At 44.1% G+C, this 72,089-nt stretch overlaps 2 protein-coding genes across 2 annotated transcripts in view; both read right to left on the bottom strand.

Moving 5' to 3' along the window:
* LOC135885524 (toll-like receptor 7) overlaps window positions 1-2,681 on the bottom strand; it is an 8,409-nt gene extending 5,728 nt beyond the window's left edge. Inside the window, exon 1 of the mRNA XM_065413263.1 lies at window positions 2,661-2,681. Within this exon, the coding sequence (XP_065269335.1) occupies window positions 2,661-2,663 (3 nt within the window). The 5' untranslated portion in view covers window positions 2,664-2,681. The remainder of the gene's footprint in view (window positions 1-2,660) is intronic.
* A 15,970-nt stretch (window positions 2,682-18,651) lies between these two features.
* On the bottom strand, window positions 18,652-56,070 carry PRPS2 (phosphoribosyl pyrophosphate synthetase 2). Its single transcript, XM_065398828.1, has 7 exons — window positions 55,845-56,070; window positions 40,479-40,662; window positions 36,685-36,783; window positions 34,430-34,554; window positions 29,107-29,280; window positions 22,028-22,187; window positions 18,652-21,046 (listed from the first exon to the last, which is right to left on the bottom strand). The coding sequence occupies exons 1-7, from the start codon at window positions 55,964-55,966 to the stop codon at window positions 20,954-20,956; spliced, it is 957 nt and encodes a 318-aa protein (XP_065254900.1). The 5' UTR covers window positions 55,967-56,070; the 3' UTR covers window positions 18,652-20,953.
* Between the last annotated feature and the right edge of the window lie 16,019 nt (window positions 56,071-72,089).

Genomic DNA, 72,089 nt, shown 5'->3' on the forward strand with positions numbered 1-72,089 from the left:
CAATGGAGGTGGTGAAGGAGGAGGAAAAAAGGGAGATAAAGAGGGGAAATATTAAAAAAAAATTAACTGAAAACCAAATTAACTGGGGGAAAAAACCTGAAAAAATTAACTGAACTTTGAACAAGATGAAAAATTACCCACTGAAATCTTCATTTGGTTGGAAAAGGAATTATTTTTGTTAAAAAAGTTGCAAGAGAAAAATTTCAACAATATTATTCATCACTTCATTTTAAGGAGCACATTTAGTAAACTCAGTAACAGCACATACGCGATCGGTAACTTTTATAAGGGATAAGTAAATACATAAATGATTATTAGAATAATGAAAATTGCTACCAAAAGGGTGAGCTACAAACAGCTGCTCCTCTACCGACAGCAGGGTCTTCTCCAGAACCAGGAGCAGGATACTTGAGGCTATACACCAATCATGAGAGCTGGAAGAGATGTCCACAATCTCTAGCACAAGGTTGCTAAGGAAGCCTCAGGCTCCCTAGCTCCTCTCCAGAATTATGGGGTGTGTCTGCCACATAGGTCAGTGGGAGTTTCTCCACAAGTACTATTATAGGGAAAGACATGTCTAATAACAACCCATTGTGGGTAGCTCAAAGAGCCTGCTGGGAGTGGGAGCAGTGTGTTTCAAGGGGCTTACCTGGCAGAAGACCAGAGAGGCACCATCACGTGTCAGGAGGAAGAGAAGAACAGGACATAAGGATGCCTGTCCTTCTCCCATCCCCCAACAAAGACCAACGTATGTTTATTGAACTCGAACTTTCAAGTTCAGGTTTGTACAGGTCTTGCTGTAACAGAAATGCTGTTGGATTCTTCGCTATGATGGTTCCCTATGGACAATTTAGACATTTTGTTCAAACCTGTGCTTTGACACTTTTTAGATACATTCCTTAGAGGATGGTGCTGTGATTAAGGTATTGGACTGGTACTTGGGAAACATGGGCTCAATTCTTAGCTCTGGCACAGGCACTGACTTTTGGTTTTGCTGTGGGTGATTTTGAAGAGGGGTGTGTGTTGGGGAGGGGGGCGCTCTGCCAGCTTGGGGGGGGGGGGCTATTTTCAGCATATTTATACGCTTCTTTTATATTCTAGTTATTGAATATGTGTCTATCATTGGTATCTTAATAATTTAATGATTATTAAGGTAGTAATGAACTACATAATCATATTACGAATTACAGTATATTTAAATCATTGCACTCATCTACAAGCTGTCTTCATTAGTGACCCAGTCTAAAGACATTACATCTCACTGTGTAGCTTTCGGGATGAAACTATCGGCAACACTGTGGCTCGTGAGGGCAGCACTGGGTTTACAATGGCACCCAGACGCCGGGCCCACACGCAGGAGGGGCCCAGTTCCACCTGCATTCTGCCCTGAGGCCCCATCCCCACTCAGCCTCTTCCCCCTGAGGTCCCATCCACCGCTCGCTCCTCTCGACCCCCTCCCCCCTGTGTGAGCGGCGGCAGGAGCCTTGGGGACAAGAGGCCAAGTGGGGTCAGGTCCTCGGAGCAGAGTGTGAGCTGAGCACCCCCCCTATTTTTTTTCAGTGGGTGCTTGAAGCCTGGTGCACCCATGGAGTCAGCGCCTATGTCACAGGCTTCCTGTGTGATCCTGGGCAAGCTACTTAGGGCCAGATTTCTAAAGGTGTTTTAAGTGCTTAAAATGCAGCTCTGTACTTTTGAAAATCTCAGGCAGCTATCTCCTATTGATTTCTGCATCTTTAGGTGCCTAAATACCTTTAAAAATCTGGCCCTTAATGTGTCTGTGCTCAGTTTCCCATCCATGAAATGGGGGAAGCACCACTTCCGTTCTTTCCTCACCATTCATCTGTCTTATCTATTATGGTTGTAAGCGCTTTGGTTATGAAACTGTCTCTCGAATTATTTGTCCACACTACAGACTACTATAATACAAACAAGAATAGTGTCTTTCCAAGTTCTTTGTAGAAAGGAGATGGAATTAGCAATAATAATCTGTGTCAAAGTCTTTGGAGTAAAAGAAACTGAAGTTAAAACGAATAGCTGCAACCGTTGCAGTTGTTTTCTGCATAGCCAGTTTGTTGCTATTGTAGGAAGTGCAAAAAGGGACTCTTTCTGCCTGATTAACATTTGATCAAGTGATCTATCCTCTAGGCAAATGCCAGCATATCATTGTTTCATGTAAATCAACGTATTTTTATAATCTGACCGTGTACCATGACAATGTAAGGACCAATGACTTGTATAAACCCTATCGAATCCACATCTGACTTACAGTATTCATCAAATATTCAGAAACAATGCACTGAGAATATTTTCTAAATGGACTTTTATCATCCCTCTTTGTTTCATACAACTTTTAAAGGCAAAATATAATTGGAGCAGAGAGAGAAAATAGCATCCCAAGAGATATGAACATTCTGGAAGATATTATTGTTATTAACCTACTATAATACTAAACTTGCAATAAAATAGTAGGAGCAAATGTTATCTGTCCCCTGATCTGTGTTATTGTATAATGCCAACTATAATCATTATGACAAATTATGAAATTGGTGTTGGGAAGGAAAGGGAAGAGGATACAGTCTGAAAAATCCCTCTCTCACCCACGTTGCAGTTCCCATTCCACAGAGCTCTAAGAATATGCTTAAAGTGGAAGCTGAACCTACCATTTTCTGTGTTCTTCCAAGACTTAGAGATGACTTTTCCCAGGCAAAAACTGCAAATCAAAGGGAGACACAACAGCTTGAAAGGGGTGCTCACTGCTTCGGCTCAGGTACAGAAGAAAGCACAAAATGGCATAACTCGCTGAGACAACAGAATAATGTTAGGATACTATTGTTTCTTCAGTCAAGATGAAACTTGAGAAATCAATTACATGTTAAACAGCTGCTGCTACTCACTTCCTCAAAGCTATATATTTAAATTAAGCCTTTGGGACCTCATTTATTCCAGCCCACCCTCTACCCTGATAAGAACAGCTCAGGGTTTTACCTGTACTTATTTCCCCCTTTTCCCAGAGTCCACATTTGCTCATGAAGAAGAGGTGCACTGTCACAGATTCTATATAGCAATTCACTATCAAGTTTGCCATGTTTTTGTATAGCTTCCTTTTCAAATGGCCTGTTTTAGCCAAATACAATCTCTCTCTCTCTCTCTCTCTCATACCTTCAGCGGCCAGATTGGCTATGGTTACTCCTACTCCAAGAATCTCCTGAGAAGCCCAGCTGAGGCGACATGGGTGACCACAGTGGGTGCGCAATGCCAAAATACTTAAGGAGGAGAATTAAAAAAAAAAAAATGAACTGGGTAGGGGGAAGAGGGTTGCTAGAAAGGAATAACATCCACTCAGATGACCCAGATTTGCACAAGTTCAACTTCCTCTTTCTAAGATGGCAATGTTGTTAGAAGCAGTGTGAATAGAGAGAGGATCCTGACATTAAAATAGTTTAGAACTGGAAATTTAACTATGATTAGTTAGGGTTCAATCCCGCTCGTATCAAAATCAACGATCAGGTCTCTTTTTGAACATCACCAGTATACCTGAACTTGAATAATAAACAGACATGGTCCCTAGCCTAAGAAGCTTACAGTTTAAATAAAAAAGGTAACATGAATCAGATGCAAAATATACTAGTTCACAGCTATGGATTATTTTGGATATTTAATATCTTGCCCTGGTGGATTAACGGTGAAAGACTTTGTAGAAACAATGTCTTTTAAGGGTGGGGGCATTGAAGGAAGGTAACTAAGATGTGGGACACTGTAGTAGCTGATGTAGTTATACTGGTGCAAGCACCTAACATAGATCAATCTAGGGTACTAACATGGCTCCCATTACCATAGTATCTGAGTGCTTCACAGTTGTTTAATGCATTTAAACTCAGTTTTACAGATTGAGAACTGAGGTATAGAGAGAATAAGGCCAAGATCATCGAAGGGAGACATCAATAGGAGTTAGGAGCCCAAATACTTTGGAGGATCTGGGCCTAAGTGACTTGCCCATGGTCACACAGGAAGTCTGTGGCAGAGCAGGGAATTAAACCCTGGTCTGCCAAGTCCAAGGCTAGCCCCTAACTACTGGACCATCCTACCTCTGTTGTGCTTTTCCCCCACTCCCAAGACACAAAGAGGCATAATGGTATTTTGTTCTGAGCAGTAAGTGGCCACAATCAGGCCTATAGTTGCCTACATTCTGTACTTAATTCCTAAAGATATGTTATCAATACAATAGCTGATAGACCCAGGCAGCTAGACATTTCTTTTCATAGATGGTACATTTAGTCTTTCACTTTCAGGTATTATAAATAATGCATCTGCTTTGCTAAAACTCTGCTTAGTTCTGTGAGACCTGCAGACACATTTTTATAGAAGGAAAAATACTTAATAAGTGGTTCTACTTAATTTATGTAGGCAATCCAGTTAGAATACTTAACAGACCATCCGTCCTGAGAGCCTGCATATGTCTAATTCTTCTCTAAAGCTCATTGCATGCCTTTAGTGCAGGGGTTCTCAAACTGGGGGTCAGGACCCCTCAGGGGGTCATGAGGCTATTACATAGGGGGTCGCGAGCTATCAGCCGCCACCCCAAACCCCGCTTTGCGTCCAGCATTTATAATGGTGTTAAACGCATTTTTATATATTTTTAATTTATAAGGTGGGTCACACTCAGAGGCTTGCTATGTGAAAGGGGTCACCAGTGCAAAAGTTTGAGAACTACTGCTTTAGTGCTATGGAAATAATCTGTTTGATGCATTCAATATTACAAAATGGATGTTCATTAAGGGACTGGTCCAAAACCAACTGAAGTTTAATGGGAGACTGTCCATTAAACCTGCAAGGTGTGTGTCACGCTGTCTGGAGTGGCTCAACTGTGAGTGCCAACTTCAGGGCAGACTGCCAAGAAGCAGAGCAGAGACCCCCAAACTGGTTGTATGTTCTTGTGACAGAATGCACCTCATAGTCACACCCTACACATGATTGTAATAATCTTTGTACTAAGTAGGCCTTGTGAGGTATCATTTGAAAACTCATAACTTGCTGATCAGTCATATCATGGTAAAGTCCACGTAGCAACATTATGTATAAAATCAATGAACTTATGAACATTATGAACATAAACTGAAAGCATGACCGAACTGTTTCCCAAATAAGTCTGGAGAGTGGCTAAACCAATTTCTCAAAGATGAAGGGAAAGCTTATGCCCCAGCCAGGTGTCAACAAAATTGATGGGCCCTCATCTGTCAAGTGGCCATTCTGTGGCAAGAAAAGGGGGCATGGACAAAGACCTGCATTTTAGCAAAGAAACAGCAGGAAACAGTCTCCTTCCTCCACATTCTCAGCTGGAAGTGCTTTTCAAAGAGGGACTGAAACTACACAAAGGAGGGGCAAACACCCCAAGACACCCTTCTCTCTCTCCCTGGCCCATCTTATTCTCCACATTTGAGAAGACAAAGGAAACAGCCATTGGACTCTGGGGGAGAGGTCCTGACCTGAAGAGTTTGATCAGTAATGCTGTTGGAAGCATACAGTGAGAAACTTTACTTTAAATCAAATATACGTTGTTAAACTGGGCACTAAAAAACATTTTATCTTTATTTGGTAACCATTTCTTACTCTCATGCCTCATCTCACTTAAAATCTCTCTCTTTGTAGTTAATAAACTTGTTTAAATTCAAGTGTCTGAGTAACTCCTTTTAGGGTGGCAAGCTGTGTGTATATTATTCCCTTAAAGGAATAACAGACTTAATATATTTGGACTGTCCAAGAGAGGGCTGGGCAGTATAGGACATACATTTCTGGGGGGAAATCCAGAACAGGGGTTTGTTGGGTCACCCTGCAGTATAATCAAGGCTGGTGAGAGCCAGGGTGTGACTAGCAGGCTGCAGTTAAACACACACATCTGGTGTGTGTTTATGCCTCCAGCTTCCACCCCGGACACACCACACGATCCATCGTCTACAGCCAAGCGCTGAGGTACAACCGCATCTGCTCCAACCCCTCAGACAGAGACCAACACCTACAAGATCTTCACCAAGCATTCTCAAAACTACGATATCCACATAAGGAAATAAAGAAGCAAATCAACAGAGCCAGACATGTACCCAGAAGCCTCCTGCTACAAGACAGGCCCAAAAAAGAAACCAACAGAACTCCACTGGCCATCACCTACAGTCCTCAGCTTAAACCTCTCCAACGCATCATCAGTGATCTACAACCCATCCTGGACAATGATCCCTCACTTTCACAGACCTTGGGAGGCAGGCCAGTCCTCGCCCACAGACAACCCACCAACCTTAAGCATATTCTCACCAGCAACCACGCACCGCACCATAACAACTCTAACTCAGGAACCAACCCATGCAACAAACCTCGATGCCAAGTCTGCCCACATATCTACACCAGCAACACCATTACAGGACCTAACCAGATCAGCTACAATATCACCGGCTCATTCACCTGCACATCCACCAACGTTATATATGCCATCATGTGCCACCAATGCCCCTCTGCTATGTACATTGGCCAAACCGGACAGTCACTACGCAAGAGGATAAATGGACACAAGTCAGATATCAGGAATGGCAATATACAAAAACCTGTAGGAGAACACTTCAACCTCCCTTGCCACACAATAGCAGATGTCAAGGTAGCCATCTTACAGCAAAAAAAACTTCAGGACCAGACTCCAAAGAGAAACTGCTGAGCTCCAGTTCATTTGCAAATTTGACACCATCAGATCAGGATTAAACAAAAACTGTGAATGGCTATCCAACTACAGAAGCAGTTTCTCCTCCCTTGGTGTTCACACCTCAACTGCTAGCAGAGCACCTCACCCTCCCTGATTGAACTAACCTCGTTATCTCCATACTGATTTATACCTGCCTCTGGAAATTTCCATTACTTGCGTCTGATGAAGTGGGCATTCACCCACGAAAGCTTATGCTCCAATACTTCTGTTAGCTTAAAGGTGCCACAGGACCCTCTGTTGCTTTTTACACATCTGGTAGTGACCTGCATGCTGGTAAACTGTTTGTGAGTGGTGCAGGCTTGGAGCTACAACAGTAAGGTGGTGCAAGGCACCCCAAGTTGAGGGTCAAGGGTGACAGCCCCCCCACAGGTGTGGATTTCACAGTTCTATAATTAGATTTCACCAATCCAGTAATAAGTGTGAACTCCTAAAGCACTATAACAGCCTTAACATTGAGTCACTTGGGCATTCCACTCTGTCTTGCCACCCAGGCAAGCTGGACTTAGTGATAGATGGTCGCTATATGCCAAAGATCACAAAACATTCAGGTTACTCCCAGTCCCAAAGGACCAGTCATTTACCCTAGGTCAATTTGTACCTTATATCTCACACCAGAGAACACTTGTAGTCAATCCTATTGTAAACTATCTAAGGATTTATTAACTAAGGAAAGAAATGAGAGTTATTACAAGGCTAAATCAGGCAAGCCTATAGACACAAATGAGTTACAGTTTATGGTTTCAAAAGGTGACAGTTGTAGTAATCTGTCTGCTCTGAATATCTTTTAAGACTAACCCAGGTTGACCCTGGAGATCTCTGCTTCTGTTTTGTAGCTCTGGTCCTGTGAGAATCCAAACAGCAAAAGAAGTGAACATTTTTCACCAGCTATTTTTAGTTCCTTCTTCCAGAATTCAAGGGATGAGCCCTTTTGCCCATAGCCTCTTCATGGGTATAAGGGGGGCAATTAACAGTCTTTGTGTTGTGATGTCTCACAATGTCCCATTTAGTTTTGACAAGCCTTCTTGGTGGGCAGGAGATAATCCTCCGGACTGGGTTCACAGTTTCAGAGCAAACATTTTTAGTTACAAAATAAAAAAAAAAACCCTTAAATATTATCTTATAGCATGTGATAAAGATATAAGTGAGATTAATGCATGCAGCATCTTACAAGCATTTCATAAAGTCTAAACACATTATTATAAGTCCAATACCCATTTTAATCATATTATCACACAGGGGAACGAGACTAGTTTCCAGCAATGAATTTGTCAGTGCTCAGCTGAGTCCTAAAGCTTTGGCAACAGCTGGCATCTGGTCTGTCAGTGTCCCAGTGTTAACCACCTCTGAATTGTTACATGCTTGTTTAAAAAAAGCTTTGTGCCACCTATTGATTTAGGGGAGATTTTCAAAGGCATAAATGTTGGCTAAGCACCCAACGCTCAAAGACTTTCAAAGATGCGCCCTTTGAAAATATCCCCTTTAGTGCATAGCCACCAATGCACTAGTTTTAACTATTGTATAAACAAGTTTCCTTTTGGAAACCATAGTTATGCTGATTTTATTTCTCTAATTTTTTTTTCTAAATTGAATTTGGCAGTTACCCATCATGTAGCATTTAAGTTTCAATTCACTGTAAACTGAAACTGCCTGGTGACTGGAAAGGCACATTAGTGAAACAAAAAGTCCCACCACCCCGCCGGGTGAGAAATGTTTCAAACATCACAAAACATAGAGAATGATATTGCCCTTTAGAAAGAGAGAGAGCGCATACAAGATAGCTCAGTGGTCTGAAACTTCAGACCTATGGCATGCTTCTCAGAGGCACTGAATCATTATATTCAATGGGAATTGGGAATTCACAGAACCTCTGAAAATAAGGCTGCTAGCACTTCTAGGAATCACAGTTTCAATCACACAAGAGCAACACAACCTTTCAGCCATCTGAGGTAGACAAATTAAATTCCATGCAATGTGTCATGCGAAGAGAGGAGATAAACCCTAAGGCCCCGACTGCTCTGTGTTGACAAAGAATCCCTAGCACTAGTCATAAAAGTGACTAGTAAGCATTTGCTCCTATGTCTGGCCAGTTCTCTCTTCTCTATTGTGAAGGTGAAAGTTGCTCAGTAGAAAAGTACACCCACTGTACTGTGAGGATATCTTTTCCCTCCATGGAAGTGGCACAACCAAGAAAGAAGACACAGAAAACATATTTCCACACACACAAAACAACAAACGACTGCTGACCAATCCACAGGAGGCCTGAGACCTAAATGGTTTATGCAGCATTACTCTGTGACACGAGTCACAGAGTAGCTGATGAATACGAGCAACTGGCAGTTGTTTCAGGGGTGCCCATCTACAAAGCCACCTGCATCTGTTGGAGTGGAGACCAGGGGTTTGCCCTCCCCTGGATTTCTGATTTCACCATGCTATTACTTAGCCATTTACTGTAGTAATGTCACATTGGGTACAATCTTCAAGGTATGATACTTACCAGGTGATTTAACAGGTAGTCACCAAATGCTTAGAAAAAAATCTTATTCGTTTTTTGATGAATATACAGTACAATAAAGCTTTACACCAAAATAGACAGATGCACAATGTGAACCCCAAAGAGAAATGGATAGGAAAATGGAGAAAAAACAACAACAAATGGTCACAGCAGATAACTGTGAAACTGTAGGATCCTGACTGATAACAGTTACAGAAATTGTGGTGGTAAGAACTAAAAATACTCAAGACAACACACAAAAGAGGAAACATAGTAGGCCAGATCAGACTACGGAAGCCTCACCTCCAGCTGGGTAGAAACACAAACTGAGCTACATAATTAATTCAGTGCTTGCTTCTGCAAACCAGAATTAAATAATATTGCACTATAAATAAAAAGGATTGATGGTCCAAATTCAGCTGTTTGAGGCCCACGGCAATAAGAAATTAACCCACTTGGTTTTGTGTTGTACAATTGATACCTGTTTCCTAAAATATAAATTTGTCTAAGTACATGCCAAAAAAATCTGTTTGCACTGGAATATGACAATTAAAAAGTGACCTACCGAATCACTGTTCTACTGTCCCATTAAAATGCAGAGAGGCACTCTCACAATACAGATTTAGACAATGGCAGCTCTTTGTCTATTTACTAGAGCTGGATGATGTGGCTAACTGGTTTTCCTATTGTCTAGACTTGACTGGGGTTTGAATGAGGTCTACTTAAGTGCAACATGGGTAGGAGACAGGTATTACTGGTTGTCTGGAGGGGAAGGAAAGCTGAAGGAATAGCAAAGGAGCATTACTTCCTTGGCTGAAGAGGCATTCCCATCTGCTGTTACTGTAAGGTTATGGCTACACTACGAAATTAGGTCGAATTTATAGAAGTCGATTTTTTAGGAAGCCATTTTATACAGTCAATTGTGTGTGTCTTCACTAAGCGCATTAAGTCGGTGGAGTGCATCCACAGTACGGTGGCTAGTGTCGACTTCCGGAGTGTTGCACTGTGGGTAGCTATCCCATAGTTCCCGCAGTCTCCGCCGCCCATTGGAATTCTGGGTTGAGCTCCCAATGCCTGATGGGGCAAAAACATTGTCACAGGTGGTTTGGGGTACATGTCGTCAGTTGCCCCTCCCTCCGTGAAAGCAACGGCAGACAATCGTTTCACGCCTTTTTTCCGTGCGGACGCCATACTGCTTTCAGCAGACTGTGCAGTAGGACTGCTAACCGTCATCATCAAACAACCGCTTCCGCTGCCACTCTGCTCTCCTGGTGCCATGAATCCACCTCGCAGGTCCTCTCGTCATTCTGAATAAATACCTATTCTCGTGACATCCGCTGCAACTCTGCTCTCCTGCTCTTGTCTCGCCATACCCTGGCAAGCATGCAGCCCGCTCAACTCAGCTAAGGGACACCGCCGCTGTTGTGTCCTGGTGCTGCTGGCAGCAGACAGTGCAATAGGTTGGCAAACCTGGCCATGCAACCACCGCTTCTGCTGCAACTCTGCTCTCCTGCTCTTGTCTCGATAGATAGCGAATTTCTCTATGTTGGCTGTCATGGGCTCCCGCTTCCGCTGCAACTCAGCTTTCCTGCTCTCATGAATCCACCTCGCAGGTCCTGTCGTCGTTCTCTATAAATATCTATTCTCGTGGCATCTCTCTATAAATATCTATTCCGTCATCCACCGCTTCCGCTGCAACTCTACTCTCCTGCAGACGCCATACCACAGCAAGCATGGAGCCCGCTCAGATCACCGCGGCAGTTATGAGCATTGTAAACACCTCACGCGTTATCCTGCAGTATGTGCAGAACCTGCCAAAGCAGGCGAGGAGGCGACGGAAGCACGGTGACGAGAGTGATGAGGACATGGACACAGACTTCTCTCAAAGTACGGGCCCCGGCAATTTGGACATCCTGGTGGCAATGGGGCATGCTCATGCCATGGAACGTCGATTCTGGGCCCAGGAAACAAGCACAGACTGGTGGGACCGCATAGTGTTGCAGGTCTGGGATGATTCCCAGTGTCTGCGAAACTTTCGCATGCGTAAGGGCACTTTCATGGAACTTTGTGACTTGCTTTCCCCTGCCCTGAAGCGCAAGAATACCAACATGAGAGCAGCACTCACAGTTCACAAGCGAGTGGCGATAGCCCTCTGGAAGCTTGCAACACCAGACAGCTACCGGTCAGTCGGGAATCAATTTGGAGGGGGCAAATCTACTGTGGGGGCTGCTGTGCTCCAAGTAGCCAACACAATCACTGAGCTGCTGCTGTCAAGGGTAGTGACTCTGGGAAATGTGCAGGTTATAGTGGATGGCTTTGCTGCAATGGGATTCCCTAACTGGTGGTGCGATAGACGGAATGCATATCCCTATCTTGGGACCGGACCACCTTGGCAGCCAATACATAAACCGAAAGGGGTACTTTTCAATGGTGCTGCAAGCACTGGTGGATCACAAGGGACATTTCACCAACATCAGCGTGGGATGGCCGGGAAAGGTACATGACGCTCACATCTTCAGGAACTCTGGTCTGTCTGAACAGCTGCATCAAGGAACTTACTTTCCAGACCAGAAAATAACCGTTGGGGTTGTTGAAATGCCTATAGTTATCCTTGGGGACCAGCCTACCCCTTAATGCCATGGCTTATGAAGCCATACACAGGCACCCTGGACAGTAGTCAGGAGCTGTTCAACTATAGGCTAAGCAAGTGCAGAATGGTGGTAGAATGTGCATTTGGATGTTTAAAAGCACACTGGCGCAGTTTACTGACTCGCTTAGACCTCAGCAAAACCAATATTCCCATTGTTATTACTGCTTGCTGTGTGCTCCACAATATCTGTGAGAGTAAGAGGGAGACATTTATGGCGGGGTGGGAGGTTGAGGCAAACCGCCTGGCCGCTGATTATGTGCAGCCAGACACCAGGGCAGTTAGAAGAGCACAGCAGGGTACGCTGAGCATCAGAGAAGCTTTGAAAACCGGTTTCATGACTGGCCAGGCTATGGTGTGAAAGTTCTGTTTGTTTCTCCTTGATGAAAACCCTCCCCCTTGGTTCACTCTACTTCCCTGTAAGCCAACTGAGACATCCCCCCTTCGATCACCGCTTGCAAAGGCAATAAAGTCATTGTTGTTTCCAATTCATGCATTCTTTATTAATTCGTCACACAAATAGGGGAATAACTGCCAAGGTAGCCCGGGACAGGTGGGGGAGGAGGGAAACACCAGGTGGGGGTGGGGGAGGAGGGGAGGACAAGGCCATACTGCACTTCAAAACTTATTGAATGCCAGCCTTCTGTTGCTTGGGCAGTCCTCTGGGGTGGAGTGGTTGGATGCCTGGAGGCCCCCCCTCCTCCGTGTTCTTGGGCGTCTGGGTGAGGAGGATATGGAACTTGGGGAGGAGGGCGGTTGGTTACACAGGGGCTGCAGCGGCGGTCTGTGCTCCTGCTGCCTTTCCTGCAGCTCAACCATACGCCGGAGCATATCAGTTTGATCCTCCAGTAGCCTCAGCATTGCATCCTGCCTCCTCTCATCACGCTGCCGCCACCTATCATCTTGCTCCCGCCACCTCTCCTCGCGTTCATTTTGTGCTTTCCTGGACTCTGACATTGTCTGCCTTCACGCATTTTGCTGAGCTCTTTCAGTGTGGGAGGACTGCATGAGCTCAGACAACATTTCATCGTGAGTACGTTTTTTTCCACCTTCTTATCTGCGCTAGCCTCTGGGACGGAGATGATAGGGGGAGCCTGAAACATTTGCAGCTGTGGGAGGAAAAAAAAGGGAGAGTAGTATTTAAAAAGACATTTTTAGAGAACAATGGGTAGACTCTTTCCCGGGGAACCAAGCTGTTAACATTATATAGCACATGTGCTTTCGGTACAAGGTCGCATTTTGCCTCCAAATGTCCCCTTAATAAAAATCCCCTATTTCAACTAGGTGACCATGAATGATATCACTCTCCTGAGGATAACACAGAGAGATAAAGAACGGATGTTGCTTGAATGCATTCGAGTAGCTGTACTGGCTGCGAATGCATCCCAAGTCTTCAGGGCAAATTGATCATTAAATAGACTTGCTTTTAGACCAGGGGTCTCAAACTCAAATAACCACGAGGGCCACATGAGGGTTGGTTCATTGGCCCGAGGCCCGCATCACTGACACATACCCCTCGCTGCCCCCGGCCCTGCCCCCACTCCACCCCTTCCATGAGGCCCCGCCTCTTCCCACCCCTTCCCTGCCCCCATTCAAACCCCTTCCCTGAAGTCCCCACCCCAACTCCGCCCCCTGCCTGCCCCCAGAGGGTGCATAAGGGGTGTGGTGGGGGCTCAGGGCAGGGAGTTGAGGTGCAGGGAGGGGGCTCAGGGCACGGGGTTGGGGTGTGGGGTGCAGCTGGGGACTCAGGGCAGGGAGTTGGGGGGCAGAGTGCAGGAGGCCTTCAGGCTCCAGGGTGGCAACGGCACACACGGGGCCAGGGCAAGCTGCCGGCCCCGGCCCAGCTCCGCAAAGTAGCTGGAACCATGTCCCTGCGGCCCCTGGGGGAGGGGGATGCAGGGCTCCGCACGCTGCTTGCCACGCCTCCAGGTACCTTCCTCGAAGCTCCCATTGGCCGCGGTTCCCCATTCCTGGCCAATGGGAGCTGCAGGGGGGGCGGTGCCTGGAAGCCAGGGCAACACACAGACAGAGCCCTCTGCTTTTCTCCCTCCCCCCCTGCAGCCACAGGGACCTGATGCCAACCGCTTCAGGGAGCGGCGTGGAGCTCGAAGGGGGCAATCCTGCAGCTGTAGTTTGCCCACCCCTGGCCTGGAGGTAGGCCGGGGGTGGGGTGGGCGCGGGCCACAGGAAATTGCCCCGTGGACCGCTTGCGGCCCGCAGACCGTGTGTTTGAGACCCCTGTTTTAGACCATGTATTATATTTACAAAAAGGTACACTCACCAAATGTGCCTTCTCCGCCTACAAGGTCGGGGAGCCCTCCTTGGGAGGGTATTGTCTCCAGGGTGATAAACAGTTCCTGACTGTCGGGGAGAACGCTTTCTCCACTTGCCTGCTGTGCGCTACCCTCCTCCTCCTCGTCTTCCTCATCCCCAAAATCGTCACCCCGTTGCGTGAGACTCCCCCCTTGCAGGAGTCCACGAACAGGGGTGGGGTAGTGGTGGGGGCACCCCCTAGAATTGCATGAAGCTCATCATAGAAGCGGCATGTCTGGGAGTCTGATCCGGAGCGGCCATTTGCCTCTTTGGTAGGCTTGCCTGAGATCCTTAAGTTTCACGCGGCAGTGCTGGGGGGCCCTGTTATAGCCTCTGTCCTTCATGCCCTTGGAGATTTTTTCAAATATTTTGGCATTTCGTCTTTTGGAACGGAGTTCTGATAGCACGGATTTGTCTCCCCATTCAGCAATCAGATCTAGTACCTCCCATTCGGTCCATGCTGGAGCTCTTTTGCGATTTTGGGACTCCATGGTCACCTCTGCTGATGAGCTCTGCACAGTCACCTGTGCTGATCAGCTTGCCATGCTGGCCAAACAGGAAATGAAATTCAAAAGTTCGTGGGGCTTTTCCTGTCTACCTGGCCAGTGCATCTGAGTTGAGAGTGCTGTCCAGAGCGGTCACAATGGAGCACTCTGGGATAGCTCCCGGAGACCAATACCATCGAATTGCATCCACACTACCCCAAATTTGACCCAGCGATGTCGATTTCAGCACTAATCCCCTCATTGGGGAGGAGTACAGAAATCGATTTTAAGAGCCCTTTAAGTCAACAAAAATGGCTTCGGCATGTGGACGGGTGCAGAGTTAAATCGATCTAACGCTGCTAAATTTGACCTAAACTTGTAGCGTAGACAAGGGCTCAGTTGATATCTGGGGAGCCTAGGAGAAAAAATTCCCCTGCATCCTTGTTTCAGACGTGGATCTGACTACATTTTATTTATAGCATCTATCCCAGGTGCTAAGCATATTGCGCATATTTTATTGAGATTGTTTTTATATAAGGGTCCTCTATCAGCTCCATAAGTGAAATAGATGAATCAGAATTTCCTACATCTTTCCAAGGCTGTCTCAGTTATCCTTCTCAATCTCCTCAGTCAACCTACATCTCCGCTATAAGGAAAAGCCTGGGGAAATAGGTGGTCCTTGTAACAAGTCTAAAAAGGTCATCCCATTTGAGCTGTTGAGCCAAGAAAGAACATGAATTGCAGAGGCAAGTCCTTTTCCACCAGTCACCAAGAATGTTCCATCAGCCCCCTCTTATCCATGCCACTGCAAAAATCCAATCTGCAGGAGAGTTTGGCTGTACTTGACCAACACTTGAAGAGGACTCAAACATTAGTGAGTGCATGTTATTTATTTAGTACACCTTAAGATAACCATTTTATGTATGTTCTTCAACAATGGCACTGGGTTCTAGCCATAATTCAAAACCTGTTGGTTTTGCTCTATAAAGCCTTTTATTATATGAGTGCTGTTTTAAAGATTACTTGTGCATTGCCCAGACAGTTGGGGCACTCAAGCTGGCAGTCACTAGATTAGTCTGTTAGGGGGCAGGGCTTTTTCAGTAAAGGGCCCTTGGTTCTGGAATATGCTTCCGACTTGCTCCAACAGAGCTACAGTTTGTTCGTCTTCCCCACAGACTCTCCAAGGCTTGCTTGTTTACACAACCTTTTCCCCGCCCAAGAGATGAGTTGTACAATGTGGGGTGGTAAATCTACCACTGACCATTTTAAAATCAAGATCTGGTGTTTTTCTAAATGATATGCTCTGGAAATATTTTGGAGAAGTTCTGTGGTTTGTGTTATACAGAAGGTCAGATGAGATGATCACAATGGTCCCTTCTGGCTTTTGAATATATGAATATTATGTTGTTTGTGGTATTGGCTTACGTGATTGAATATGTACATGAATTTACAGTAAAAACAAAGTCTTTACCACAAAAATGCCGACATTTTTTTCACATCTGCAACCTAAGCACTGACAGGCAGGGGCCCTTAGGGGGGAAAAAAAAGTAGTACGTGATCATGTAATTGAAGACACTGGCATAAAGCACACACAAAACAACTTAACGTTCCACACAAATCTTAATTTTGGTGTTTTCAAACGTGCGTGCTTGTCTAATTTTTAATAAAATACTTTAAAACACAGGACGATTTTGTATAGTAGTTCCTACCAGAGGGTTGTTTGTTTTAAGAAATACAAGTTCTGTCATGTACAACTTTAACACTACACCACATAGGTAGGGTGACTAGACATCCTGTTTTTAATAGGACAGTCAACGTATTTAAGCCCTCTGCCAGGTGCCTGATTTTTTGCTAAATACAGGCAAATTGTCCCGTATTTTCTGCCTCCCCCTGATTTCAGTACCAACAGGTCCTGCTGCTGGCTGGATCCCTGCTTGCCAGCCACTCACCCACCAATGGAGAGGGATGGGGGTCGACGATGGGGATGAGTGCACAAGGCTGATGGCAGGAAGATGCAGCATGCGGTGCCAGGGGTCTCCTACTGCCGGTCTGTGAGCACAGCCCCTGCTGTGTGCCAGCTGTCGGCCAGCAGGGCCCCACTACCCATCCTGTTTCCTGGTGGCTGCACGATGCGGCAGCTGGTCAGTGGGAGCAGGCGGTGACCTCAGGTTGGGAAGATGCAACATGAGGTAGTGGATGCGGGCCTGTCCCAGGGACCCAGCAGGGCTAAGAGCGCCAGGCAGGGAGGGTTTGGTTGATCAGTCCCCATGTGAGAGAGAGGGGTAGGGGTGGGTGTAGGGTTGCCAGGTGTCCTTTTTGACCAAAATGTCCAGTCAGAAACGCTGTCCAGACACTCAAAGTCCAGTTGTCACCCATGCCGGAGTCTCCCTTGCCACCTCCTCCAACATCAGCAACATGGGCAGTGGCAACAGCCGCGTCAGGGATGGGCAGTGAGAGTACTTCCCCTCCCCCCCCCCGACTCCCGCTGCTGCTCCTGCCCTGCTGCACCCCACACTTCCAGCCAGTACCCCTACCTTGCACAGGTGAGTAGCTGGAGCACAGCACACTCCCCAGGCACCACACACCTGCTGTGGCCCCTGCCCAGCGCCTGGGGCAGCCCAGGGGGAAGGGGGTCCCCGCTCAGCCCCTGTGGGAGGATCTCTGTCATGCTGTTTGCCAAAAACCGTGAGAACAGCGGCCCGTAGTTGTATGCAGACCTCTTCAACCACTCAGCTGGCCTGTCTTCTAGACGCATTTTATGGTAATTTACACCACCACAGGACATGGACGGTGGAATCTGCTTGGTGCAACGAGTGGTCAGTAACGACCGTTCTTAATCACTCTCGTCATTGACCCAACCATCTGTCCACGGGGTTTTGATTTGCCAAGGCACCCGTGGTCATCTCTGAACCAGTTTCAAACAGGATCGGGCAACTGTGCTGCCAATCTCTTTAAATTTGATTTTTCAAATGACCTACAATGCAGTTGTGGTCAACTTCAGACTAATGCATATCCTTGAGGAGTGCCCACTGACTTATTTCGATGGTGGGCTACCGGCTATCCACCTGATGCCATCAAATGTCTGGGCATGTTGCACACACACTGATTTCATAGAGTTAGAATTGCTCAATAATAAAGTTGGTGCTATTCATTTCATGTATTTCAGTCAGAAGCAGCTAGAACTGAACTCTGGATTTACTAGCTTGCAACCCAGTTATTTCTTTCTTTAGGCCAAACAGTATTTTGATGGGAGGAAGGGTTCATTTGGTCTATATGGCTGCCTCAAAATGATAGGACTGTCTCTTGGGGTCAGGAAGAATGCACTATTCACATGAAATGATCAGAAAATTCAGGAGCAAGCTTATAACAAAATCTACTGAACACATAATAAAGACACTTCCTGTGGCTTATAACTTCAGCAAGACCAGCTGGATATTCACAGGGTCATCAAAAGGCACTTCACCTCCTCTGACCCTCATGATCATCCTCCTAAATTATTTCAAGTCATTGCTCCAAATCCCCAGGTCACTAAAGCCATTCAAAAGCAGTAAGAAAATGTTAGTTAGTAAAACTATTATTTCCCCCCTCCCTCCCCCAAGCTAACCTCAATGTCAGAAACAAGTGAACCATTTTTGCTGAAAAACTTTAAAATGCATAACCTGAGAAGCAAAAACTGCCCCTATTCATATAGGTTTAATTAGATGCCTAGTAATGATAATTTAAACATTACTAACTATTTCAGTGCATTTGAAGAGGGAGAAGGATGAACCTATTATGAAGATCTGCACAAATGGAGGGGCAGCTTGTTTGGTGTCCAGGACGGCTGGGCACAGTTTGTAAGCAGGGGTTGGAAGAATACCACTGGCTATACTTCCCACCCCATCTCCATCCCCAACTCAATACTTGTAATAAGTGGTCTCCATAAACCAATGCAACAAAAGAATAAAAGAAAACAACAACCTATAAACACAAGTAGTTTTAAGATTTATTAAGAATACTTGAGCATAGTAGTGGCAAAACAGTTCAACATTTCATTTGTAACAGAGCCCTGATCTGCAGAGCAAGACAACAGATTGTCTATGGTACTAAATATACTAGCAAAAGAACAGGCAAGTCAAAAGAAAGTTTGGTATGATCATGGCTAATCAGCCATAGTTTTGGGGTAGACTTAACTGCAATGTGATAAAGCTAGACATCTCTAAAAATTAAGACTACAAACGGTTAAATAATTCTATATAAAACCTTTTCTGCAGCAGGTAGGCAACAGATTCGTCCTGTCACGTTACGTTACAAGATTTGAAAATTAAACTAGGGCTAGAAGTTTTCAGTAGACAGACACCTGAATTGCATTTTCTTTGGATTATTGACATGGATATGCTCACCACCACTATTCCTCTCCTTACTAATAAAAACAGTACAATTGGTTTTTTTTTTAAATCCCTGAAAAGAGCTGGCATACCAAACTAAAGCAGTTTTAGAATCATATTAGGTAGACACTGGAATAGAACATCAGACTGCCTAAGATGCCACAGAAAAATAAGCACATTTAAAGTTATACCATACCATAATACAGTAAAATTGGCAGAAATCAGGCTTTTTTGGCGGGATCCCCACAATAAAACGAGACTCATTTCTAAGATATGGAAAATGAAATTGTAATTAACTACATCAGGTGGAAACCTGGATATCCTCATGATCTGTGTGTGTGAATTTTATCTTAGCTCAACTGAAGCCTCAACACCTTTAGTGTGCTGTGTCTGAGTGCTCTCCATGCTTTTAGGTCGCCAAGTCCCTTCAGAACTTGGAATTGTAATCTTCAAGAATAAGGATTTTGATTTAGACAAACCCTTAAAATTACTAAAGGAATTTACCACCAGTACTTAAGGATAAGAGTCAACATTTCAACTGCAAACTGTTATTTTCACAATGGTTTTTGCGCCTTTGTTACTGAGTACCTGCGACCGTTGAGCAACCAGACCACTCAGCTGGCTGCACAACAATAAAGATCTCACCTAACAGAATGGTCAAGCTCCACGGTCTGTAAGGAGGTCGGAAAGCTTTAAGAAATATTTTACTATATCACTAATACTAGTGACCATTAGAATTTACATGTTAACAGATGTATTAACATGCTTGGTTGACATGTCAAATACTGAACTATGAACAGGAAAACTACAGCTGAGCAACATAGAGCAGAACAGAATGATATAGTGCAATGAACTTTCCAGAGGGGGAAGGAAAAAAAAAAAAAAAAAAAAAAAAAAAGAGAACCCATTTTACACACATACACCATCACTGTTTGAACTTCGGAATTTCATATGCTCCAAAATGTAGCCCACTGAATACTGTGTCAATAGTTCACTTTAATTTTGTTATGGAAGTCTCAAATTTTGTTTAAAAGATCTACAGACTGACAGACTCATGGTTAAAACTGAAGATGTAAATAAAGTTCAACAAACTTTAGTAAGTTACTTGAGAGACTAATGTATAGATACAAGATGCCTATAATTGACAAATTTAGTTCTAAATGAAGCATAATCTTTTGAAAGTACAAATTCTATTAACTACCATATGCAGAGAAGTGGTGGCTGTGGTCCCAGCTTTAGAGATTAGACATTTGAGGCAGTAGTTTAGTAGGAAGAGAACACAAGCACCTAATCTCTAATCTACAGTTATGCTGACCCCACAAAAAGTGAATTTGCCCAGCAATTTTTAATCATGAGGTATATGAAGTAGGTGGGCATCAAGCTACCACAGAATTTCTGCCAAGTAAAAAAATATTTAACTGTTAAGGGAATACACATTTGATCGCTTATTCCAATGTTTAGTTAACAGCCTAGACAAGGTTCAATATTACACAGCAGGAGAACTACCTCATTGCCCATCCAACTTATTATTAAATATAAACTAAATATGAAATATTTTAAAATTGGGCTACCTTTGGCAGCCCCACAAATATAAAAAGTTTTGAAATGGTATTGACCCTCTTGCTTTGGCAAATACAGAATCAAAAAGTTACCTGTAGGAATAGTCACAGGTAAGTATTGAAGCCTCCCCTTCAAAATCCTTAAGTGTATTCATAAGAGATTTTGCAAAATGGAGCTGTATTACCCATTTACAATGAACAAAGATTAATTAGAAAATGAAAACATCTTTAAGTATGCAAGAGCTGAAGCTTTTTACCAAGAGAGTCATCTCATTCTTGAGTCGCATTATTTAAAAAGGTTGACAGTGCTGGTGGACACAACCAACAGGAAAACACTAATCTCTTGCAGTTATAGTGGAACATGGCTGAACAGGTAGGACACAGATTCGCCATTGTGTGTTCTTCGGATTGCCTCAGCCAGAATCATGGAAATGTCAATAACCTAAAAGCAATCAAGAAAATACAATTTATTATACCACTAACACTAGTGACTATTAGAATTTACAGCATCTTTCTTCTAAGGAACTCAAAGTGCTTTACAAACATTAACTAGATAAACCTCACCTGTGAGGACTGCTTACTATATCTATTTTAAAAATTGATAAACTGAGCACTAAGAGATTAATCCAAAACTACACAGCAAGGAATACAATCCAAGTTTCCTAACAATTTTATCCACTAGATGGCAATATCTCCTTGAAGTAAGTTTATAGAACTACAGATCTTTACCACAAGTCTTGTTTCTGTTAATACCAAATTGACTTTAGTTTATTCAATTTGACTACTGTATTATATCAGAACTTAATGTGCCTTTTGGTGCTCTCAAACTGAAGTAGCTTTAAACAAACCCCAAAAAACAACACCATCACAAAAAAATTTTGTTTTCCCCAGAAGAAACTCCCAAGGGAACACCAGGCTTTTTGTGAGGTTGTCCTGAGATGCATTCAAACTTTTTTTGGTACGATGTAACTTCTGCTGTCTGGTATTTCATAAAAAAGTTATTTTAAAACTATATCCTCAATACAAGGAACAAATCAAAGACTTCAATATAATAATTATATTAATTTCTCATATGCAAACATAACATGATGTACATTGTAAGAAGAAAAAAAGGGGGACTTCTTAGTTTGACACACCAGTTAAACCACCCCCACCCCACGAAATCAACAGAGTTATTCAGGAGAAGCTGCCATATATTAAGTCTTTTTAAAACGGACTAGATTTCACAATGGTATTTTAAAGGAACAGTCAAATTCTTCAATGTCATTTAAGAATAAGTTCTACAAACAAGACAACTGTCCAGTGAATTTGTGAACAGTATCTTTTATGTCAGTGGCATGGGATCCTAGCATCAAGAACTGAATTCTAGATTTGCATTTTATCAAGCAGATGAAAAGCTACACCAAACAAACAAACACAGTACCTGAATCTTGGGACAATTTTTCATTTTCTCATCCTGTGGGATTGTGTTAGTTACTACAACAGCCTCAAATGCAGCATTATTGATTCGAGAAATAGCAGGGCCAGAGAAGATCCCATGAGTCAGAATAGCATAAACTTTAGTGGCTCCAGCAGACACTAACCTAAAAAACATGGGGAAAAACAGAAAAGTTTGCAATGTATGTTTGAGCACATAATTCTAGTGTTACTTAGGAAATAGCAAAACCAGATAATCTCTTGGTTTAAGATCTAGTTTACATATGGATTCCTTCAATAGACTACAAAAAAGTAATAACCCCTGTAAAATCATGTAGTACAGTTTTGAGTATCTGCTAGCTTGTATGCATGACAAATAACGCAATACCCTCGGATAAACCTTAAGTTTAACACTTAAGACATCCAGTGTATTAAAAATGTAATTTTTTAATGTGTTATGAGATTATATGCAACTTCTTTAGGAGGATGGGGAATGCTACTATAATTCCTCCAGTCACCAGCCCTTTGAAGCTTAACCCTGGGGAAGAGATCCATTGTCTGGTTGATTACTCATTCATGGTCTCTTCAATGGTTCAAACTGGATACTGGAGACCAGCAGACCAAAAAAAGAACATTGGAATAAATAATCTAGTGGTAAACTGACTCTCAGCTTGGAAATTCCATGGTCAGGAGGGAGGGAGAGACGTGGGTCTCCACCCAAGAGGTGATGGCTGGGAGCCAGTGGGAGCCCTTGCTGGACCACTGAGGGGAAAACACAGGTGCAGTTGAACTCCGACAGTATGGATATTAGGAAAGGCTGACCAAAAGTACATCCCAGTGAGCTCCCTACACTACACTTGCTGGTGAATAATTATGAACTAAGGCAATGGGTGTCAGTAGCTATTGTGATGATCTAAAATAGTTACACTTTAACCAAGGTTAAATACCTTTTTTTTTAGTTCAAACCAAGTAGATTGCTGGAGATACAACTTACTTGAACTGCATGTATAAACTATTTAGAAATGGACATTTTCAAACATCTGTGGCAATTACTTGGGATACGGGCTACATCTTTATTGTCCCCTGTGACTCAATTATGTTTGGAAACAATGAAGAAAGGACATAATCCTTTCCAAGTTTCAGATTTGGGGATGGAAAAAAAAAAAGTCACAGGATAAAAGTATTGCTTTACTGAACTCCTCACTCAGCTAACAGTGCCATCTATTTGTGCAGGTCAGGATCTTCCTCCTGTTAATGCATTACGGTTCTCTTCACTCTATTGAACTTTTGACAATTAGGCCCCATCTCATCTCTCTACAGGAGAGGAAACAGGAAACAAGACATACAACAGTTTTTAGCATCCATAAAGGGATAAAGCAGTGTCTCCTGGTTATCTAGATGCAGTTTAGGATGAAGACAGGCAAGTGAATGGGTAATAGGCCTCGCCCAGGTCCCAATATGGCCAAGGAGGAGGTGCATAAGGCATAGGAGGAAGCATCCAGGGGTGCTCATACCAGCCAGGTATTGGTGGCAATTGTGGGCCACGAGTAGTTGCAGCTTTACCAGAGGCATCTGGAAAGGGGCTTCTATAGAAGTGAAGAGAGAATCCTGAATTGACACTTGAGACTCCGAGGCAAGGTCTTCACCAGAATCCTCTTCCTCAAGCTCAGTCTGGAATGGTGGAGCGTCAGGAGAGATCTGAGGTGAAACCATCAGTACCAAGTGAACTTTAGGTGATCTCTATGTCCTCTGTGTCAACAGCACATTGACACTGAGGAGCAGAGAATCGGACATCTCAGATACAGCCAGGTGCTGGGGAAACCAGAACTCCTGTGGTACCAAGAGTGTTATTGGTACAGAGCCTGCAGTCTGCACCAAGGTGATCGTGGCGGAGGGCACTGACAGTACCGTAAGTCTCAGGGTGCTCAGAGGGAAGCAGTCAGAACTCCACCACGCTTCTTCGGTACTGAGAAAGCTCTTCTTGGCGCCTCGATCCATTAATGGTACCAATGATCTCTCCAGGACCAAAGCTTTCCCATCTTTCAGTCTAGCCATGCCCTGGGTAATAGAGGAACCAGTAACCTCACTGGTACATGATTGGAGAGCCAATGGCACCAAAGTAGCTGAAGATACTGATGACCTTGGCTTTTAGAGATTCTCTATTGTGCTAGGGGAACATTCCTTTCACAGGAGTCTTGTGTCTTCCTCTTGGGAGCCCTGGAGGTTTGGGCCTCATGGAGGCAGCAGACTTGCTCAGAAACGGGAGGTGCCTTGGACTGGGTCAGAAGCCAGGCATAGAGAGCTCTCCATCATGAGGCAATGAAGCCTTCTCTGTTTTTTTCTGGCTCTTGACTTTAGTGCCAGACAAAACTTGCACTTCTGGGCAACATGCGATTCCCCAAGGCAATGATGCAGTGGGAGTGCCTGACACCAACCAGGATCTCCTCCAGGCATGACAAACATTTGAAGCCAGCCAAACATTTATAAGAAGAAGCTATACTATTACTACTTACTAACTAATGAAACTCATACTAACTATTAAGAATAAAGGCTAAAGTTGAGGAAATCTCAACGGGACAACTGCCAGACCTCTGTCTCAGGCTGAGGCGGTTGAGAAGGAACTGAGGGTGGTTCACCCATGCAATGCTATAACACAACAGCACAGGGCACAAGACTGACTAACAGCATGCACAGGCCAAACGGACACTGCTAGAAGTTTCTGAACAAAGGCGCAGGGGCCACTAGTGCACCAGAGTGGAACACCCTAGGGATGCTACTCAAAGAAGAACTGGATCAGACAGAACCATTTAGCTACCTGATTCAAGTTTTTGGAATTGCAGATGGTATTTTTGTAAGTTTGATGGGTGGGAGATAGTAAGAGGAAAGAGGGCTCTGACTCCTCTACACTGTGAGAGACAAATAACACATCTGAGACTAGTAGCCATAATCTTGCTAAGTGATTCTTGTTTCAGTCAATTAATTAGTAATCATGGGATTGTAAGGGACCTTGAGAGGCCATCTAATTCAGTCCCCTGCACTTATGGCAGGACTAAGTATTACCTAGACCATCTTTGACAGGTATTTGTCTAATACATACTGAGGTGCAGTCTACTGGCCTGGCCCCTCCCAATTGCTCCTTATGCAGTTGTGACATTATTGACATGAACTGTGACCATATAGATCATTGTTGCAACCAAGGTCCTATAGATGCACCAAATCTTGTACAAAGAGGTCGAGTAAGGTGTCTATGAAAAGGTTGTAATTTGCTGGGTATGACTATGCTGTCTGTGTGTGTGTATTTGAAGTTATAAATATTGGCTATGTACTTGTATCTCAATGTGTTTGATTCTAAGTAGCATCAGTGAAGCATTTGGTCAGCTTCTTGAGAATTGGCATTTAAGTGTTTCTTGATAGGACTATTCTGAGTAACTGACAATGGACCTTGGGAGACTCCAATCCACATCTGAGGAGCCTTCCTGGGAATGTTCATGTGAGCAATGGCTGCCACCTGCGAACTGAGTCATGCATGAACATGTGACTTGCCCATGTGACTCCAAACTCCATCTTGCTGCTGTGATTTTCCATAGTAAGAACTAAGGGGTTTCCTTCCACATGGCAGAGGATATAAAAGGCTCTGGAAACCCCTCCATTTGGTCTTCATTCCTGTTTCTGACCTCTGGAGGAACTGTGCTTGAAACTGAAGCTCTGAATAAAGGACTGAACGACACATCCAAGCTGGGATGTTGGTACTCCAGAGATTTAACTGGTTTAAATCAGCAGTAATCCCATCAAACCTGAAACAACCTGAACTAAGAACGTTGCAATTGTTGTGTGTATTTGATTCCATTTAACCAATTTTAACTCATCTATATTTCTTTCTTTTTATGAATAAACCCTTAGATTTTAGATTCTAAAGCATTGGCAACAGCATGATTTGTGGGTAAGGTCTGACTTCTATATTGACCTGGGCCTGGGGCTTCGTCCTCTGGGATCAGGAGAACCCTTTTTTCCTCCTGAGGTATTGGTTTTCATAACCATTCATCCCCATAAGGAGTGGTGCTGGTGGTGATACTGGGGAACTGGAGTGTCTGAAGGAATTACTTGTATGACTTCTTGTTAGCCAGTGGGGTAAAACCAAAGTCCCACTGGTTTGGTGTGCCTTAGTAGTGAAGGACCCCAGCCTCGGGCTGTGACTGCCCTGCTCTAAGCAATTTGTCCTGAATTGATACTCTCAGTAGTGTCCCGCCAAAGGCTGCTTTGTTACAGGAGTTCAGACTTGATTCATTACACTCTTTCTAGAGAAGGCAAGACAGACAATACAGTTCTATTTAAAAATACTGACAATAGAGTTAAAACAAATTAAAAACAAAAAGCTAGCTGAAAACCTGGTTCGGCCACACAAAACCCTTTCCATCTGCTTAGTCAAGATAAGAACCATTTGTTCAGTCAGTACTGACCCCTTTCATAAGGGGTGGAAATTTAAGTTAATTAGCTTTGTTTTTAGCTGTTTGTATCACCGAGTATCCGAAGTGAGCTAGAAAATGCAGAATAAACCTTTTCATTACGTACCATATTGAAAATGGTGGCTATGTATATAAGGAGAGCACCTCTTTCAGCTGTAACTCTAAACTAGAACAGAGATCTTTTCCCAGAATTGTTGCATTAGATGAAGCAGGATTTCTAACAGTTAAAACAAAACCAGATTATTTTTCCTATTTTGATTTGAGAATTCTTTTAAGTGTTTTTCACACCACACTATCATTTATTATTTGTATTATAAGAACATAAGAACGGCCATACTGGGTCAGACCAATGGTTCATCTAGTCCAGTAACCTGTCTTCGACCAGCGGTCAATGCTTCAGAGGGAATGAACAGAACAGGTAATCACCCTGTCGCCCATTCCTAGCATCTGGTAAACAGAGGCTAGGGATACTTCAGAGCATGCTTTTGCATCACTGCCCATCCTGGCTAACAGCCATTGATAGACCTATCCTCCATCAACTTAGCTAGTTTTTTTGAACCCGGTTATAGTCTTGGCCTTCACAACATCCTCTGGCAAAGAGTTCCACAGGTTGACTCTGCATTGTGTGAAGAAATACTTCCTTGTGTGTGTTTTAAACCTGCTGCCTATTAATTTCATTTGATGACTCCTAGTTCTTGGGTTATGAGAGGGAGTAAATAACACTTCCTTATTTACTTTCTCCATACAAGTCATGATTTTATAGACCTCTATCATATCCGCTTTTAGTTGTCTCTTTTCAAAGCTGAAAAGTCCCAGTCTTATTAATCTCTCCTCATACAGAAGCCGTTCCATACCCCTAATCATTTTTCTTGCCCTTTTCCAATTCCAATATATCTTTTTTGAGATGGGGTGACCAGATATGTACACGATATTCAAGATGTGGGTATATCATGGATTTATATCGGGGTTCTCAAACTGGGGGTCATTACCCCTCAGGAGGTCGTGAGATTATTACATGGGAGGTCACGAGCCATCAGCCTCCACCCTCAAAACCCTGCTTCTCTATAACAGTGTTAAATATAAAAAATTACACCTCTACCCCGATATAACGCGACCTGATATAACACGAATTTGGATATAACACGGTAAAGCAGCGCTTGGGGGGGGGGGGGGGGGAGGGGGCGGGGGGGGGCGTCTGTGCGCTCCGGTGGATCAAAGCAAGCTCAATATAACACGGTTTCACCTATAACGCAGTAAGATTTTTTGGCTCCCGAGGACAGCGTTATACAGGTGTATTTTTTATTTATGGGGGGAGGGGCACGCTCAGAGGTTTACTGTGTGAAAGGGGTCACCAATGCAAAAGTTTGAGAACCACTGATTTATATGGAGGCAATATGATTTTTTGTGTCTGATTATCTATCCCTTTCTTAAAGATTCCCAACATTCGGTTAGCCTTTTTGACTGCTTCTGCACATTGAGTGGATGTTTTCAGAGAACTATCCACAATGACTCGAAGATCTCTTTCTTGAGTGGTAACAGCTAATTTAGACCCCATCATTTTATTTATAGATATATAGATAGATAGATATAGTAATAGCAAAGTCCCCCCAAGAGGGGTCTGTCCTGCTAGGTGTACTATAAACACACAGGGAAAAAAAGCTGCCCTGCTCTGCTGAATGTACAGCCTGAGGTCCCAAGCCTGCAAATGTTTAAGCACGAGTAACTTTACGCATGTGAGCTGACTTATGCTATGCATGGAAGTATTGGGTATTGTGACTGCACAAGCCTCGACATGCCCAAGAATACACTATTTTACTGCATTCCAGACTGCTGCTCTGCTCAGGGAGAGTGTTTGACACCTCATTGAAGAGCATTAAAAGCCAGGACAAAGCAACCTAGGGCCACTGACTCCTCCCATGTACTGGCCTACCACCACGGAATAACAGTTTCTCTATACAGGGGCCCACAAGAAGGGGCAAGAACAACTCATGGGGCGGGAGCAGATAGCACCATGAGGCTCTATTTAAGAGTAAGGTTGCTGTCTGGGGGCGGGCGTGGGGGAAGAGGGGGGGCATGGGAGGTTTGATCCTCACCAATGTGACTTGCCAGAAGGACTCTGCCCAATCTGAAATGCTGACAGACTTTAGATTCCCGGAAGTGGTCAGATCAGACTAGGGCAGAGTATTCCAGAACTTCTATTTTCAAAGTTCTATAATTCTCATGTACTTTAAATGTAAAGTCACTCTGGTTAAGAAATTTCTTTGCTAAGCCTATGTTCCTTGCTTTTCTGCTACGTTGTCCCTGAAGGGGTCAAACTGGAAACTCAAACCACAGCATAGGTGGAGCTATAAGGGAGCATGTATAAGCAACTAGGGAGCTTGGTAGGTCTCAGACACTGATTTCAAGGGCGATGGTACTCCAGGTCCCAAGGAAGAAGTCAGACATGGGGTCTGAGGCTAGGACTGTGCCCTACAGACCTAGGGAAAAAAAAAAAAAACAACAACTAGACACTAGACCCAGCTGAAATGGAAGCAGTGGGGGGAGGGACCAAGCAATTTGGCCAACTTGCAACAGACTGGTGACTGTACAGTGGGGTACTGGGTCAATTTGGAACAATACTTACTTGTCTGCTGCATGACATACTGTGCCACATGTGTCAGCCATGTCATCGACAAGAATAGCTATCCTATCTTTCACATCACCAACCAAGACCATTCTGTCCACTTCGTTAGCTTTCTTTCTTTCCTTGTGAATCAGAGCAAATTCAACATTCAGTCTATCTGCGATTGAAGTAACCCTAAGTTGTAAGAAAGACACAAACATGTTTTTGAAATACACTTCGGAAACAAGAGGAAAAGAAATTGCATGTGCCTGCCGTAGAAATAATTGTCTTTATATTTTAAGAAAAAAGTTACAATACACCAAAACAACATTTTCAAATATCACAAAATATTGATGTGGGTAGTAGCAACAATACTGCTCTTCTGTTAAGCAATGGGGCGTACAGCCACAGTAGCATAAGACACCCAAAAATCATTCTTCAGACGTATGGTATTTTTTTTTTTACTAACTTTAGTTTTCAGGCACTGAACTCCTTCCTTACAAAAGGTCACTATTCAAATATATTTAATGAGAACAGGAATGTTTAGCCATATTTGGGGCACATAGCAGAATTAATAATCCACTACTGCTTTTATATGGATGGAGAAGAGTATTCATCACTTCCCCAGTGTAAAGAGTCCATGTCAGAAAACACATTTTGATCTGGAAAAAATACAGATCAGTTATTACTTCTCACTACCCAACCTCCTCCCCACTCCGACACCCCAAACAGAATATAACATAATATTTAATATAATTCAGTTATAATATATTAAGTTTATGATTTAACATGGTCTACTCATATTTGCATTATAAAGATACATGTTTAAGGGTTTACTACAAAGCACTGTAAATCAGAGAACTCTCCTTGAGCACAGCCCAAGCAACTAGCTGTTTAAAGCCTAGTGCTACAAGCAGACTTTGCAATACATCAAGCCCTGATGTCCCCCTAATATGAAGAAAAGATAGGCCTGTTGCCTGATCTCTTTTTCAGCACTACAAGAAAGAACAAAGACATATTGTGGGGTAGTGAAAACCGCCTTAGATTGCGTTCCCAAAAGAAAGGCTGCTGTCTAGGGGGACATCGGGGCTTGTCATATTGCAAGAAGATGGAAAGAACAGGTTATGTTTTAATTAGGAAGTAAACTAGAAAAGCTACATGTAGTTAAGAAACCCACCTCATTAGCTAAACACCAGCTTAATATTAAATGCTAAAGTTATATAGACTGCTGACTTCAAGAAAAGGAGATTTTAAAAATAACTAAAATATTTAAGTTTGAAACAAATATTGCACATCAGACAAATGCAGGCAAGTCAAAGTTTAGGTGTGTTAGTATCTTGTTGGCAAGTGCTATGCATACACAATACATTCCAACTATTCATAAGCTTCTAGTACAGTGGTTCTCAACCATAGGTCCGGGGCCACCCTGGGGGGCTGTGAGCAGGTTTCAGGGGGTCTGCCAAAATAAACCAGAGAACAGGGCTAGTAGACTTGCTGGGGCCTGGGGCTGAAGCTGAGCAACTTAGCTTCATGTGAGCCCCTGTGGTGTGGTACCCCGGGCAATTGCCCTGCTTGCTATGCCCTAATGCTGGCCCTGGCTTTTAATCTACTGGATATGCAGAAAAACAGTTGTTGTGGCACAGGTGGGCGGTGGAGTTTTTAAGCATGTTAGGGGGGGCTCAGAAAGAAAAAGGTTGAGAACCCCTGTTCTAATAGATTATTGCAATATTTAAGCACAACTAGATGAGTTAGAAATAAGTAAATTCAGAATTGGGGCTATTTATAAAAAATGGCATTGTACTGATAACATTAGAAAAGCCTTAATATATAAAAGATCTTCACATTTAAAAATCGCATTTCAACTGAAATGGATAGTACCATAGTTGGGTTTTTTAAATTAACAACCTTACAGCCACTTGTAAACTGGAGTAAATGAGGAGGACCTGACTAATTTCATTCTCCGTGTCTCTTTTCTGATGTTCGGCACTTGGTTAGTAATTCACAACATTCATCTACACGCTACTTTTAATTACTGAAGATTTCATAGGATGCTAAGAGTGACCTCTTGTGGACATACTGATCTCTACTAAAATATTAACTTCTAGCCACTGCATAACAAATTTTTGACAAGATTGTTTTTTAAGAACAGATTCTGATACCTTTTCGTATTAAGATTGTAAAAAAAAAAATTAAACTGTACTTTCCTTTAAAAGTTACTGTTTCAAGTATTCCCCACACCAATATTCAATTAATCTTTAAAAATAAATAATCAGTCTCTCTTATGTATTAATAAAGACAGCCAGCATATAGAAGGCAATCTCAATCTTTCTGAACTAGGACTATTCTTATATACCACCCAAAACCACAGCTGAACCAGTATTAGAATTTAGTTTCTAGAGGGTGTCATCTTTTAAATATAATCCCAAAATGACCTCTATTTGACTACAATGGGATAAGTCAAAGTATTTTTACATTTTGGTACACTAGAGCACATATTTTCACAACAGGTCCTGACAATGCAGGAGCTCAAATAATCAACAGTAGTTTTATGCCTAACTTCAATCATAAAATTCCTTTAATAGGCTGGCTAACAGGACAACGGATAGGGTTGTAAGAGGAAGTGACAGAATCCAGATATTCCAAATCTGCACAATCATATACATGTAAGCAGTGTTGTAGAAAAGTTGGTCCTTCCCTGGATATTAGAGACACAAGCTGGGTGAGGTAATATTGAACCAACTTCTGTTGGTGAGAGAAACTTTCAAGCTTACATAGAGCTCTTTTTCAGATCTCATCAACAGAAGTTGGTCCAATAACCGATATTACCTCACCCAGCTTGTCTCTAATATATACAGCAGAACTCCATTTATCCAGACTAACTGAGACTAGGTCCAACTCGGATAATCAGAATTCCGGATAAACTGGAGAAATATGAGACGCTGCAGTGTCATCTAGCAGCCACAGGAGAGATCACCCAAGTCTGGCCCTGGAGTCCTGGTTGTTCGGTAAATGCAGAGAGCCAGTTAAGAGAGGGTCTGATAAATGGGGTTCTACTGTATGCAAATCCTTCTATCCCGTAAATATTTCCAGATCTAGGTCAAGATCATTCATTAAAAAAAAAAAACCAACATGCTGTTCTTCCAGTAACTTGTGTTACTGCTAATTATTTTTAGAAATCCAGAGTTAATTGTGGAGCTTGTATAGGTAGTCCACACACACACACACACTATAGTAATTAGCTGGGTAACATACATAAATGTCTCCGTCTTTTCATGTTAAAGAATATTTTTTCCCACTTCAAGAGGCAGGGTCTGATTACTTTACGACATGAAGATATGCTAAATACAGTCATGCTAAATACAAGCAAATGTTTCTTGTAAAAAAAGCCCTTGTAAGCAATTAATTTGATAAAATATATAAAGAAGTTTTCCAGACAGCTTGTCTCTGCCACTTGGTGAATTCTACCACAAGACTGAATTGTTTCAGGTCGGGGGGGAGGAAGGGGAAGAGAAGGGGGAGAGAAGGAATAAATACATCATATTGGACTGAAAAAGGAAGTCGCCTAATTTACTAGATTATCTTTGGAATGCTTTTTACAGTCTCTCTCCAAATCGGTAACTTCATTCTTCAAAATAGATTATGTACATTAAGTAGCCAAGTGATCCCCTTCCCTTCTCTTTTTTGGCTGTTAATCATCTAAACTTGTGACAAACATGAGGCTTTGGTCAAATCCACTTTATGGCAGTCCTTCACTGGCAATGAGAGGGACTAGATCAGACGTGGGCAAACTATGGCCCGTGGGCCACATGTGGACTGCGGGACCTTCCTGCCCGGCCCCTGAGCTCCCGGCCAGGGAGCCTAGTCCCCAGTCCCTCCCCCGCTGTCCCCCCTCTCCCCACAGCCACGTCGGCCGCACTCTGGCCCGCCGCTCCCGCTGGGCAGCGCAGCTGGCTCTGGCCGGGTGTCGCAGCTGCGAGCTCCTGCTGCTGGTAAGAGGATGGAGAGCGGGGGGGTTGGGTAAGGGAGCAGCAGGTCCTGGGGGGCAGTCAGGGAGGAGGGGACAGTTGGATGGGGCAGACATTCTGGGGGGGCGGTCAGGGGATGGAGAACAGGGAGGGTTGGGAGTGGGAGTCCCGGGGGGCCTGTCAGGGGGTGGGGATGTGGATAGGGGTCAGGAGGGCAGTCAGGGGACAGGGAGCGGGGGGGTTGGAATCCCGGGGGGCAGTTAGGGGCGGGGGGTCCTGGGAGGGGGTGGTTAGGGGGCGGGGATGTGGATGGGTCAGGGAGTTGGATGGGTTAGGGGTTCTGAGAGGGAGAATTAGGAGGCGGGAAGTGGGAGGGGGCGGATAGGGGGCAGGGGCCAGGCTGTTTGGGGAGGCATAGCCTTCCCTACCCAGCCCTCCATACAGTTGCGCAACCCTGATGTGGCCCTCGGGCCAAAAAGTTTGCCCGGCCCTGGACTAGATGACCTAACTGTTCTTCCCCTCCCTGCCACAATCTCCAAGTTTCCGGCTGATGGGCAGGGATTTCTTATCAGCAGAATGACCAACAATCTCTGCTTGAGAAGTGTTCCATCTATATGGCATACTTTGTCACTTCACAGATGTCAGAATTCTGAATTCTGACATCAATTCGTATTTGACCAGAACCAAACAAAGGATGATCTGCTGAATGAGTAATAATGGATGCCATGATTGAAGTAATATGCCATTAATCTAACACCTCCACATTTCCTCCCCGCTCCCCAAGCTTGTTTAATATTTCCACCAGATTATTTTTCTGATTACACATCACTAAACTTGAGTCAATAGCTTTTCAGCCAGGAATGCAACAACTTTTTTTTTTTAATTTATTATTTATTATTTTATTTATTTATTTATTTATTTATTAATTAAATTAATTAAAGAAACATGACTCAAGTATGCTCTTACCTAAACTCCAGCAGGTACAGTGAGAGTAGGCCACATGCTTGAATAGAGAAGGGAAATGTATGTAGCTCCAGAGAGAAGCAGGAAGAGGTGCAGTAACTGTGCTAAAGGAGCATGCAGCAGGAAAAGCCTCTTTCCTCCTGTACAGGGACTCAGCTAATGAGGCCATATTCAGGGAGAGAGAAAATATTTTCTTTAGAATATGGAAAATTCCTACATATAACCAAGAATGAACTACATTGGAAGGACTATTGTTTCATTACAATGGAACTGGAGCCATCAGCATTTACAGCTACTGCCTCATACTATTTTCAGCAATAAGTCAACCAAGAAGTATGAGCAAACCATTCCTTTCTGTGAAACAGACTGTATAATAATAGTTGAACTCTATGGACAATTTGTAGTTTGCACACTACCTTTTTGCTCCACCTGCATCAGGTGAGACTATGATACAGTTTCTCCATTCCAAAATATTCTCTTTAATCCATTGCAACACTGCAGGTTCTGCATACAAGTTATCCACTGGAATATCAAAGAAACCCTGAGTACAAACAGAAAAACAGTTCTTAACATACATTAGCTTTCCACTACTCTTTGTTTAGAATAAAATCATTAGAAAAAAATAAAAAACAATCACTTGGTCAACTTAAACATGTAGGGTAAGCTTTTCAAAACAGGAGTACTTGTGGCACCTTAGAGACTAAAATTTATTTGAGCATAAGCTTTCGTGGGCTACAGCCCACTTCTTCGGACGCATAGAATGGAACATATATTGAGGAGATATATATATATATATATATATATATATATATATATATACACACACACACACACACACACAGAGCATGAAAAGGTGGGAGTTGTCTTACCAACTCTGAGAGGCCAATTAAGTAAGAGGAAAAAAAACTTTTGAAGAGATAATCAAGATAGCCCAGTACAGACAGTTTGATAAGAAGTGTGAGAATACTTACATGGGGAGATAGATTCAATGTTTGTAATGGCTCAGCCATTCCCAGTCTCTATTCAAGCCTAAGTTGATTGTATCTAGTTTGCATATCAATTCAAGCTCAGCAGTTTCTAATTGGAGTCTGTTTTTGAAGCTTTTCTGTTGCAAAATTGCCACCCGCAGATCTGTCATTGAGTGACCAGACAGGTTAAAGTGTTCTCCTACTGGTTTTTGAATGTTATGATTCCTGATGTCAGATTTGTGTCCGTTAATTCTTTTGTGTAGAGGCAGTCCGGTTTGGCCAATGTACATGGCAGAGGGGCATTGCTGGCACTGGAATGGTACCATGTGATGTATGCCATCATGTGCCAGCAATGCCCCTCTGCCATGTACATTGGCCAAACCGGACTGTCTCTACGCAAAAGAATTAACGGACACAAATCTGACATCAGGAATCATAACATTCAAAAACCAGTAGGAGAACACCAACAAGTGCCACAAGTACTCCTGTTCTTTTTGCAGATACAGACTAACACGGCTGCTACTCTGAAACTTTTCAAAACAGTGTTCTACACTGGCCTAATTCTGCTCTTACTGAAGTCAATAGTAAAATTCCCACTTACTTCACTGTGAGTATAGTTAGGCCAACACAAGCACTTTTAAAATCCCACTCATTAGCAATAAAGGGAAGGGAAAGCATCACTAACGACTTTACACTGTAAAACCAGAGGGTAATTTTTTGTGGGGGAGAAAGAAGTTTTAAGCACATGGCTGAGTAAACTCATTCTCATGAAAAGCTTTATCTAAAAAGGAACTTAAGCTAAAAGTAATATCTATTATAAATTAATTTCTTATTCTTTTAATATTAAAAGAATAACTGCTAGAAATGAACACTGGTATTTCAAGACTGGGAAGTTAGCATCAGCAGAATAATGAACAAGTATTTTTTTTCCTTATAATTCTTGTACAAGATTGCAATGCAATAGTCTCCCACTTCTGAAAAACAGGTTAGATTACAAGTAAAAGGACTTTGGTCCACACTTTAAAAACTATTGTGACAGGTAGTTCTGGTTAAATAGAACCTCAAGACTGGAAAAAGCGGGTATTTGCTAGTAAGAAATAAGACAGCTTGATAGTGTTGTGTGTAGGGACACTGAACAGTGACTACCCTGCATGTCTGGTTCTACCTAAAGCTATCAACTCTTCACTTTCATTAATACATAATTGACAAAATAGAAGTGAAGAAAGCTTCATATCTTACTGTTGCATTCAATTAACACTCATCAATTAGTATACAAGATTAGAAACCCCCATTATATTAGCAAAATACTTTAGTTGTACTAAATACTTATGAAATACTATAAATAGAAGCCTGCCTGTGTACTGTATGTGCTAGGGGTTCTAGTACACTTTGAAGTTTTACCCAATTCTATCAAACCCCTCAGATTTAGAAATATGAATGATATTAATATTAGCAAGTCAGCTACTTAGGTAAGGCCTGGTCTCTGTCCAGAAGCAAGGTTTGTTTCTCTTAAATTTTGCGTTAAAATTATGTATATTTAAATAATCTTTGGGACAGTTTCCCTTCTCCCTGGAGCATCAGAATAGCCTCTTTCTCACAGCTGTGAGAAAAGCAGAAAAAGGAATGGTCTGGCAAGGAGTTAACCTATCACATTAACTCAATAGGGAAACTCCTAGCTGCAGTCAACAAGAGCTTGTAATTACCTGTATCTGAGAAGCATGCAAATCCATGGTGATGATGTGGTCAGCCCCAGCAACTGATAGCATATTGGCAACAAGTTTTGCAGAGATTGGAGCACGACTCTGAGGAACAAGCCACGTTTTACAAAATTGTAAAAAGATATAGTCAAATTAAATTTAAGAGACATATTATTAGATACACATTTAGAGATTTCACTTTACATGTTCTGTAATATCCCAACCTGATATTGTTTCTTAATCTCAGATAGAACAAAACAAAAATATCAACATACTGATGCTATGGAAAGTCAATAAAGTAGATAAATGGAATCAAGAAATAGGACAAATAACAAAATGGGTACAGAAACAATGAAAATCTGGGATTTTTTCTATTTGAAGAATTCCTCACATCCAAGAAATGTATCTGAGTTGGCCATGAGACCCAGATAAATCATATTACTTCTGAATGTTGTTTAATTTAATTAGTTTGCTCATTCTACTTATTTCCTGGTAAATCAGGGAAAGGGAAGGGGATGGGGGAAAAGAACTCTAAATCAGCAAGGAAAGGCAGAGAACACATTCATTGTTTTAACCTGAAGAGAAAGATCTACTTCTTGCTCACTGCTTATTTCAAGTTTCAATGCCTCTTAAGTCATTGTTGGCTTTTCTTCCAATATTACCACTAGCAATGCTAATTTTATTTTAAGCAGTTGCAATATTTAATACATTTGCCATTACTTAACTTCCCAATTTCTTCCTTACATAATCAAAATATTTCAAATTTAAAAAGTTTTTACATGCATTACTATCGGCAAAATTATTTAGAAACTATTTTTTTTTAAATGTTAAGCATGGCATTTAATAATTTCTGAAACATTGCACTGGCATTAGGAAGCACTCAAGATGGTGCACAGTCTTAAATCAAACCTAAACACACTCTTTAGTTACATGATCACAATACTTAACATTTATTTATTTATTTTACTAATTTACATGCCTATATAGAAGAATTATATCCTACTTAGGGGCGATATTAAAAAGGGAAAATCCCCCCCACCCCCCCAAATTTAGCCACAACTTCCCACCCTCAAAACTTTGTCTACCTCGATAGCAAGTAGAGGAAAAGGAGACAAAACGGCAAGCATTCCCAACTGTTTTAATTACAAAGTTGATTAAAATTTCAAAAACTTAACCCAGCTCTGATTATCTTCTCTTTTATATACTAGTACCACTGTCATACAGGTTTGTTTTTTTAGTGACATTTCACTAAATTCTGAGGACTGGTAAACACCTGCAACACCAATACCTTGTGGGATTTGATTCTTAGACTATGTATACAACTTCTCTCCTACGTAAGAAGAATGTAGGCATCCAGGGGGAGGAAGGGGGGAGAAGAGGTAGTTGCCAGAGGGGAGGTGGAGTGGAAGGGACAGGATGCTAGAGAGGTTCCTTCAGGTTCTCAGCACTGGTATCAAACCTACTTCCTGGTGGAAGATGTGCTGTATGTAGGACTGTGACGTTATTGACAATCTGGGACCATATAGAACATGGTTGCAACCAAAGTCCTGTAGTGGCACCAACTCTTGTATAAAGGGGGTCAAATGAGGTGTCTAAGACAAGGTTATGGTTTGCTGGTTATGATTATGCTGTCTATATGTGTGTATCAATTTTGTAGTTGAAGTTATGAATATTGGCTCTATACTGTCTGTATTTCAAACTTATGCTATGCTTCTGGGTGACATCCCAGACAAGTTGGTGTTAGCTCTGCCTAGCCTGCTTGATGGCCCATTAAGGACCATCAGCTATACAATTGACCCATTGAGAGAAGGCAGATACGCCTTGTAATTTAGCAAAGTATGCAGGGACTGGCCCATGTGACTCCAGACTCCATTTTGCTGTAATTTTCCACAGTAAGGACAAAGAGATGTTCTTACACCTAGAAAAGACTATAAAAGGCTGATGCTTCATCTCCACCTTGTCTTCAGTCCTGCTTCTTACCTCTGGAGGGACTTTGCTACAAATGGAAGCTCTACACAAAAGACTGAATGACCCATCCCAGCTGTGGATGTACTCCAGAGACTTGATTTGAACCTGCAGTTTATTCTATCACTGCTACAAGCCTGAACCAAGAACTTTGCCATTACTGTATGTAATTGATTCCATTTAACCAATTCTAACTCATCTATATCTTTTTCCTTTTATGAATAAACCTTTAGATTCTAAAGGATTGGCAACAGCGTGATTTGTGGGCAAGATCTGATTTGTATATTGACCTGGGTCTGGGGCTTGATCCTTTGGGATCAAGAGAACCTTTTTTCTTTTACTGGGGTATTGGTTTTCATAACCATTTGTCCCCATAATGAGTGGCACTAGTGGTGATACTGGGAAACTGGAGTGTCTAAGGGAATTGCTTGTGTGACTTGTGGTTAGCCAGTGGGGTGAGACCATAGTCCTCTTTGTCTGGCTGGTTTGGTTTGCCTTAGAGGTGGAAAAACCCCAGCCTTGGGCTGTAACCGCCCAGTTTTAAGCAACTGGTCCTGAATCAGCACTCTCAGTTGGGTCCTGCCAGAACCAGCATCGTTACAATGACTCAGGAGATAAAACTGTCCTTTTCTATTTGGCATTGGTGAGGTCTCACCTGGAATACTGTGCACGGTTCTGGGTGCTAACTTTAATAAAGATGTGGACAAACTGGAGAGAGAATCCACAGGAGAGCAAAATGATAACAGATTTAGAAACCTTGACCGATGAGGAAAGGTTAAAAACTGGGCATTTTTAGTCTGGAGAAAAGAAGACTGAGGGGTGGACCTGATCACAGTCTTCAAACAAGTTGAGGGCTTTTATACAGAGGTCGGTGATCAATTGTTCTCCATGCCCAGTGAAGGTAGGACAAGTAGTAATGAGCTTAATTTGCAACAAGGAATATTTAAGTTTGATATTAGGGAGCACAGATCCAAAACATCCAAGTACGTGTTCAACTTGAAAATATCAGTTTTCTATTAACAAATTATCTTACAGGATTAATACCATGTCCTACACAAAATAAATAACTAAATATATAGCAGCATGACTGAAGAGTTTTCCAGACAGTTTCATTAACCTAGCAGAATCAGTGACTGTTCCTTCCCCTTCAAGGAAATGTTAATGGAAAGTTTTACTATTAGATTATACAGAAAAAGGGGTAGCTATCTAACCAAGGCTCCCATTCCCACCTCCACCAGCTGCCTGAAGAATAGTTAGAGAAGTTCAGTTTTCCCACTCTAGTGGTTGTTCTTCACTTCTATTAGCTTCTTCTCTTTTCCTACATCTCTATGACCTCTATTTCATGTTTAATAAAATATAGCATTTTTTAAGTATTTATTTATTTATTTAATGTAACAACTGAATTAGTTTAGAAAGGGTGTACCCTTCTCTTTTAATGTACAAAAGTGTTGAATTACAGACAGACACTCTCCAAAACAATCTAGCCCTCAAAACTGAAGTTAACTTATTGTAGGAGTTTTTCAAAATAGAAGACTGAAAACACACACAAAACCTGCACTTGTGAACAGAATGCTAGCTGAAATTGTCTATCAAAATATAAATAAGAATAATTGAATGGCTTGTCTTATTCATTTTGGTTACCAACAGTCCTTTAAGGATTATATAATAATTTTTGAGAAAGGCAAATATTGGCAATGTAAACAAGTCTGGTCAGTCTCCTAGAAGCATTTACAAAAGTGTATTGATTATCTTAAAAATTTTTGATCGGGACAAATGGGAAAGAAATTAGAGTGTAGTTTCATACTGGCTTTGTAATTCAAACACACCTCACCTACCTTGTCTTTCTTATCTTGCCTGGCATATGGAAAACATGGAATTACTGCAGTCACTCTGGACGATGATGCAATCTTGCAAGCATTGATCATTATTAGAAGTTCCATCAAGTTATCATTGATTTCTCCACAGCCACTCTGGATGATATACACATCTTCCCCTCTCACACTTTCACCAATCTCTACACTGAAAAAGAGTAAGGTTAGGCCAATGAATTATTTAAAGTACTTAAACAGAAGAAATAATTATAGGATCAAACAACAATTCTGAGTTCATGAAACGGATTTTTAAAAAGAAAACTACTAATAGCTCTCAGTAGATCTAACAGTCCAATATGTGTAGAGTATATGATTGTTCATTTAGCACACACAGTACATTTTACTTTGTATATTGCAAAAAAAATCTAAACTTTGCTATTTTACTCTAAATGCACCACTTGAAAGGTTTATACACCAAGCTGCATAAAATAATTATTGTTGATAAAGAACAGAAGCCACTCTCATTCAATCGAACACTGAGGCTATGACTACACTAGAGAGTTTATAGTGGCATAGCTGCACCAATGCAGCTGCACCACTGTAAGCTCTCTAGTGTAGCCGCTCTAAGACAACAGGATAGAGCTCTACCATTGACTTAATTAATCCAACCCCAACAAGCAGCAGTAGCTACGTCAGCGGGAGAAATTCTTCATCTGACATAGCACTGTTCACACTGGCACTTAGGGGTATGAATAAGCCAGCCCCCTGAGCGACAGAAGTTACCCCAACCTAAGTGACGTAAGTTATGCCGACATAAGTGGTAGTGTAGACATTGAAAACAAAATCTTAACTTGTTTTACATGGTCTCCTTGCCATCTCCAAAGGAGGCTTGGAGCATTAAAAGATCATGCCCATTAAAACATCAACAAGATAGATTAGCATTATTTCATCACTCCACTCTGTTATTTGTTTCTTTAGCTAGACAAAATATTTGCCTCTAGGCAGCTTTATAAAAGGAACAATGATTTTTTTCCTCCACACTAAAAAACACTATTCAAATCAAGAAACTGATACTATTCTCAAATGCACGTGAAAAGCAGTTTTTACTTCAGCTCATAATTCAAAATGCTTAAAAACAGAATGCCCTTTTTTTTTTTTTTTAACCTGGGTTTGCTTCCTTTGTTTCTCTACACTGGAATGTAAGAGGTTCCCTTTATTTTACTCTCCCTTCTTCCCCAGATTTACAACCTTCAGTTTTGCCACAAAATTAATACCTCATGCTTCCCAAGAAACTGCAGCATGCAATGTACTGACATCCCCTACCACAGAATGTAAAGCTAAAGCTGATTTAAAACAGCAAAGCAAATTTTAAAAAAATGCAATAGGCCGAGCATGGAGTACTACAATACTTTTGCTCCCTACAGGCCTAAAGGGCAAGAAATCAAACTCTTGAACCAAACCGAGACCTTCTGCATGGTACCAATCACAGACATTAAACTAACTTAACACAGTGTTAGTGTAGTTATGTCAATCCCAGGATATGAGAGAAAAGGTGGGTGAGGTAATATTTTGTATTGGATCAACTTCTGTTGGTGAGAGAAAGAGAAGCTGTAGAGCTTACACAGAGCTCTTCCTCAGTGTCACTCTGAGTAGATTTCCTAAACCTGAAGAGCAGCTCTGTGTAAGCTCGAAAGCTTGTCTCTCTCTTTTACAGAAGTTGGTCCAATTTAAAAAAATATATATGTATTGCCCGTACACCCAGTCTCTTTCTCTTCCTTAAGCATACATAACATACTATTCTTGTCTTAGAAAAAGTACTTCCTGTATGGTAATACTATCAGCCATTTAAATCCATGTCTAACCCAATGAGCCAGTCAGATTTATAAAGCTTCAAATGTCCTAGCCACATTGCCACAATGCAATCAGCAAGAGCTGGAGCCCTGCTCAGAAGAGACTAGAGGGAGCAGGCATGGTTTCATGAGAGCCCCATAGCTTGGGAACTCACCCTAGTCCTAGTTCACCACCCTTCAGGCTGGCCCATTTGTTTTCTGTAGCTGCAAGGAACAAGGGTGACTCTGGTGGGAGACCATAAAAATCATAACTATATTTTCAGATGCATTATAATTATGATGATTGTAGAAGGTTACACCTCACTATATCATAATTACAAATCTTAGTCTATAACAAACCTGTACCTGGGTCCCAACTACAGTACGGTACTGGATGTTGAACATGCATGCACAACTGGAAAACAACAACGACTAACTTCTGTTGGATGTCTGGATGCTTTCATTTGCTGGATGGAGTAGAGCAGTGGCCCTCAACCTTTCCAGACTACTGAACCCCTTTCTGGACTGATTTGTCTTGCCTACACCAAGTTTCCACCTCACTTAAAAACTTCTTGCTTACAAAATCAGAAATAAAAGTACAAAATTGTCACAGCAAACTACACCACTACCTCGAAAGAACGCTGTCCTCAGGAGCCAAAAAAAAAGAATCTTACCGCGTTATAGGTGAAACCGCGTTATATCGAACTTGCTTTGGCCTCAAGCTTTTCCGTTATTAATAGTCAGCAAATCATTTTTGTTAGAACTAACACGGTGTATGCAGTAAATAAATCTGTTCTACAATGGTTAAATTGTATCTCCTTTCTTTAATTACAACAATTATTTTATAAGCTTACTTAAAAGATACAGTGTATTAACAACACAGGTACTAAACACTGCTAAATGCAACCATGTGGGCTAGGTTTCATCATACATCAATTGTTTGGTCTGTGTGTAATGCTTAGGAAAATGCAAAATTCACATAAAATATCAGAAAACTCTTCTAATTAAACATCCTTACAAATTGTTGTAAAAAAGGATTTTGGTATTTTAGCAAATAGGAGCATGGGCCACTTTGTCACTTAGCCAACTATGTTATACGTAGATTGTTACGCAATATGAACTGTTAACTATTAAATACACTATAGTCTGAAAACTTTTTTGGGGGTACAAGATGCTTTCTTATTTAAGATGCACCCCTTAACTTTTTAATTTAAAAAAAAAAAACTTGCTATACTTTGTTACTTCATGCTACTGCGAGCTTTCTTCTTCGCCTGGTCAATTATGGATTTTAACTGCAGTATTTGCAGTCTATCCACATCCTGGCTTTCTAGCCACTTAAGACCAATCTCTAACCCTACAACTGCATCAGCAGCTTTGGGCGATGGATCCGAGGGTTCTTCGTCCCTATCCTCAGGGTTAGACACATTTTCTGAGGCACCAGGTGGTTGAGGGGCAACATTATGAATTATATCTATATCTGTAAGTCGTTCATAGGTTGGACACATAGCATCCACCTCCATCCACTCTTGAACATCAGCTATCCCACTTTGAGCCATAAGTTCCCTGTAGACTCGTTCTGCCTCCATGGCCTCTTCTTCCATAAAACCTTCAAAGTTGTTCTCATCTTCATCTTCTTCCTCATCTTGGTTGTCGTCGCTTTCAGTGACAACAGCACTTTTGAGACCACGATGCCAACATTTCTCTATTGTTGACGGAGTGATTCCTAGCCAGGCTGTCTCTCCTAAGTTAAATACATCCAGCAAATTCAATTTCTTGATTACATCCGTTATGCTACTATTGTCCTCAACAATTTTCTTTACTAAGGCTTTACGATAGTTCATTTTAATTGTGGCTATAATGCCTTGATCGAGGGGCTGTATTTTGGACGTCGTATTCTTAGAAAGGTAGCTCACCTTTATCTTCCCGTCTTTGCTGGTTAAGGTCTCAACTGGGGGGTGGGCGGGACAGTTGTCAAGTAGGAGCAATGCCTTTGGCTCCAGATTTTGTCTGCATAGGTGGCTCCGGACAGCTGGTACAAAATATATCTTAAACCATTCCTCGAAAATATCTGATGTCATCCAGGTATTTTTTGAATGGCAATAAATGAATGAAAGCGAATCCATGTTCTTATGGTGGAAAGCCCTAGGTGACCTGGATTTGCCTATGCACAGAGGTTTAAGTTTATGTGAACCAGTTTTATTCACGCAGAAAAGTACTGTCACTCTCTTTTATCACCTTAAAACCTTTGGCCTTTTGTTCTTCGGTCCTAGAAGCAAGTGTTCTATCCGGCAGCATACAGTAACATAAGCCAGTTTCATCAGCGTTATAGATTTACTCCGGAGCATAGCCACCCTCAATGATGATCTCTTGTAACTTTAGTGGGTATCCGTCGCAAGCTTTTATATCTGCGGAGCGCGTCTCTCCTGAAATTGCAACTTGCCGAATGCCATGACGTTTTTTAAAACTATTAAGCCATCCACTGCTAGCTTTAAATTTGTTACCTTGATGTGCAGAAGCGTCCTTGCACAAGCGTCTAAAATTGAGATCCTTCTTCAATTTCTCCGCTTGTTTCCTTATAACGTCACCGGAAATTGGCGTGCCTTCGGAGCGTTCTTGGGTAAACCACATAAATACTGCTCTATCTAGTTGGTTATCCAGGGCAATTCTTAGGCGCTTCCTTTCCAGGCCTTCACTTTCATCCAGTTCAACTACCCCACTGACCGTAATTTTTCCACAGCTTTGATCCACCCTCTTAATGTTGATTCCCCCACTCCTAGTTCTTTTGAGACCTTCGCTTGACTCATTCCTGATTTCAGTCTGTCCAAAGCTTCCAGTTTTTCTTTGACTGTCCATGCCTTTCGTTTCCATGGCTGTGAACTGCTTGCCATCACGTCAATGGTATTTTAATACTGTATTAATGCAAACAATTTTTTAAAATTGTTTAGAAAATGTCAGCGCAGAGTTACAATGTTTCCAAAATACAACCAGTGAGACAACTTAAGCTTAGTCTATACTGCACACAATTTAGAAATGAGATTAAAATAGGCGGGAGAGATGAGAACACCTAATGCAGGAGTGGGCAAATTTTTTGGCCCGAGGGCCACATTGGGGTTCAAAATTGTATGGAGAGCTAGGTAGGATCCCCAGGATCCATTGACTTTCAAGAAAAAAAGATTGAGAAGCAGAGATATGTACAATAATACTTCCTCTGATTTCCATCAAGAGCAATTGAAATGTCTCAGGGGAGCACTGACTGTGACACTGAAAATAAAACCGATCAGCTTTGTGGGAGAGACTTGAGATCAGCACTGGCCAGGGCCGCCCTCCTCTCTGCTAAGGGTAGCCAGAAATGCTGTCTCCTGGGTCTCATCCTATCAGCTGGGTGGGAACTATTTACCTACATGAAGTGCTTTGACTGCCCAGGGGCTGCTAGCACTGCTGCTGGCTGCAGGGGAGGAGGGGGGGATTTCTAACTCACACAGGCTCCCAGCTGCTCAGCCTGAAGGGGCATTTGAGAACCTCATTTAAAGACTCCCTCTGTGTACGAAGGGGAGGGCGGACAGAGCAATCCAGACAGCTCTCCTGCTCCCAGCCTCGGAGCAGCAGCAGCCCACACAATGGGGAATTTACATTTCTCACAGCCCAGAGCAGAGGGGGAGAGAGGAGCCGCTGAGCCAGCTCCTCAGGGACAGCCATATCAACTTCTTGCTCAGGAAGGAGTAAAAGCCTGCTCTGCCCTGGAAACGGACCATTTTTACCTGCTGTGGGAGGCGGCTTAGAAACTGTAGCCACACGCTGCTCATCTGTTGGCTCCCTGCCAAAACAGCTGATAGGCAGCTGCACACCACAGTTGATTGCTTAGAAATTATCCCAGTGGGTGCCAGACACACTGACGCGCTGATCCGCTGGAGCACACAGCCTTGCTCCCCAGAGCGCTGCTTTACCGCACTCTATGCAAACCCGTGTTATATCGGGTCGCTTTATATCAGGGTAGAGGTGTATCACTGAAAAATTGCTTACTTTATCATAAGAAATCAATTGGAATATAAATATTGCACTTGCATTTCAGTGTATAGTATATAGAGCACTATAAACAAGTAACTGTATGAAATTTTAGTTTGTACTGACTTCGCTAGTGCTTTTTATGTAGCCTGTTGTAAAACTAGGCAAATATCCAGATGAGTTGATGTTCCTCTGGAAGACCTGCGTACCCCCAGGGGTACGCGTACCCCTGGTTGAGAACCACTGGAGTAGAGGATCCAGAAGCTGTAGTGAATGGCTTCATGTAGATAAGTGTGCAGTGATCACCATGCTGACAGATGAAGACAAATTTGCGAAGTGTTGAGGATGTCAAATGCCCAGGAAAATGAAATTAAGGAGGCAGAAAATCAAACCCAGAGGGCTTCAGCCCTAGGCAGTGGGGCTCAGATTACAGGCCCTCTGCCTGAGGCTGAAGCTCTTGGGCTTTGGCCCAGCGTGCGGGCGGGCTCAGGCTTCAGTCCCCCCTGCTGGGGTCATGTAGTAATTTTGTCAGAATGGGGTCACAATGCAATGACGTTTGAGAACCCCTGGATTAGAGCATAGCACTGGGAGCCACTTTGCCTGCGTTCTCTTTCTCAATATACCAATGACTGTTGCTTACCAATGTCCTTGAGCTAGCCACAACCTTTAAGCCTACTGACCCACTTGGAAAATGAGAATAATGTTCCCTTCACTCACAGCGTGTAGAGATTTGAGGCCATGTTTTTCACCTCAGAAATACACAACTATTTTGTAGGCACAAGTGTGAGCTGTTAGGTCATGTGTTTGCAAATCTCTGCAGCAATGTGCACACAAAGATTTTAGGCTGAAATCAGGCTGAAATTAATGTTTTCATAGCATGTAGTGATCATCTAATTCAGGGGTGGCCAAACTGTGGCTCAGGAGCCACATGCGGCTCTTTTACCATTAAAGTGCAGCTCGTGGAGCTCCCCCCTCCCCCCCAACTAACCCCCATTCTCCACCTACCAGGCTGGGTGGAAGGGGAGCTCGGGACCTCCGCCTTGCAGCAGAGTGGTGTAAGAGGGGCTTCTGCCCAGTGGGGAGGGAAGGGTCTTGGAGATTCTGCCCTGTGGGGCACACGTGACAGGGCTCAGGGCTTCAGCAAGAGTGGAGCTCAAGCCACAAACCCCGGCAGGTGTGCCCCAGCTCTCGAACTTCTGTAGATTGCCATATGTGGCTCGGAGGGCCAGTAAGTTTGGCCACCCCTGCTCTAATTAGAGGTACCACAGAAGTGGTAAAGTATGTTTGCCTACAAGAAGGTTTTCTCACAACTAGCTGAAGATAGTCATGCAACATGTTAGTACCCTCAATGTTTACCTTCTCAAAGTTCAGTATAGAAGAAGTGAGGCAGCAAAAACTAATCAGATTGGATATGCAGCTCATTCCTTAGCCACTATTCAGCAATTTAATAAAGGATAAATTAGTCAGAATTTTCCTTGAGACGTATGATCTTCTGTCAGTTGTTTGTCTAATCCTCAGTCTTCAGTTTACACCCAAGTGCATACAAAGTTTCTAGAAAGATTCAATAAACCCATCTATTGTGAAGACAAATGAGAAGTACAACAGCACAGAAATAGGAGAGCAAGAATGAAATCAGTAGCCACTTTTCTTCTTAAAATACTAAGTTAACACAAGTCAGAATTTGTAACGGATACCCTAGATATACTTGGGTTTGAAAGTATTAGATGTTTAGTTGTTAAAACATCAGCAAATGTCTACTTCACTGTACACACACAAGCCAACAAAAACATATTTCCATCAATAATCACAATTTATAGACAAGGAAAGAAAAATGCTGCTTGAAAACAAGAGTTTAGGGATTTCACCTTGTGTATTTTGACATGTGATGCTGACAGTTTGTTTTAACAGTTATAAAGCTTTAACTTTTTGAATCAATGTTCGACATTAAATTGTGTGATCCCCTCCCCATAACATCCCACAACTGTTAAAATAAAAATAGAAAAAAATTCTTAAAAATAGATATCCAATCAAAATGATAAAAATAATAGTTGAATTCTGAAAAGCCTAGATATATTATTGGAATAAAGTGACTTTAGTAGATGTATCGGGACCTAATTACTAATTAATCCATTTTGGATTGTTTATGTTTACACAATGTAATTTAGTGAGGATGTAGAGAAGGGGCAAGATCCATGCCTTTGCACTAACATTACAACTATGTTTGTTTTGCGTAGTTTAATCAAATTCAACTATTTGGTAACACTCGGTTTACCTCAACTTCTTACATAGAGATTCTGTTGACTCTCACTGAGTAATTTTACCTTCGTGATATCTTTCATGGTAGGTTTTTTTTAACCACACTAACCCACCAAAGTGCTAGATGCAGCTTTTTGCTTCACCTATTTGCTTACAATTTGTAGCACTTGTGGCACTTTAGATTATTACTCCTGGTCAAATTCTGCACCAAAAAATTAAAAATTCTGCTTACTTTGTCGAAATAATGCAATATAATCACACCAGATTCAATTATTTTGGTAATTTATTTAATCTACAATACAGAAAAAAGTCACAGTAACTATTCAGCATTTCCTAAACACATGAAAGTTAAGTTACAAGTACTTGGTAATCAATAGCCTGCATCCCAGTGATAATCCTGTGTTTTCATTTAAATTATAGTACAGAAAACTAAGCTTTCAAGTTTTTCTCACTTAGTAATTTCCTTCTGGCAGAAAGGTTCAGGTTGTACAGTGAAAAACTTCTCTCTGCATCTACAAAGTTTGAGACAGCATTTACATAATTCAAGGCCAGTTTGGCAATATTTAGAATTCTCTCTTTCACTGAAAGCCAAAACACTTGGAGGTCTACAAAAATAGGTTGACTTTGAATAGCTTCGGGCACAATCTTTCTTTCTGTAGTTTTAGCTCTTATTCAGGTACCTCAGGAAAAAGAAAAGCCAACCAGGTATTGCTTGAAAATACTCAGCGTTCTGGAAGGATATAAACATGATGAGGATCAAATAACTTACAAGCTTTCAGAAAATTCAGACCCGGTTGTCCAAATGACCAATATTTGTCAAGCTTTTCAGAAGCTTCATGGAATGCCTCTAAAAAGAGATCTAGACAGGCAAGTCTTTCAACAGGAGATAAGTTTTCAGCCTTCTTAAATTTGAAGAACTTGGAGGTGCTTTCTGAAAGAAGCTCTAGATAAGAACTAAAAATATATCTGCAATTCTTCCTGAAGGTCAAATGCTTTAATAGTGCAAGGCTTCCTGCTCTCAAATGCCAGATCCAAGCTGAGAACAACATTGCAAGATGTGCAAAATAATTTGTCCCCATCCGCATGCAGTTTTGTAGGGAATTCTCGAGCACGAGAAGCTAATATAGCCGTTTTTGATGCACGATGTGAACAGCTGTTCACATTGTGCAAAAGACCAAATATCCCTTTTTGTAACTTCATCCGGACCTGGCTGGCTACTTTGAGAAGTGCTTGGTTCGGTCTGTCCTGACATTTTATTGACTACTTGACAAATATTTTATTTGCCCCCAAAAAGTTTTTTTTAAATGGGTAAGTAAAATAGATCCTGAGCTGTAATCTAACGCCATTGTCCCACTGAGGTACAGGACAAAAGCGAGAAAGCACAGAGATCTTACTAGCTGAGGACTCTCTTACTGTCATTTACAATAAGGCTCCTTTAAAGGAGCCTTAACATTTTTACATGTGTTTTATGCTCCTGGAGAAACTGACTAAGAATGGGAATTCACTAATAATAGAAACATTAACAACTATGCAGGCAGGCTGCTACATTTTCTGCTATGAGGGGACAAAGCCTGCATCACGCTTACCTCCAAACAACGTGAAGCCCTATCCCTTCACACCCAGCACGCCACAATAGCCAGCAAGAGGGACGTCTGACGTCTCCCCCGCGCTGATTTACATCTCCGCCAGTTGCTCCAAGTGCTCGAATAGATGCACCCGGGCTGCTGGGGAAGATGTATGTGTGCCCCACAGATTCCTTTGCTTCCCCATTTTTCTGTGGGGAAGCAAAGAAATTGTGGGGGACATGAATTCTGTGTGCATGCATGGCACAGAATTCCCCCAGGACTAGAGTATGCAGTTTTCTACAACTAGGGTACGTCTATACTTACCTCCGGGTTCGGCGGTAAGCAATCGATCTTCTGGGATCGATTTATCGCGTCTTGTCTAGACACGATAAATCGATCCCAGAAGTGCTCGCCGTCGACACCGGTACTCCTGCTCCGCGAGAGGAGTACGCGGAGTCGACGGGGGAGCCTGCCTGCCGCGTGTGGACCCGCGGTAAGTACCTTGTAGTTCGAACTAAGATATTTCGACTTCAGCTACGTTATTCACGTAGCTGAAGTTGCGTATCTTAGATCGAACTGGGGGGTTAGTGTGGACCAGCCCCTACTTGTAACAAGTAGGCACAAAAACAAATTTTCAGTGTTGTCCTAGACCACAATACTGCAAAGACTTGTGCCATGTTTAACTTTACTCACAGCAAACTTCACCATAACGTCAATGGGACTACAAGTTAAGGCTCATGGACCATCCTTACACACATCTCTTGTATTAGTTGAAGGGCTCAAGCATGCAATTATTACTCAAGGAAACTCAAAATCAGGGAGATATCTGAAATACTCTGATACATTGTATGTTCCAAGCAGCATTAGCATTGATGGGGAAGTTTAATCAAAATGTTAAAACGTAGAAGAAGCCTGTGGTGGAACAGGAAAAAAAAAAGGGAGAGATGCAAATATTTGAAGACAGATTAAAGTACAGGCCTTATAGGTCTAATCATAGGATCCACCTTAAGTCACATAATTAAAAAGGTTTTTAATTAAAAACAAAACTAAGGTAACATTTTCAGAAGTGTTTAGGTTCTATTTCAAGAGTGACTTAGGCAATTTGGAGTCTAAATCCCCAATGAGACTAGGCTTAAGTGCCTAGTTCACTTTTGAAAATAGCACAGAGTCCAAAGTCATTTAAGGAAACTAGGTGCCTTATTCCCATTTAAATTAATGGGAGCTGGACACCATAGGTGCTTTTGAGGGGGGGGGGGAAATCTCACAAGGCACCTAATACCTTTAAAATCTTGCCTTTTGTACCCTTCTGAGAATCTTATTCATTTTACAAATGATAATATTTTGATATACCCATGAGAAGCACAATAGATTATTTTAGTTCAAGTTTACAGATGAGTAATTTCTGGCACAAATGTTCAGACATTTGGTGCAGATGCAGAAATAGAACCTTTTGACTTGTGCTCCAATCCAGTGTTTCCCAAAGTATGGGGCATGCCTTCATGGGAAATTAGTTGGCTTGGGGGAGGGGAAAGCAGAGAGATCTCTCATCTGTTCTTCACTTTTGTTTTTAAATAAAGTCGCTACCCATTAAGACTGCAAAGAAAGCCTTCAAAAATGGGGTGCTCATATTTCACTACACACTTCTTTTCCATATGCAAGGCTTCTGTTCCATCACCACTCCAAGTATTCTTACTTATTTACAGGCCCAAATTAAGGCAATCCAGGATTTTAGGCACATTTTGACACAGGACCTTCCTGTGGCCTAGCCCCACACTTAGTGGCAGGTATCGGGGGTAGCCGTGTTAGTCTGTATCTACAAAAACAACAAGGAGTCTGGTGGCACCTTAAAGACTAACAGATTTATTTGGGCATATGCTTTCGTGGGTAAAAACCCCACTTCTTCAGATGCAACCGAAGAAGTGAAGTTTTTACCCACGAAAGCATATGCCCAAATAAATCTGTTAGTCTTTAAGGTGCCACCAGACTTAGTGGCAGGGTTGGCCTCCTCCAGCTTTCATGATTGTACATGGTTCCAAATGAGCTGTGTGGTTGACCAGTCCCCAGTTCGTGGTTCTACTGTACTATAAAGTGGGTGCACAACTGGTTGAAAGACCATACTCAAAGAGTAGTTATCAATGGTCCACTGTCAAACAGGGAGGATGTATCAAGTGGGGTCCCACAGGGGTCAGCCCTGAATCCAGTACTATTCAATATTTTCATTACTGACTTGGATACTGGAGTGGAGAATATATTTATAAAATCTGTGAATGACACTAAAATAGGTGGGGTTGCAAGCACTTCCAAGGATGGGTTTAGAATTCAAAGTGACCTTCACAAATTGGAGAATTAGTCTGAAATCAACAAAATAAAAAATTCAAAAGAGACAAGTGTCAAGTACTACACTTAAGGAGGGGGAAAAAAATCAAATGCACAAATATAAATTGGGGAATAACTGGCTAGGCCAATGATCCCCAAACTTTTTTGTCCACCTCCCTCCCCCTTTCCTGGTCCAGGAGCAGGGGCCACAAAGTGGGAGCGGGGACAGAGCTGGGAGCTGTGTCCAAGAGCAGAGCCACCGCTAGGGTCAGGGCACAGTGGCTGAGACTGGGGCCAGACCTGCGGCTGGGGCTAGGGCTGGAGAGGAGCTGGGGGCAGAGCAGGTCTCAGTAGCGGTTCCTCCTTGCCCCCCATGGAGGCTGGCCCAGGCCTCGCCACACCACCAAACATTCCTCCATGCTCCCCCCAGGACAGCATGCCCCACAGTTTGGGGACCACTGGGCTAGGCAGATGTACTGCTGAAAAGGGATCGAAGTAAATACAAGTCAACAATGTGATGCAACTGGAAAAAAAAAAAGACAGCTATTCTGGGGTGTATTAACAGAAGTGATCTATGTAAAAGGTGAGAGATAACTGTTCCACTCTAGTTGGCACTGGTGAGGCCACAGCTGGAGTACTATGTCTAATTGCAGGCACCACACTTTAGGAAAGATGTATACAAATTGGAGAGCAACAAGATGTATACAAAAGGAGAGCAACAAAAATGATTAAAGGCTTAGAAAACCCGATCCATGACAAAAGGTTAAAAACCTGGCCTTTTTTAGTCTTGAGAAAAGACGACTGAGGGGGAACCTGATCACAGTCTTCAAATACATTAAGGGCTGTTGTACAAAGGACGCTTATCAATTGTTCTCCGTGCCCACTGAAGGTAGGACAAAAAGCAACATGCTTAATCTACCGCAAGGAAGATTTATGTTAGGTATATAAGGGAAAAAATAAATAAAAATAAACCCACTTAATGATATATGTAGTTAAGCTCTGGCATAGGCTTCCATGGGAGGTTGTGGAATCCCCATCATTGAAGGTTTTAAGACTCGATTGGACAAGTATCTGTCGGGGATTCTCTAGGTTTACTTGGTCCTGCCTCAGAGAAAGGGGCTGGACTAGATGACCTTTCGAGGTCCCTTCAGGCTCTACCTCACAGAATTCTATACTATGCAAACTCATAGCTATTTAGTCACAAAATCCACTATAACAGACACAATCAATCAACAGGACTTTACAGCGTGAGTCTAAGGGCATGGCTACACTTGCAGACGTAGAGCGCTGGGAGTTAAACCAGCCTTCGGAGAATGCAGCAGGGAAAACGCTGCCATGTGTTTACACGCTCAGCTGCAAATGCACTGGTGTGGCCACATGAGAATCTCCTGCAACGCCACAAAGAGCAGTGCATTGTGGTAGCTATCCCAGAGCGCAAGTGGCTGCACCATTCTTTTCAAATGGGGGGGGGGGAGGAAAGAGTGGAGGGTGACAGGGAGTGTGTTTTGTGTATGTGGGGGGAGAGAGAGGGGTTTTTTTGAGGAACTGAGCGTGTGTCAGCATGCTATCTTGTAAGTTAAGACAGCAGCAGACCCCCCCCCCCTCCCCTCTTTTACACACACTCACAGCAAGCAACATTCCACACTAATGGCTTGCTTTGTCCCAAGGTAGATAAGCATGCCGGCTGTCAAAAACGGAGCTTTGAAAGGGCATATCTGCATTCCTACAGCCAATTCCAAAACAATGACAAGAGTGGCCACTTGACTTAAGGGGATTATGGGACGTTTCTGGAGGCCGATCATTGCGCAGTAATACAACACTTTATTCACACTGACACTGGGGCGTTTCAGCCGAGGCGCAGCAAGCATTATGCTTCTTGTGGAGGTAGATTACCAGGAGCACTCCAGCTGCAGAGCCCAGGCGCTCGAAGTGCCTTGCCAGTGTGGACGGGTCATGAGTTAGGGCACCTGGGACTGCTTTAATGCGCTCTAACTTTCAAGTGTAGCCAAGCCCTTAGCCTTAGCCAAGCCAGCGCTTTAACGTGGCTGTGTAGTTGCAGCACCAGCTGAGATCTGGTACAATTTCTTCTCCTCCCTGGCTCCCCTCCCCCAAATATCAAGATGCTGTAACAGATCTAAGCAACGGTGTGATTTTAGTCACCTCATCACAGAATATCAGGGTTGGAAGCAGGGCCGGCTTTAGCAAGAGCGGGGACCGATTCCTGGGGGCAGGGCTTACCAGCAAGCCCCGCCCCCCGGAATCAGGCTGCGCGGAGCCGCTGGGGCCGGCGCGCTCGGCCGGAACCGGGGCCAGCGCCCGAGCTGGGCCGGAGCTGCCGGGGGTGCTCGGCTGGCGCTGCTCGGCCGGGGCCCGAGCCGGGCCGGAACGCTTGGCCAGAACCGCGGCCGGCGCCCCGGGGCCTGATCCGGCGCGCTCGGCCAGAGCCGCTTGGCCGGGCTGGGGCCGGAGGGAGCCACTCGGCCAGGGCCGGCTGGACTGCGCCACGCCTCCCCGGAGCCCTCCTCCTCGCGTTCCCCTCCGCCCCAGCTTACCTGCTGCTGCCCCCCTGCCCCTGCTTGTTTTCAGACTTCCCGCGAACATCTGATTCGCGGGAAGCAGGGGAGGAGCAGGGGGGTGGAGCATTCAGGGGAGGGGAGAAGGGGGAAGTGAGCTGGGGGAGGGGTGGACAGCTGCGGGGCCCTTTTAGGCACGGGGCCCGATTCAGCCGAATCGGCTGAATTGGCCTAAAGCTGGCCCTGGTTGGAAGGGGCCTCAGGAGATCATCTACTCCAACCCCCTGCTCAAAGCAGGGCCCATCCCCAGACAGATTTTGACCCCATCCATAAATGGCCCCCTCAAGGATGGCGCTCACAACCCTGGGTTTAGCAGGCCAATGCTCAAACCATCCGTGCCCTTCCGGCTAGAAGGCTTTTTTGTTCATCCTTCTTGGCGATAATTTTTAAGTGCCCCAGCTCAGGGGGTGCCGGCTGGATAACGCGGTTCCCACCGCGGAGGGAGCGTGGCGACTCGGTACATAAACACAAGGCGGCTCAACGCAAGAGCTGGTGCCCGCGCTGGGTGGGGGAGGGGCAGCCCGGCAAAGGCGGAGAGGCAGCGAACTGTCACCGCTCAGGTGGCGGCGCCAAGGCAGGGGTCAGGCTCAGCGGGGCGGGGGACGCCGGGGGTCAGTGTGCCCGGGCCGCCCGCACGGGGGAGCGGCGTGACCGGGTCCCCTGCGGCCCCACGCCGGGGTGGGGATGGGGGCCGGACACCGCTCTGGGGAGCTGGCCTGGAACCCGAACGCGGGGGCGGGGCCAGGGCCAGTGACGCAGCGGAGAGCAGGTGACGGAGGCCCTGCCCCCACCCCAAGAGCGGCCCCGTTTCATTAACATCCCTCCCCCCCAGATGCCCGCCCGCGTCACCTGGTTTCCTGGTTGCTGAATTTCTTGGTCACCACCTTGCCCAGCTCCAGGCCCAGCCGCTCGGCCACGCGCTGGGACAGGTCCTGGTGCGAGCTGCCGCTGAAGAGCACGATGTTGGGCATGGCCGCGCCGGAGGGAAGGAGGAGGCGGCGGCGGCAGAGCTTGAGCTGAGGCTCCGCAGCGGAGGCGGAAAGAGAGAGAGCGCAGGAGCGCGTGCGGGCTCCGGGTCAAATAACAGGCGGTCCCGGGACCGCCCCCTGCCTGCGCGCCGGGAGAAGGAGGGGGCGGGGCGGGAGAAGCGAGCGGGACAGCGGCCCAGCCAATGGTCAGGTGGGGCACGTGACGGGGAGCCTGGGCATGGTGACAGTTGGAATGAGAGTGACGGTTGGGGGAGGCTGTTGGGGGTGGCCAGGTTGGCTGACAGTCAGGGGGGCTTGGGGCCCAGGAGAGCCCCCTGGGGGCAGCAGAGGGGAGCTGGGAGGATGCGAACCCAAGATCTCAGCGTCAGCCGGGGTCATCTCAGCACATGGCCCAGCCTTTGCCCTGGCACGGAAGTGCACCAATATCCCATGCAAAGGTTGGGCATGAGTTGAGGAGCGCTAGGGAGCAGCAGCCTAATGCCAGCAATGTACAGGCCTGGCAGGGGACATTATAATCACTGGGGCCTAACCCTTCCCCTTTCACTGTATTTACACAGACAGTTTGGGGTCCATGGTACAATCGTTCCCCTTCTCGCCATCCCTGAACGTAGGAGCTGTTATTTATCTGCATTGGTGACGCAAGGGGACAGGTCCATCATTCCCTCACCGGCATGCATCTCTTTCACGCTCAGATGAGAGGGATCCACTTGTGCGATGACATCTCCCGCACTTGTAGCTTTGTGTTTTGAGTGATGCCATCAACTCGAAAGCTAGTCATTAAAAATAATAAAAGTTTGAAGTAGTCTGAGGTGCTGCACCTGCCCTGACAGTTTTTCTATGTTTATAATCAGATTTTCTGTTTTTTTTAAAGTATTTCTCTCTCCCCTTCTGCTGTGTGAAATGGCCACGCTGCCAGAGGGATTATACACACAAAATGCAGAAAGTAAAGAAGAGAAAAAAGTATGTTTGCTTATCTTTCAGTTACAGTATTACTTGTAACAACAATATGTAAAAAAAAAATCCAGATATAGTAGTGAAAACATTATCTGTCTGTTCTTATTAATTTAATCTGGTCGTGTCAGGTTCCTGGGAGTTTGAATGACCTACAATTTTATTTAATTATAAATCTATTTTGGTAGTTTTAAAAACATATTAGTCTTTGTTATCTAATGCATCTTTGCTTCCCTTTCACTCAGCACTTTCTACTGTCTTGCCCCCTACATTTACTACTTTCAGTTCCACACAGCCAAAAGCCTTTGGAATAAGGTCCCAGGAACACCTCAGTTTCCTCCAATGTAATCTGTGAAAATTGAGGCTCCAGTGCTGCAAACACTTGTATAAGCTTAACTTCACTATCCATGATTTCAATGGATAGTAATGTTAAGCTCCTGTAAAAGTGCTTGCAGGAGCAGGATAAACTGTAATATTCCATATTTATGAAGTCTCAATATTAGGGCTGGTCAAAAATTTTCCATCATAATTGTTTCTGAGCAGAAAATTGGATTTTTTGACAGCAGGGCTTATAGCTGTCATCCCCCCTCGTCCCCACGCTGACAGCCCAAGGTGTGAGCTGAGTGCTGGGCTAACAGCTCAGGCTGTTGGCACTGGAGCAGATAGAGGGCCAGCTGTGAGCACCAGGGCTGTGGGACTCCAGCTATCAGTACCCCATATGCTCCACTTCAGTCCATGGGAGCACTCCTGGTGAGGACACACACTATTAACAGGAGGAGCATAGTGTGAACGTGAACCACTGCTTTAATTACTGTGATGGCTTTATGTCAATTTAAGTTGACTTAATTTTGTAGTGTAGAGAAGCCCTCAGATGGATATAGGAAAAGAAACTGTCTTTCAATGAAAAAAGTTTTATTTTAGCTAGTTCCTCCTTTCTCCCAACCCCTGAAAGCAGAGAGATTCTTACCTGATGTGGGACATAAGAATTTTTCTCTTTCCTTGATCAAGAGAGATTCCTATTTCCTGATAATTAGCCCGGTAGTAGACCCCAGTCAGTTCAGCTGTGGCTAATTTAAGGAACCACAGTTATAGCAATTACCAACTAGCAGAACTGGGGCAATATAGGTAATTCTGCTGTGGAAAAGTATTGCTGTAGAAACCTGTTGCTGTCTTCAAGACAGAGTTCTAGTAATGTAGGGTAGTGAAGATAAGTTTCTCCTAAGAATTCAGGAGCTGAAGTCAGAATCCTGATGTAATCTGATTTCTAGGAAACTGTAAACTATTTTTGTTTTTTTCCCCTTTCACCCATTTTACCTCCACTTGCTGTGAACCAACATTTTGCAAACCTTTCCTGGTAAGTCAGCAGTGACATTCCTCTTTCCAATTTCCTCAAAATAAAACTGTTATACTCTGAGAAATGACTTATCTCATAGAACTGGAAGGGACCCCAAAAGGTTATTGAGTCCAGCCCCCTGCCTTCTCTAGCAGGACCAAGTACTGATTTTGCCCCAGATCCCTAAGTGGCCCCCTCCAGGATTGAACTCACAATCCTGGGTTTAGCAGGCCAATGCTTAAACCACAAAATGTCCCTGTGGGTTTCCACATTTATTATCTCACAATGAATTCTGGTCAAAATTTGCTCTTATTGTAAATAACAATTTTTAATGTTTTTAAACTGTCAGCCTTTTCAGTGAGGCCTGGGAACTAAATGTCAAGTTGGTTCTTTCCTGCCTTTCACAGTTATCTCTTGTAAAAGATTCTGTGGGCCAAATTCTGCCCTCATTTGCAGAATTGCTAACCCCAAATGTTCATGAATCATGCAACAGATAGAGTTATGAAATTGATTTAAAATTTGTGAGATTTAAAATAAAAAATAATTAGGATCCTTTTTATTTGCATTGAGTTACCAGGGTACACTTGGGTCATATTTTCAATCTTTTCTCTCCAACCTTGAAGCTAGAACCTTCTTTTTTTTTAATGAAAGCAGAGATTTTCACCTAATCACTTTTCTCTTGAAACTGAAGCTTTTAAAGGTAAACATCAAATATTGTGAGATTTGTGGGGAAAAAATGCAAGAACTGGCAACACCACAATTATACCTGTGTAACCCTACTGTCTTCATATTCTGGCACTGCAATTTCATTGTTTTCAAACGATGATCCAATTCTTCCAGAGCTGTACTGGTTTTTAAGTACAAATTAAAAATAATAAATAATAAAAATAAAATTTTAAAAGGAATAAGAGCTTCAGGGAGGTTTCACCAAATTCTCAGTACCTTGTTCTCAATTTCTTGCCTTAATGGCTTAACGATGTTGTCTTGTGAGTTATTTTAGCAATATTTCCAACTGCAAATGTTCAAAAACATGTCAGCCCCCCCCCAGGCTCATGACACAAAAATAATACATTTTAGGTTCTTTTTATTTGCCTTCAGCTTTCTGAGCCTTTAGGGTACACTCACTTCATGTTTTCAAAACTTTCTCTGTAATTAGGAGGGCTAGAAACATAATTTCTTTTCTTTTTTCATGGAAGGTAATATTCTCACACAATCTCTTGATTCTAGGAGTTGGGCTTTAAGAAACACACCAGTTATCACCAGACTCGCAATAAAATCTTCAGAGCTGGCAACAAGATGACTTTTGATTTTTTTATTTTGTAAACTGCTGCATCCATTTTGCTTTATAAGTGATTAGTAATTTAAAGGAAAACTGTCAGGTTAAAAGTTATATTTAAAACATTAAAAACATTATTTCTGCAAATATCATTAAAACTGAAAAAAAAATCTAATTTACTTTTCACCATTTGTGATATTGCTTAGTTCTTTTGGTTTGGAAAATGAAAATAAACTAACCTGTTTCACTTGTTTTTAGAGAGAAAAGGTGGGCGAGGTAATATACAGTATTTTATTGCACCATCTTCTGTTTTTAGTCAGTTTCTAGTCCATTTCAGTTTGCCACATGCTGGCACAATCCTGCATTGTTTGGGTTGCAAATACCAACAGAAGAAAATTGAAAACATTAAAACAAAACCTTCCCTTTTCCATTGGATCAGAGGACAACAAGGCCCAGCAGCACTGCTTCTTCCCCACCACACAGATATATAGTAAGGACTTGACTACATTGGGAATTAGCCCCAATTTTGGTCTTTGGTATAGCTGCAGGTTGCAAATCCTTAGTGTAGACAAGGAGAGCAGGGGTTTACACAGGTGGAGTTTACCCCTGCTTGAGCTGGATGTAGGGTTAATTGGAACAAAAACATTATGAAAAATTCCATTTCAAGAGAACCAAAATGGAGTTTTTCAGCTCGTTCCCCAAATTTCCATAGAGTCTAACTCCCCAGGCAACCAGCTCTCTGGGCTGCTTGACTACCTGGGGAGTCACAGAACCCAGGAAGGCAGTTGCCTAGGGAGTAAGGAGCCTTGGAAGCCAGGAAGTTGGACTGCTCTGGGAGTCTGGCAAATGGGCAGCTTGGAGAGGCAGCTGCCTGGGGAGTCGGGTAGCCCTGGGAGGCAAATACCTTTGGATTCGGGCAGTCCAGGACCCAGCTGCCCAGAGATCCCAGGTGGGCAGGAAACCAACCTGCCGGGTTTCTGTTGAAATTTTGACAGAATCGACACATTCCTCAGGATTCTGTCAGATCACCATTTTCCAGTGGAAAACTGTTTCATCAGAAAATTTGTGACCAGCTTTAGGAAAGACACCAAAATGTTAAAATAATCTGAGACTGCACTCACTTTGCTATGTCTTCCTTTACATTGTTGCAAAGTCTTTTCAGTGTTGCCAGGAAGCCTGTGCAGAGGCAGAAGGCCACAGAGCTTGTCTGAAGGCATTGAGCCTCGTTGTAGATGGCCCTGCTACCTGTGGATCTCAAGATCTCTGTGTTGGTAGAATACTACCCATTGTGCAGGAGTTGAGGAAGAGAATCTAACCACCCACTGAGTTTTCTTCCTTCCATTAGTCTCTCTGCAGGCGTTTCAGAGTCCAGGCTATAGCCTGAGCCCAAATGTCTACACTGCAATTTTTAGCCCCATGAGCCTGAGTTAGTTGACCTGGGCCAGCCGCAGGTCTTTTATTGAAGTGTAGACATACCCTAAGGGTCTGACTTTTATCCTGGGCAGGAGGTGATCAAGCCTTCATTCTCTTATCTGAAGAAGTTTGGTGGGAAAGAGTATTATATGTTTTACAGGTTTTGGCTATTGGTTGGAGATGTTTACTCTGAATTTTGTTTTACTGGAGCAGTTGTAAAACTTGAATGCAAACAGTTGTTAGCAGCATGGGTGCTCCGGGGCTGGAGCACCCATGGAAAAAAATAGTGGGTGCTCAGCACCCACTGGCAGCCCCGCCAATCAGCTACTCTCTCTCTCCTCCCCCCGTGCCTCCCACCTCCATGGATCAGCTGTTCAGTGGCATGCAGGAGGCGCTGGAGGGGAGGGTGATGAGTTGGAGTGGGACGCTCGGGGAAAGGGGCGGAACGGGGATGGGAAGAGACGGGGCAGGAGTGGAGCGGAGGCGGGAAGAGATGGGGCGGGGGGTGGGAAGAGGTGGAGCAGGGGTGGGAGTTGGGGAAAGGGATGGAATGGGTAGGGCCGGCTCCAGGCACCAGCCAAGCAAGCTGGTGCTTAGGGTGGCAGATTGAACGAGGCGGCATTCTGCCCAATCCTAGGGCGGCACAGCCGCTTTTTTTTGTTGTTGTTCTGCTCCGGTCGCCCTGCAGAGCCCTCCCGGCAGGCGGCGCGACGCGGCGGGAGGGGCCGCGTGGCAGTGCCCCGCTGTAGCCCTGGCCGCCCCGCTTCTCTCTCTCTCCCGCCTGCTCCCTCCCCTTCCCTCCCGCTAGCCGGTCCCCCTGCACCCGCGCTCTGGCCGCGCCGCAGGGTTTTTTTTGCTTTGCCGTTCTGGCCACCCCGTGGTTTTTTTGGGGTTTTTTTGTTTTTTTTGCTTGGGGCGGCCAAAAAGCCAGAGCCAGCCTTGGGAGTCGGGGATTGAGCACCCCCTGGCAAATCACAAAGTCGGCACCTCTGGTTAGCAGTATGTTAAATTTCTGGTATAATTATTATAAATGTTGCCAGTGATTTAGGTAATGGGCAAACAATTCTCATATAAGTACAACACTAAACAAAAACATAAAAAATAAATGACTGCAGCATGAGTACAAAACAAGTCCAAGCTTGAAGCAAATGCAGAAATGATACCAGAATTAAATCAGGGGATGTTAATAATTGATATTGCTAAAGGCAAAGTTTCCAAATCAGTTTACATTCTGATACAATTTATTACAACAAGGAATGGAAGAAAAAGCTGGAGGAAGTTAGCCAACTGGAACATTGGTTATACTCATTTTACACTATAAAGGTTTTCTCCATGACCAGAAGGGCAAAAAACTTTTAAGTAAATTAAAACAAGCATGGATTGTTGATAGTAAAGTTAATACATTTGTCCTAATCAACAAAGAAAAAGTCCTATTTAGCTCAGGTGAGCGGATGAATGGAATTCTGCAAGGCTCTTTTATGCATCTCAGATTACCAAAAAGTGTGGTGATTTTGCTGAATGTTACAGAAATGAATGAAAAAAATTTCCCCTATTTTACATCAGCACGAGCTGAGCAGTTGCCTATAATGTTCACTTTTAGTGTGAGGCTAAGGGAAGAAGCCTTTTAAAAGTTGAATAAGAAAGCATGTACTTTTTTACATAATTATTTAAGAACTTTATAGCATACTCAGTGGTCTTTGTTTTTACTATGAGTTGTCACATTGCAGACCCTTTGAAAAGAACTACCTAAGTTTGCTTTCTGGTATTGTAGTCTGATCCCAAATTACTCATGAGACACAGTTCTAATACACCTACAGATACTCTGTCAAAAATATCAGTGTATAAAATAGTTTGTAAATAAGACACACAGTAATAAATCAGCTGAGGAGCTTTATTATTTTCATAAAGACTTCAAAACCTTTATATATAAAGTTATTGCCTTGTATTCAAGGTCCCACTTCATAGAAATCTCTAGTCATGTTCTCCAGGATTCATTTATTATTTATACAGAAAAGAGACATTTTTCATCACTCTTTCCTCAAAATTTAGTCTGGTTTGTGATTTATCAGCCTCATTTCTTTTTTCTTCTTCATTCATCCCTATGGAATCATTCCCTAATCATCCACCACACAGATGTAGAGTACCCAAAGGAAAAGCAATACAAGAAACATTCACTGTGGTGAAAGAAAAGCTCATTTTTAAAAAAAAATACTCCATACAAAAAGTGACTACATAAGGGGAAATTCTCTGAGCAATTCAAGTAGAGTCTCAGGATCTTCAAATAGGGAAAGAGGGAAAACTCTTCTGTCTCTACCCCATTCCTGGCATACCTCCAAATCTCCCATGAGTAGCTGTGCATGGAATTCCCACTGATCTGGGCTCCACGCCCCTGCCTCTATTTTTGTGAAGCGGAACTACACCAGGTCTGCTGCCAAAGGACCCTTTACACCAGGGGTCGGCAACCTTCAACACGTGGCCCATCAGGGTAATCCGCTGACGGGCCGTGAGACATTTTGTTTACGTTGACCGTCCGCAGGCACGGCCCCCTGCAGCTCCCAGTGGCCGCGGTTCGCCATTCAAGCTTTCCCCACTTATATACATTCACAATGCAGCTGCAAAGAGCATTCTATTAGCATGTGACTGGCCCCTTTGAGAGGGAATAGGGTCCAGTGCACCTATACCTGATTAGCTGCCTCCCAATTGGGGCTAAAAGAAGTCAGTTGGGCCACATACAGGGAAGACAGGAGAGAGCTGCCTGAAAGCACAGATTGGGAGCAAAGAAAGGGCAGGAGAGTGCTGCCTGGGAGAAACAGGGAACCTGCAGGGAGATGAAAACTATGCAGTCCCTCTCTGGGAATAGGGAAGAAGGTCTACAAGCCCAGTGGAGGGGCTAGTTTGCTGACCTTCTTGATCTGGAGAGCCAGTGCCAGGAAGCTGAAAAGGGCCGAGTTGTTGGACTATATTTTGGGCCAAAGAGTCATGAGACTGCTGGTCACTCTCAAGATGGGTGGCCTGGAGTTTGGGGCCCTGGAACAAAGGCAGAAAGGAACTGGGAACCGAGTTCTGGTGGACTTATAGCTGGGTGACCTGGCATTGATGTCCCTGAGGAGGAGAATAGAAAATCGCTGTACCTGTCTATATTTTATTGTGGGAATTGGGAGAATGGTTTTACCATGAGGTTTTTGCAGACTATTGTATGTGTACAACCCCCTCTCTTTGAATCCCTTCACTAGCTCCCCTGTTCTATTGCACCAAACATAAGGTGCTTGGCTTCACTTTCAGGACCCTTTATGGACTATCCATATCTTACCTATCATCTCCCAATTACTATCAAGATGTTGACTCCAACCTCTGATCAGCCCATGATGCTGGCCTCTATCATCCATGTGTTATATTTGCATACAAGCACCTTGAAAAGGAGAGTTGCAGTTGTTCCCATAATCCACTATTCTGCGCCATCAGTTCCCTCTATAATCTATTTGTAACATCATAATACTATCTAGTCTGGTTAGAATTGCAAAAAGTACATTTGCAGTTTAAGATGCATGACTGTATGAACATTCCCAAAGATGAGCAGCAGCGTGAATGCAACCTTGGAGGGAAAAACTCAAGCTAATTCTCAGAACAAACAGAGAAGTATAACAAAGATATATTTTTATTTCTTCCTCAATTATCATCCTGCCTCTCCTTGTCCCAGTAGATCTGACTCACAGTTGGGAGCGATAGGAGTTGGACTCAGTTTTCTGTGCTCATGAGTCTAACCGTCGAATCTCGTCCTGGCCTGGCCACTTGTTCTATTCTGCATCAGGGACAGAACTATAGTCACAGCCTAGTCAGGCAGCCTTCAAGAGAGAAGAATACCTGCTACTGCAGACATGGAGATATCAGCCTCTGGTGACAGTGAGGAGACCACTACAGGAAGCAGTCAGGATGGAGCTGAGGCTGGTGAGCTGAAAGTTGGGGGAATTTCTTGCTCACTTGCAGATGCTTGTGACCTCTCTGAGTCCAGACTTGCAACTCAATAGACTTTCCAACTCTCCTGTGGATCTACAAAGAAAATCCAAAGTCTATAGAGAAATCCCCATCTGATTGGCTGCCTTTCCCCTATTAGGGTTGCCAACTTTGGTCGGATGAACTCCTGGAGATTTCATCACATGCCATAATCTTTAATTAAAGAGTAATCTTTAATTCCTGGCGACTCCAGGAAAATCCTGGAGGGTTGGCAACCCTATTCCCTATCCTCTTACATTCTAGGGCAAAGCAGTGAAACAGAGCTGCTACAGTTGCTGAGGGCAGAACCTGGTTCCCTGGTACATGTAGTAGCCAGTGCTTTTCTCCCCTTGCCCTGCAAACAGTGGAGAACAACAACAGCTTCCTGCTGTTCTGCCAACCACCCTGCGGCGATAGGGAGAGGACAAACCGGAAATTGTGGCAGCTGCTGGGGTCCCAAAAGCCAGAAGGGAGGAGCTGAAGAACCAGGCTGGTAGGCCCTTACTCCTACATCATAGCAGCTGAAGGCATTGCTCTTTTCATAGGACAGGAGGGGGAGCAAAGACCAGATCCCAGTAGGAGAGGCAGAGCTGTGACTGAGCACAGGGCAAAAGCTGCAGTGAGACAATCGACACGAAGGCAGTTGCAGAATTAAATGTGTGTGTACGTCTGGGGTGTTTGTGCATGTTGGGGAGAAGAGGCAAAATGAGATGTGGTGGAGGTAGAGGGGTTTTTTGAAGGGGGAAGAATAAATTGGTGTTGGGGAGACAGAATTATTGTGGAGTTTAGAATTAAATGATCTGCATTTCTAAATTATGCACATTTATGCAAATTAAAATTCTATATGTTTTGGTCTGGCAGTGTTGGCAAGTGTGCCGCCTTGTGACACCACTGCATCTTGCAAACAACTAAACAGCAAGCAAGCACATGGCACAGCAGCTCACTACTGAGCATGTGGCAGTGGCTGAAGCACAGGAGTGGCTGAAGTAGGAGAGAGAGGGTGTATTGACTAGGGTTACCATATTTCCATAATCAAAAAAGAGGACACTGGGGGGGGGGGAGCCCCGCCCCCGCCCCATCCACTCCCTCCCACTTCCCACCCCCTAACTGCCCCCCTCAGAACTCCCAACCCCCCCGCTTCTTGTCCCCTGACTGCCCCCTCCTGAGAACCCCCCACCCTAACTGCCCCCCTAGGACCCTACCTGTCCCCTGACTGCCCCGACCCTTATCCACTTGCATGGGTGGCAGGTTTGTAGAAATTTTGGTGGTGCCCAGAACCCGCCCCCCCCCCACCTGCCTAAGGCTCTGGGAGGGGGGTTGGGTGGGGGGAGGAAGTCTGGGATACAGGTCCTGGGCTGGGGATTAGGGTGCATGAGGGGTGCAGGGTGCAGGCTCTGGGATAGAGTTTGGGTGCTGGGTGCAGGCTCCGGGCTGGGGCAGGGGGTGGGTGTGCAGGAGGGGGTGAAGGGTGCAGGCTCTGGGATGGAGGTTGGAGGTGGGAGGCGGTACAAAGGGAGGGGGTGCAAGCTTTGGGAGGGAGTTTGAGGGCAGGAGGGGGTGTGTGGAAGGGGGAGGGGGTTTGGGAGGGAGTTTGGGGATAGGAGGGGGTGCAGGGGTGAGGGCTGTGGGTCTGAGGATGAGGGGTTCATAATGCAGGAGGGGGCTCAGGGATGGAGTAGAGGATTAGGGTGCAGGGGGATGAGGGTTGGGTCTGAGGATGAGGGGTTCATGATGCAGGAGGGGGCTCAGGGATGGAGCAGAGGATTAGGGTGCAGGGGGATGAGAGTTGGGTCTGAGGATGAGGGGTTCATGATGCAGGAGGGGGCTCAGGGCTGGGGCAGAGGACTAGGGTGCGGGGGGATGAGGGTTGGGGCTGAGGATGAGGGGTTCATGATGCAGGAGGGGGCTCAGGGCTGGGGCAGAGGATTAGGGTGTGGGGGGATGAGGGCTGGGGCTGGGGATGAGGGGTTTGGGGCGTTGGAGAGGCTCAGGGCTAGGGTGGAAGGGCAGGGTAAGGGCAGCCTGCCTTGCCATTAGTGGATAGGGGGCACTAGGACCCTGGGGCAGCAGACAGCAGTTGCTGCCGGCGTAGGAATGTGCTTCTCCGGCAGCACAAGCAGGCACGGGAGAGGCGGGGGCAGGGAGGGAACCCGCGGGGGGGGACGCGCGGAGGGGGGGTGGCAGGTGGAGGCCAGGGACCCATCCAACCCTCCCCCTGCTCCCTGACTGCCCCCCGGGACTCCCCTTACCATGCCCATGCCGGTCAGATGCTGGCTCCACGTGTAGGCAAAACACGCTGCTGGTGGGGCTGTTTGTGTGGTTACACCGGGCTGCAGGCAGCAGGGGGGGAGCAGGGGAGGGGCTCTGGCTGCTGGAGGCCAATGGGAGCGGCTCAATCAGGCCCAGCCGCCCAATCAGCCGCGCCGCACTCTGCATAGAAGGGAAGGAGGGAGGGGAGGGGGGAAAATCCCGGACCTTTTAACCTCGTTACCAATTCCTCCCGGACGGCTATTTAAAGACCCAAAAGCCGGACATGTCCGGGAAATACGGACGGATGGTAACCCTAGTATTGACAGGACACTGCTGGCTCTACATCCCTGCCCTCACAAGAGCTCCTAGTGCTGGAGGAATAGCTGAGGTGAGGGATAACTGGTGGGAGGAAGGTGTGCTGGGGCAGAAAGCATCATGACTAGGGTACTTTAATATCCTGGCTATTCCCCACAGAGGGGTCATAGCAGCCAAGGTGCAATTATAGGGCAGCCCTAACCTCCACCTGGGGCCAAACAGACCTCTTCAGTAACTTCAGGGTATGGGACACCCAAGCTGCCTCCCATTGGTCCTTGCATCCCTAGAAGAGGGATGATTCTGGGCCTAAGAATGTCCATTGGAGTTTCTCTGTCACTATTTTTACAATTTATTATGAATCTTTGCCCTGTGGGAGGGAGAGAGAGAGAGAGTGTGTGTGTGTCTGTCTGTCTGTCTTTTTTCTGAAGAGTTAGAACTGATCTATTAATCCAAATGTAGGGCTCATTATTGAATTAATTTATGTTAAACACCTAAGTACTTTTTGAGTGACAGGCAATATAAAAAGTATTTAACTAACTGATGAATGTGTATTATATAAATTACATTTTAGAAAAATGCATAGATGTTTATCTATTCTGTACGAATATTCACAATATACCAAATCAGAAGACTCTCCTCAGACTCTCCAGCAAAACTAAATGGTATTAGTGAGGGTACAAAAATCCTGTTGCTGTGTCCAATTTGTTTTCTGCTGATATGAAGCTGTTGAACTTCCCAGTGAGGAAATGTACAGTAAGTCCATAGAGAAAGATATCAAATATTACTCCGTCTTATAGAGACCTGGAGCTAGTTGTTGTTGTACTGCAGGACTTTGCTGCTGGCCAACAAGGTGATCTCTTACAGTTTCATTAGATGTAATCGATCCCTGTTTTATTTTCAGCAATTGTGTTTATCTTATGTTGTAGCCATTAAAAACAACTTTAAACAGCTTAATTCAAGATAATTTTATACCTTTGTGATTTAATATAATCAATTAGATACTACACAGAGTCCTTTTAGATAACTAGATGTAGGGTGACCATATTTCCCTATGCTGAATATGGGACACCTGGTAAAATTACTCATATTCAAGCAAGTTCAATGGCAATCAATCAGAACTATGCTGTACAAACATTCAAATTAACATCAAGTTGACTGAGCCTCTGTTAAAAAGAAATACTGTGTAGTTGAATTCTTTTTATTTACCTTCTTATCTTTAAGGCTTTAGTGTTCACATGGGGAGGGGTGACACAGACACCCCTATTTCCCCCACACACATACACACACTCATGGGGAGAGGTGACACACACACACTTCCATACACCTCTCTCAAATGGGGGGGGGTAACCAACCGACCCTCCCCTCCCTGCCCAGTGCTCTCCGCCCTCCATGCCTGGCTGGGCCCCTGGGACAGCCCTGCCTCTCCTGGTACCTGGCACCAGGTCTTCCCGAGGCAACACGTGGGGGCGAGGGCACACAGAGTCGCATCCTCCTCCCCCCCTCCCAGATTTCTGCCAGGGTTCACACCAGAATGTGGCCTGCAGCAGCCTTTTGGCACTGTGTGGGAGGGAAGGGATGACCTGGCCCATGTCTTTGCAGAGTTTCTCTCTTTCCTCTCACCACCCTCCCCCAGTGTGGCTGGAAGCAGCTTGTTCCTTCCTGCTCATGCAGTGGTGAAAGGCTCCAGGCTAACACCTCCAGGCTGCTGCTGGCCATCAACATAAGCCAGCCGCCTCTGGCTACAGCGCAGGCAGGAAGGGGTTAAGCCCTAAGGATGCATTGTGCAGGGGCTTCAGCGAACCCCACCAGAGAGGTGACTCAGCAGGGGAGGGTGCCTAGGGGACGGAGCAGCCCCGCGCTCCCTGGGGGCAGGACCCAGGGCGGATGGGGGCGCGGAGGTTTGAAGAGGGTTGTTAAGCCCCAGGGACTGCTATGGAGCCTGCAGATTCAGGGCGGGAATAGGCTGGAAATCATTCCCACCACCACCACCACCACTCCAGAGCTTAGCTGAGGGGTGGAGAGGCTTCCCTGTGCCAGCACTGTGCGGGGCTTTGGCTCATGCAGGGCTCGGTTCCTACTGGCCAGCACCCCAGGCCAGAGGGTCTTGGGCTTTCCTGGGGTGCTGGACCAGCCAGCGGCAGTGAGGGAAGGAAAGAGCCTGATGGCTAGGCTGTTGGTGAGCTGAGCGCTCTGACCAGAGGCTGATTCTCCGCACAGCGCTGAGAGTGGGACTTGCCTTGCCGTGGGGGATATGGAGGAGCAGCAGGGCTTGGGAGGGAGAAGGGGCAAAGCAGGGAGAGGACAGCGAGAGGGGGAGCACATAAAGGGCCGCTGGGTGGGCAGCAGAGGCAATACGTAACCGGCAGCTGCCTGGCACCTGCCTGCACTCACCAGCCACCACAGCTCACAGCGCGCAGCCAGTGCCAGCTGAAAACGGGACGGGGGGTGGGGCACTGCTGGCTGAGAGCCAGCATGCAGCAGGGGCTGCACTGACAGACCAGCAAGAGGAGCAGCTGGTCCCGTGCGCTGCATCTTCGCCCCGCCACCAGCCTTACACACCCACCCCCATTGTCAGCCACTGGACCCCCAACCCCACACTCACCGCTGGTGGGCGGGCAGCTGGCAAGCAGGGATCCGGCCAGCAGCAGGACCCGCCAGTACTGATGTGGGAGGGAGACAGAAAATACGGGACAATTTGCCCGTTTTTAAGAAAAAGTCGGGACAGCTGCAGGAGGGCTTAAATATGGGACTGTCCCTTTAAAAACGGGACATCTGGTCACCCTAACTAGATGGCAACGTTGCTCAAGAAACAAACACATTTTACCATCCTATAATATGTATTCTCTTCTTATTCATAAAATTGGTTCACAGAAGGGACAGAATGCTGGGTGCACAATGGCATGACCAGGGCAATATATTTTGATCGGTCCACAGCATATTGATGCTTCCTTCCAGCCTGTTGTCCTGACTCTTCATTGTCCCTGAACATGGCACTCCATTCCCCCTTCCAAGACTCACTCACCCCCTCCTCCTCTAGTACCCTTCCTTCCAAGGTCAAATGGGTGGTTGTAAGATGTCCAGGTGATATATTTTGTGCTGCTCCCAAAACTTTGCCTAAGTCCCCCCAATTTATCAGACCTATATGCACAAAAACATGCAAAAATAGATTATACATTAAAGGCCAGGTTGTGATCTCCCTACTCACCTTGTATAGTACTTACTCTTTGAAGAGTTCAATTGAAATCAACAAGGTTGCTTGTGAAGTAAGTTACTATTTGGTATGTGTAAGGGTATCAGAATCTGGCCCTAGATGACTCTGGTAAACTGAAAGGAGTTATAGAAAAAAAACACAGGGCACTCAAAAGGTTTTGGCCAAGATCCTCAAAAGTACTTAAGTGCCTAACGCCCATTGATTTCAATGGGAGTTGGGCACTTACATACCTTTGAAGATCTGGGCCTCTGTGTAGATCTCCTTTTCCAGTTATTCTTCACCTCCATTGTATGTTGTTTCTCTCTTCCTCCATTGTTGCAATGCCTGTTTTCTGATGGTATAATAGCACAGTTGCTCAGTATCCTAGTGAGGGCCTGCTCTCAGCTATGTGACTATCACATTAAAACTGCAATGGTTGGAACTCACCTAGTCATCACAAAATCTTATTTTTTGTAATCCTGTTCAACCCCCAAGCCTCTCCCTTTATTTGTCTCTCCCTCACTCATTGTGTCATGGCTAAATTCTGGGTTGTGAGCCCTTCAGCACAGGGACAGTGTCTTCCTGTATGTGTGGATCATAAATTGCATATTGTGGGCAGTACCGGAATATCAATACTAATTTCTTAAACTGAAAGGGACTACTTAAATAAAGCTACGTGTATGTTTCATTACAAAACCACACAAATTTGCTTGGATTCTAATATGAACAAGGAAAGAAAAACTAGCTAGGTTTTATGCAAAACTTTTTGACGCCCATAAATCCTTCACAGAAATTGGAAGCAAAGCACTTTGTGATATCTGGACAGTTGGACACATATTTCAAAACTCAATTTCATGCTTTTGTTTTGGAGTACATGTAAAACTTCCTGCTAAATGTCATGTGGTATAGGTGACATGACTTACTACATTCATGAGTGAGAGAGAGACTGGGCCTACCTCACATAATCCCAAGGGTCAGCCATATGATTTGCTCTCTCAGCAAGCAGCTTTGTTTAACTGATCTCTGTAATTCCAAAACCTCCCCAAAAGAATATCAAATGTACTATTTCTGAAAATTGAAGCACACAGAATTAATATAGGCCAGATCTTGCTCACCTGCGGTAAATCTCAACAGGGGGTTGCCAAGTGGTTCCAGAGAAGAAAACTCCATGAGGATCTTCTTATGCAGTTTTTCCCTAATAGTTTAGTTGGGGGTGGGATTTGACACCCCCCCTGCCAGCCCTACACAGCATAGGCTGTGGGACCTGTGTCCAAACTTTGCGAGAGAGGATAGGGAGGCCAGGGCCTCTCTACAGATTTGTGCCTCTGGCAGCTCTGCCCCAATCTCTGACCTTCCCTGGCCTCCCCTGGGCATGGTTGCCCTGGGA

The sequence above is a fragment of the Emys orbicularis genome, chromosome 1 (genome assembly GCF_028017835.1).
Source record: "Emys orbicularis isolate rEmyOrb1 chromosome 1, rEmyOrb1.hap1, whole genome shotgun sequence".
In the NCBI taxonomy this organism is placed as follows: Eukaryota; Metazoa; Chordata; order Testudines; family Emydidae; genus Emys; species Emys orbicularis.

Bases quoted from the DNA above. Each gene is read 5' to 3' on its own strand.
- PRPS2 (XM_065398828.1), bottom strand. From the start codon at position 55,966: ATGCCCAACATCGTGCTCTTCAGCGGCAGCTCGCACCAGGACCTGTCC. The intron at 40,663-55,844 runs GTGACGCGGGCG...ACTCTTTTTCAG, and splicing joins TTCAGCAACCAGGAAACCAG to TGTAGAGATTGGTGAAAGTG. The intron at 36,784-40,478 runs GTAGGTGAGGTG...CTTGTTCCTCAG, and splicing joins GGCAAGATAAGAAAGACAAG to AGTCGTGCTCCAATCTCTGC.